The 69,773-nt window shown below is 42.4% G+C and overlaps 1 protein-coding gene and 15 non-coding genes across 17 annotated transcripts; 4 read left to right on the plus strand and 12 right to left on the minus strand.

Moving 5' to 3' along the window:
• Positions 1–3,256: 3,256 nt before the first annotated feature.
• On the plus strand, positions 3,257–8,674 carry LOC149723598 (uncharacterized). Of its 2 annotated transcripts, XR_016386903.1 has the most exons (3): positions 3,257–7,677; positions 8,019–8,228; positions 8,528–8,674. XR_016386903.1 is itself a non-coding variant. In XM_089893488.1 (2 exons), the coding sequence occupies exons 1-2, from the start codon at positions 6,709–6,711 to the stop codon at positions 8,040–8,042; spliced, it is 993 nt and encodes a 330-aa protein (XP_089749614.1). In that variant the 5' UTR covers positions 3,257–6,708; the 3' UTR covers positions 8,043–8,478. The 2 variants fall into 2 exon arrangements, 1 of the variants encoding a protein (XP_089749614.1); XM_089893488.1 differs by lacking the exon at positions 8,528–8,674 and having other exon boundaries at positions 8,019–8,478.
• A 12,874-nt stretch (positions 8,675–21,548) lies between these two features.
• On the minus strand, positions 21,549–21,621 carry Trnak-uuu (transfer RNA lysine (anticodon UUU)). The gene has a single exon. It is a non-coding gene; the product is annotated as a tRNA-Lys (tRNA).
• Positions 21,622–22,302: 681 nt separating this feature from the next.
• Trnak-uuu (transfer RNA lysine (anticodon UUU)) lies at positions 22,303–22,375 on the minus strand. Its single transcript has one exon. It is a non-coding gene; the product is annotated as a tRNA-Lys (tRNA).
• Positions 22,376–24,430: 2,055 nt separating this feature from the next.
• Positions 24,431–24,503, minus strand: Trnak-uuu (transfer RNA lysine (anticodon UUU)). Its single transcript has one exon. It is a non-coding gene; the product is annotated as a tRNA-Lys (tRNA).
• Positions 24,504–25,540: 1,037 nt separating this feature from the next.
• Trnak-uuu (transfer RNA lysine (anticodon UUU)) lies at positions 25,541–25,613 on the minus strand. Its single transcript has one exon. It is a non-coding gene; the product is annotated as a tRNA-Lys (tRNA).
• Positions 25,614–25,963: 350 nt separating this feature from the next.
• Positions 25,964–26,036, minus strand: Trnak-uuu (transfer RNA lysine (anticodon UUU)). Its single transcript has one exon. It is a non-coding gene; the product is annotated as a tRNA-Lys (tRNA).
• A 210-nt stretch (positions 26,037–26,246) lies between these two features.
• Trnak-uuu (transfer RNA lysine (anticodon UUU)) lies at positions 26,247–26,319 on the minus strand. The gene has a single exon. It is a non-coding gene; the product is annotated as a tRNA-Lys (tRNA).
• A 491-nt stretch (positions 26,320–26,810) lies between these two features.
• On the minus strand, positions 26,811–26,883 carry Trnak-uuu (transfer RNA lysine (anticodon UUU)). Its single transcript has one exon. It is a non-coding gene; the product is annotated as a tRNA-Lys (tRNA).
• Positions 26,884–27,440: 557 nt separating this feature from the next.
• On the minus strand, positions 27,441–27,513 carry Trnak-uuu (transfer RNA lysine (anticodon UUU)). Its single transcript has one exon. It is a non-coding gene; the product is annotated as a tRNA-Lys (tRNA).
• Positions 27,514–27,581: 68 nt separating this feature from the next.
• Positions 27,582–27,654, minus strand: Trnak-uuu (transfer RNA lysine (anticodon UUU)). Its single transcript has one exon. It is a non-coding gene; the product is annotated as a tRNA-Lys (tRNA).
• A 214-nt stretch (positions 27,655–27,868) lies between these two features.
• Trnak-uuu (transfer RNA lysine (anticodon UUU)) lies at positions 27,869–27,941 on the minus strand. Its single transcript has one exon. It is a non-coding gene; the product is annotated as a tRNA-Lys (tRNA).
• Positions 27,942–30,705: 2,764 nt separating this feature from the next.
• Positions 30,706–30,778, plus strand: Trnak-uuu (transfer RNA lysine (anticodon UUU)). Its single transcript has one exon. It is a non-coding gene; the product is annotated as a tRNA-Lys (tRNA).
• Positions 30,779–31,128: 350 nt separating this feature from the next.
• Trnak-uuu (transfer RNA lysine (anticodon UUU)) lies at positions 31,129–31,201 on the plus strand. Its single transcript has one exon. It is a non-coding gene; the product is annotated as a tRNA-Lys (tRNA).
• A 5,099-nt stretch (positions 31,202–36,300) lies between these two features.
• Trnak-uuu (transfer RNA lysine (anticodon UUU)) lies at positions 36,301–36,373 on the plus strand. Its single transcript has one exon. It is a non-coding gene; the product is annotated as a tRNA-Lys (tRNA).
• A 31,392-nt stretch (positions 36,374–67,765) lies between these two features.
• On the minus strand, positions 67,766–67,838 carry Trnak-uuu (transfer RNA lysine (anticodon UUU)). The gene has a single exon. It is a non-coding gene; the product is annotated as a tRNA-Lys (tRNA).
• Positions 67,839–69,001: 1,163 nt separating this feature from the next.
• Positions 69,002–69,074, minus strand: Trnak-uuu (transfer RNA lysine (anticodon UUU)). Its single transcript has one exon. It is a non-coding gene; the product is annotated as a tRNA-Lys (tRNA).
• Between the last annotated feature and the right edge of the window lie 699 nt (positions 69,075–69,773).

Here is a 69,773-nt window from a genome sequence, read left to right on the forward strand (position 1 = left end):
ATTTATTTGTTTCAATTAATAGCCTACAAAAGATTGTTTGTTCTTGAAGTCTCTAAGATTAATTGATAGGCTCGATCGAATTGTCGCAGACAATAATGAATGTCTAAAGAAAAGGAAGATAAACCTGTTTGTTATAGAAACGCCTGAAGTAGAGGCGCAAGGTCGCTTTCGCCCATTTTATGATAATCTTTGCACCTCCGTTATTTAATTTGCGAATGTGTTCATCTTTGGCATTTATAGAGTTTTAACGTTGTTGGCAAGGTCCACCAGAGAGGAGTTTTGTGCAGTTGTAATCTAAACACTTTACTCTTCTACTATTCTGCAAACTGATACGATGCGGAATTAATAGAAGAGTAAAAAGTGAGGAATAGTGACCAAACATTTAGTGATCTCCTCGTTGTCTGTTCGTTGATCATCGTCGGATTCCTGTAGAATATAACTGAAAACACATATTTATCATGCGTTCGTGCAAATAAAATATATAAACACGAAATTCGAGTAATTAATACTCTCCACAATATTTAACATCCATCCCCGCAGTTTTTTGAAGAAAACGATGTTTCATTTTTTAGGTATTACGTAGCGCTATAACATATTCGAAGCTGGATCGGGAGAAAATTCTATAAATATATTTTTATGACGAATATTAATATTCAGTTACAAAAAAATATTGAAATTAATTTTTTTTCGATGGGGATAACATGTGAGTGACCTACATAGATGTATGCGTACGTAATATTTTCGCCGAAATATTTTAAAATTTAATACTTGTATGATTCGGGTTATGACCCTCATACTTGTTTGTATTCTGAACCCTTCCCCGCACTTTTTGGAAGAAAATGATGTTTCATTCTTTAGGTATTACGTAGCGCTATAACATATTCGAAGCTGGATCGGGAGAAAATTCTATAAATATATTTTTATGACGAATATTAATATTCAGTTACAAAAAAATGTTGAAATTAATTTTTTTTTCGATGGGGATAACATGTGAGTGACCTACATAGATGAAGGCGTAAGTTATATTTTCGCCGAAATATTTTAAAATTTAATACTTGTATGATTCGGGTTATGACCCTCATACTTGTTTGTATTCTGAACCCTTCCCCGCACTTTTTTGAAGAAATGATGTTTCAGTTTTTAGGTATTACGTAGCGCTATAACATATTCGAAGTTGGATCGGGAGAAAATTCTATAAATATATTTTTATGACGAATATTAATATTCAGTTATAAAAAAAAGTTAAAATTATTTTTATTTTTCGATGGGGATAACATGCTAGTGACGTACATAGTTGTATGCGTAAGTTATATTTTCGCAAAAAAAAATCGAAAATATAATATGTATATGATTCAAGTTATGATCATACTTTTTTATATTTAACATCTATCCCCACACTTTTTTAAAGAAAATAATGTTTCATATTTTAGGTATCACTTAGCGCTATAACATATTCGAAGCTGGATCGGGAGAAAATTCTATAAATATGTTTTTATGACGAATATTAATATTCATAATTAATATTTTTTCGAATTTTAAATTTTTCATTTTAGAATCAGTACCGCTGGGGTCTAGTTAGTACAGTGTCCAAATTTTAGGTTAGTGGTACCAGTAGAAGGTATCGAAAATGGCCGCTAGAATATCTGTATTCTAGGATTACCTTGGTGAGCGTTGGACATTTATTCCAACGGTCAAGGGTTCAGGTCCCTTTTCGGGCTGTTTATATTTGTTGTTGCATTGAAACTTAACTCAACGTTAGAGAATAGCGTTTTGAAGCACCAACAAAGCCCGGTTAGCTCAGTCGGTAGAGCGTTGGACTTTTAATCCAACGCTCAAGGGATGAATTCCCTATCGGGCTGTTTATAATTGTTGTTGCATTTAAACTTAACTCAAAGTTAAAGAATAGCGTTTTGAAGCACCAACAAAGCCCGGTTAGCTCAGTCGGAAGAGCGTTGGACTTTTAATCAAACGGTCAAGGGTTCAAGTCTTTTATCTGGCTGTTTATATTTGTTGTTGCATTTAAACTTAACTGAACGTTAGAGGATAGCGTTTTGAAACACGATCCCGAGACCGGTTAGCTCAGTCGGTAGAGCGTTGGACATTTATTCCAACGGTCAAGGGTTCAGGTCCCTTTTCGGGCTGTTTATATTTGTTGTTGCATTAAAACTTAACTCAACGTTAGAGAATAGCGTTTTGAAGCACCAACAAAGCCCGGTTAGCTCAGTCGGTAGAGCGTTGGCCTTTTAATCCAACGGACAAGGGATGTAATCCCTATCGGGCTGTTTATAATTGTTGTTCCATTTAAACCTAATTCAACGTTAAAGATTAGCGTTTTGAAGCACCAACAAAGCCCGGTTAGCTCAGTCGGTAGAGCGTTGGCCTTTTAATCCAACGGACTTGTCCGGGCTGTTTATAATTGTTGTTCCATTTAAACCTAATTCAACGTTAAAGAATAGCGTTGTGAAGCACCAACACAGCCCGGTTAGCTCACTCGGTAGAGCGTTGGACTTTTAAACAAACGGTCAAGGGTTCAAGTCTTTTATCGGGCTGTTTATATTTGTTGTTGCATTTAAACCTAACTCAACGTTAGAGGATAGCGTTTTGAAACACTATCCCGAGCCCGGTCAGCTCAGTCGGTAGAGCGTTGGACTTTAAATCCAACGGTCAAGGGTTCAAGTCCCTTATCGGGCTGTTTATATTTGTTGTTGCATTTAAACTTAACTCAACGTTAGAGGATAGCATTTTGAAACACGATCCCGAGCCCGGTTAGCTCAGTCGGTAGAGCGTTGGACATTTATTCCAACGGTGAAGGGTGCAGGTCCCTTTTCGGGCTGTTTATATTTGTTGTTGCATTAAAACTTAACTCAACGTTAGAGAATAGCGTTTTGAAGCACCAACAAAGCCCGGTTAGCTCAGTCGGTAGAGCGTTGGCCTTTTAATCCAACGGACAAGGGATGTAATCCCTATCGGGCTGTTTATAATTGTTGTTCCATTTAAACCTAATTCAACGTTAAAGAATAGCGTTTTGAAGCACCAAGAAAGCCCGGTTAGCTCAGTCGGTAGAGTGTGGGACTTTTAATCCAACGGTCAAGGGTTCAAGTCCCTTATCGGGCTGTTTATATTTTTTGTTGCTTTTAAACTTAACTCAACGTTAGAGGATACCGTTTTAAAAGAAGTGACCGAGCCCGGTTAGCTCAGTCGGTAGACCGTTGGATTAACGGTCAATGGTTCAAGTCCCTTATCGGGCAGGTTATATTTGTTGTTGCATTTAAACTTAACTCAACGTTATATGATAGTCCCTTATCGGGATGTTTATATTTTGTGTTGCATTTAAACTTAACTCAACGTTAGAAGATAGCGTTTGGAAACACGAGCCCGAGCCCGGTTAGCTCATTCGGTGGAGCGTTGGACTCTTAATACAACGGTCAAGGGTTCAAGTCCTTCATCGGGCTGTTTATATTTGTTGTTGCATTTAAACTTAACTCAACATTAGAGGATAGCGTTTTGAAACACGACCCCGAGCCCGGTTAGCTCGTACGGTGGAGCATTGGACTTTTAATCCAACGGTCAAGGATTTAAGTCCGTTGTCGGGCTCTTTTTATTGTTGTTGGATATAAACTTAACTTAACTCAGCGTTAGAGAATACCGTTATAAAAGAACAGACCGAGCCCGGTTAGCTCAGTCGGTAGAGCGTTGGACTTTTAATCCAACGGTCAAGGGTTCAAGTCATTTATCAGGCTGTTTATATTTGTTGTTGCTTTTAAACTTAACTCAACGTTAGAGGATAGCGTTTTGAAACACGATCCCGAGCCCGATTAGCTCAGTCGGTAGAGCGTTGGACATTTATTCCAACGGTCAAGGGTTCAGGTACATTTTCGGGCTGTTTATATTTGTTGTTGCATTGAAACTTCACTCAACGTTAGAGAATAGCGTTTTGAAGCACCAACAAAGCCCGGTTAGCTCAGTCGGTAGAGCGTTGGCCTTTTAATCCAACGGTCAAGGGATGAATTCCCTATCGGGCTGTTTATAATTGTTGTTGCATTTAAACTTAACTCAACGTTAAAGAATAGCGTTTTGAAGCACCAACAAAGCCCGGTTAGCTCAGTCGGTAGAGCGTTGGACTTTTAATCAAACGGTCAAGGGTTCAAGTCTTTTATCTGGCTGTTTATATTTGTTGCTGCATTTAAACTTAACTCAACGTTAGAGGATAGCGTTTTGAAACACGATCCCGAGCCCGGTTAGCTCAGTCGGTAGAGCGTTGGACTTTTAATTCAACGGTCAAAGATTCAAGTCTCTTATCGGGCTGTTGGTATTTGTTGTTGTATTTAAAGTTAAATAAACGTTACTGGATAGCGTTTTGTAGCACCAACAAAGCCCGGTTAGCTCAGTCGGTAGAGCGTTGGACATTAAATCCAACGGTCAAGGGTTCAGGTCCTTTTTCGGGCTGTTTATATTTGTTGTTGCATTGAAACTTAACTTAACGTTAGAGAATAGCGTTTTGAAGCACCAACAAAGCCCGGTTAGCTCAGTCGGTAGAGCGTTGGCCTTTTAATCCAACGGTCAAGGGATGAATTCCCTATCGGGCTGTTTATAATTGTTGTTGCATTTAAACTTAACTCAACGTTAAAGAATAACGTTTTGAAGCACCAACAAAGCCCGGTTAGCTCAGTCGGTAGAGCGTTGGACTTTTAATCAAACGGTCAATGGTTCAAGTCTTTTATCTGGCTGTTTATATGTGTTGTTGCATTTAAACTTAACTCAACGTTAGAGGATAGCGTTTTGAAACACGATCCCGAGTCCGGTTAGCTCAGTCGGTAGAGCGTTGGACATTTATTCCATAGGTCAAGGGTTCAGGTCCCTTTTCGGGCTGTTTATATTTGTTGTTGCATTGAAACTTAACTCAACGTTAGAGAATAGCGTTTTGAAGCACCAACAAAGCCCGGTTAGTTCAGTCGGTAGAGCGTTGGCCTTTTAATCCAACGGACAAGGGATGTAATCCCTATCGGGCTGTTTATAATTGTTGTTCCATTTAAACCTAATTCAACGTTAAAGAATAGCGTTTTGAAGCACCAACAAAGCCCGGTTAGCTCAGTCGGTAGAGTGTGGGACTTTTAATCCAACGGTCAAGGGTTCAAGTCCCTTATCGGGCTGTTTATATTTGTTGTTGTATTTAAACTTAACTCAGCGTTAGAGGATAGTCCCTTATCGGGCTGTTTATATTTTTTGTTGCATTTAAACTTAACTCAACGTTAGAGGATAGCGTTTTGAAACACGAGGCAGAGCCCGGTTAGCTCAGTCGGTAGACCGTTGGATTAAACGGTTCAAGTCCCTTATCGGGCTCTTTATATTTTTTGTTGCTTTTAAACTTAACTCAACGTTAGAGGATACCGTTTTAAAAGAAGTGACCGAGCCCGGTTAGCTCAGTCGGTAGAGCGTTGGACTTTTAATCCAACGGTCAATGGTTCAAGTCCCTTATCGGCCGGTTATATTTGTTGTTGCATTTAAAGTAAAATCAACGTTAGAGGATAGTCCCTTATCGGGCTGTTTATATTTTTTGTTGCATTTAAACTTAACTCAACGTTAGAGGATAGCGTTTGGAAACACGAGCCCGAGCCCGGTTAGCTCATTCGGTGGAGCGTTGGACTTTTAATACAACGGTCAAGGGTTCAAGTCCTTCATCGGGCTGTTTATATTTGTTGTTGCATTTAAACTTAACTCAACGTTAGAGGATAGCGTTTTGAAACATGATCCCGGGCCCGGTTAGCTCAATCGGTAGAGCGTTGGACTTTTAATCCAACGGTCAAGGGTTCAAGTCCGTTATCGGGCTGTTGGTATTTGTTGTTGCATTTAAAGTTAAATCAACGTTACTTAATAGCGTTTTGAAGCACCAACAAAGCCCGGTTAGTTCATTCGGTAGAGCGTTGCACTTTTAATCCAACGGTCAAGGGTTCAAGTCCGTTATCGGGCTGTTGATATTTGTTGTTGCATTTAAACTTAACCCAACATTAGAGGATAGTGTTACGTTGTGGGTATGAGGGCTTTGAGCCCACATACGCTTACTTACTTTTATGTTGTGTGTGCTTTTAGGTTTGCATTATTTCAGTCTTTGTTGTGTGCGATGTTTAATTTGTCGATTTCATTGTCTATTTTTATTGGTTTTCCTTGTCACTGTTTCACTTTTGTTCACTGTTGTCACGTTTGATTTTTCCCACGTTTTAAGTCTCGGCGTTTCTGTGCCGTTGGGCTGATTGAAGTGATTTGCGCGTTTTCTATTTCTCATTTCGATTCGCTTGTTGGGTTAGTTCTCGTTGTATCGTGTTGTTGAAAGGTTGTGTAATTGTATTAGAGATTGTGCGAAGTGTCATTTGAATCGTTTTACAAAATACCGTTGTTCTCAGTAGTTTCATTGTACCTGTGTATGCTAACTTGTTTATCGGTCATTGCCACTTTTATATTTTAGAACGTCTGTTTTTATATTTGCTTTTATTAAAACGATATACGATTTTATATAGTTGTTTCAGTTTAGAGCAGACTACGACAGGCAGGCCCCGCGATTGGCCGTTAGGGCAACGTCCCGGACCAAACACCTCAAACACGTAACAAAAACTTGGCGATCCTGCCAGGACGTTGCAATCGTTAGATCCGCCGTTTGTAGTCTGCTTACAACGAGAACTCGATCAATTATTAACCGTCTATTGTTAAAATAGTATGGCTTTTAATGTTTTTATTTCACCACCTACGTTTTCCGCTGATTGTGATTTGGGAGATTTTATAAAACTGTTCGATTCCTATTGCGAAAGTGTCAAAGCTTCAGATGATGTAAAACGGCACATGTTTATCACCGCTATCAGTCAAGATTTACGATGGCAACTTCAAGGAAAAGATCCTTGTATATTCAATCTATCGTATAAGACTTTGACAGAACGTGCACTTGGTTTGAACAACAACAAAGTACATCGGGAACAGTTAAGGGAAGAACTGTTGAAACGGCGACAGTTACCAAGAGAAACCACCCGTGAGTTTGCTTTTGCTGTTAAAAGTCTTGGTGATCGTGCTTATCCAGACGTTGATAACGAAGCAGCAATACGGAACGAAATCACATACTTGGTATTCACTTGTGGCTTGGCGGATCGTGACTTTGTAAAAGCCATTCCAAGTAAATTGGATTACTCGCGAGATTTTTGGGCCGCTGTTCAATTGGCAATTAACACGAATACTACAGATACTACAGGCAGTCTAGAGGTAGCGCCGGTTGACTCGTTACGTGCTCGAGGCTCAGACGTGGTTAACGTCGGTAGCACCAATCAAATCGTCGAAAGCTTAAAAGCAGTACAACAAAGCATCGAAGGTCTGCAACGTATGATGTCACATAAAACTGAGATTCAACAGCGACAATCGCCGGATTCACAAACCCGTGAGCCGTACCGAACTCCTAATGCTGCGAACTTGTTGCATCGGAACCGTGAGTGTTACGGATGTGGAAAGTTAGGACATATACGTCGATTCTGCAATAATGTTCGGCAAGTAAGCAGACCTGATATTAAAATTAACGATGCTTACATAAGAAATACAAATGTACCAAGTAAAAATGCCTTTTTTAGAAAAGAAATCCATTCGCGACCTCCGTATATGCCGCGGAGCAACACTGAAACTGTATCTAATGAACGCATAGAAAAAGTAGGTTGCCTAAAAGCTGCAAAACTTCACCGCTTTGCCAACGTCGTTGTTAACGGGACTGTAGTTTCTGCTCTCGTGGATTCTGGGTCCACAATTACTCTTTTACGAGCAGATGTGCTGCATACTTTATTTGTAAACAAAAAGTTAGACGCAGTTCCGCGTCATATGCGCTTTGTAGGTCCAAGCGACGAATCAGTGACAATGTTGGGTGTTACCAGAATCCCACTTTCAGTGGGCGGACTCAAAACGAATATCGAAGTTTTCGTGTCGCCAGAAATTGCTCATAAGATGATACTGGGCCTTGATTTTTTAGAAAATAATCACTGTAAATTGTGTTACAGCTCGAACTTGATGTCAGTTGGTGAATCCACCGTGCCTCTTTTGAGCAAACCTTTTATCCCTGAACGACAAGAAGTTTACGTAACCGAATCAATAGATCTCCCATCCATGACTGAAATCATCATTAATGGTACACTGGAACATCATCACAACAATGACGGTTGGCCAGATTTTCCTGTTTTGGTTGAACGTAACGAAGACTTTGGTACAAGGTATAGTTTGCTCACTGCTAATTGTATAGTCACTGCCAAATCCGGAATTGTTCCCGTACGGATAGCTAACTTTACCGATGACCACATTAACATACCCAGTGGTGTTCGAATTGCCGCTGCTTTACCATTATCGGCCTTTGGTAAAAGTGATTGTTACTTGCCTGAAACATGCGTTGCCTTAAACGTTCCAGGCCCCGCATCTAATTCAACCCGCAAGTTAAAGCACAGTATATGCACCCTTAGCAAACCATCCGCCGATAATGCTAAATTTGAGGCTATAAGAGATGGTGTAAAACTAGGTGATAAACTGAAGCAACATCAGAAAGATCAGGTGTGGAACCTATTGCGAAGTCACGAACGAGCCTTTTCTACATCATCAAACGATTTGGGTCAGACAAGTCTAATGAAACACGACTCTCTCCTTTTAAAACGGTATCCTCTAACGTTGAGTTAATTTTAAAAGCATCAAAAAATATAAACAGCCCGATAAGGGACTTGAACCATTGACCGTTGGATTAAAAGTCCAACGGTCTACCGACTGAGCTAACCGGGCTCTGGCTCGTGTTTCAAAACGCTATCCTCTAACGTTGAGTTAAGTTTAAATGCAACAAAAAATATAAACAGCCCGATAAGGGACTATCCTCTAACGCTGAGTTAAGTTTAAATGCAACAACAAATATAAACAGCCCGATAAGGGACTTGAACCATTGACCGTTGGATTAAAAGTCCAACGATCTACCGACTGAGCTAACCGGGCTTTGTTGGTGCTTCAAAACGCTATCCAGTAACGTTGATTAAAGTTTAAATGCAACAACAAATACCAACAGCCCGATAAGGAACTTGAACCCTTGACCGATGGATTAAAAGTCCAACGCTCTACCGACTGAGCTAACCGGGCTCGGGATAGTGTTTCAAAACGCTATCCTCTAACGTTGAGTTAAGTTTAAATGGAACAACAATTATAAACAGCCCGATAGGGATTACATCCCTTGTCCGTTGGATTAAAAGGCCAACGCTCTACCATATTTTTTGTCATCCATTTACCACTGACAAGGAATCTTGAATCTTTTTAAAATTTCGTACTTCGTCACATAGTTGATCATCACTTGGAGGCCAGCCCTCGCGAGTATATCGCATAAGCTGTGAAATGACAGCATCGTTGCGTGATTCTGTCAACATCACTTTTGGATCAGTCGGTTTCAACTGCCTCCCAATTGTATGTATTGTGTTCGCAATATGTACATTATCTTCTTCCTCTTCCCCATCAAACGTTTCGTCAGGTCCCACCGGAAGTCGACTAAGTACATCAGCATTCGCATGGTCTGTAGTTTTCCTGTATTCAATAGTGTAATCGTATTGACTAAGCATTAGTGCCCATCGTGATAGCCGGTTGGCTGCCAAAGCCGGGGTAGCCTTGTAAGGACCAAACAACGCAATCAAGGGTTTATGATCTGTAATTAAAATAAAAGTACGTGAGTAAAGGAATTGATGAAACTTGTGTAGGGCAAATATTATCGCCAAGGCTTCCTTCTGTATTTGGCTATATCGTCGTTGTGCTTCGTTTAGTGTCTTAGAGGCATGTGCTATCGGTCGTTCACTGCCATCTGTAAAGCGATGAAATAGCACGGCTCCAATCCCCACATTAGAAGCGTCACATGCTATGCCTATAGGGAGTGTTGGATCGAAATGGGCCAACACTAAATCGGTACTTAGCAAGTGTTTTAATTCTTGGAACGCCGTTTGTTCCGTTTTACTCCATTTCCAGGATACGCCTTACGTGTAAGATGGTATAATGGTTCAGTTATGGTTGATAAGTGTGGCAAAAACTTAGCATAAAATTGAATTGAACCTAGAAATGATTTTAAACCGGTCACATCTCGGGGTGATGGCATTTGTAATAAGGCATCTACTTTTTTTCCTTTGGCAATGCCATCCCTGGAAAGGGTCCTAAGTATTCTACCTGATGTTTCGCAAAAACACATTTTTCTTTACGACACCTCAGTCCTTTCTCTTTCAGTCGTTTCATCAAGTTTCGCAAGTTCTGTAGATGATCTTCATAATTTCGTCAACTCTCCAGAATATCATCTAGGTAAACGGCCACTCCTTTAAGATCAGAAGTTAATTGGGTCATTATTTCCTGAAAATAACCAGGTGCTGATTTAATTCCAAAAGGTAAGCGTTTTTGTAGTAGCACCCCCTTGTGCGTGCTTAGGGCAAGCCGCCGCTGACTCTCGTTACTGAGTCGAATTTGATTGTACGCATCGGCTAAATCTATTTTGGTGAAGCCATATCCGCCCCCCAGTTTCTGCATTAATTCGTCGGGAAGTGGAATGGGATGCCGATGGCTTTCCAACTGCTCATTCACGGTGACTGAGTAATCGCCGCAAATACGTATTGATGCAGACTTCCCGGAAACAGTAGCCTTTTTTACCGGCACTACTGGTGTTCCGTAATCATTAAATTGTGTAAGTTCCCATACCCCTTTCTTTATACCCGCATCATAGGCCTGTACTACTTCATCTTGTAATGCGAAAGGGATAGGACGTGGTTTGCAAAAAATGGGCTTAGCATCCGGCTTAAATTTAATGTCAAGTTGGACATCTTTGAGGCATCCTAGCTCAAGATTCCTTGTCAGTGGTAAATGGATGTTTATTATACGGGACGAGATTGGTAGTACCTACAAGTTTACGACAACCGGTGTTAGAATTATTACATCTCGGACATTTTGGAATACAAAGAATGAAACAGCTTGCACGCACGGCGGTTTATTGGCCGAACATTAATGACGATATTCTGAATGCAACTAGAGCTTGCATCACGTGTGCTCAGTTCCAAAGCAAACCTCCGAAACCAGTGGTGCATCCCTGGATACTACCAGAGAAACCTTGGAGCCGAGTTCACGTGGATCATGCGATCAACTTCATGGGACATAATTGGCTCGTCATGATAGATGCTTTTTCAAAATATCCCTGTGTAACGAGAATTTTTCGTTACGGAAGTTCAGGCACCCTGCTTTAACGGCCTACCGCTAGACCTACTCACAATCCCACTGAATTTATAATATGCGTTTTAATTGAAGGCGATAAAAGCTATGGTTGTACACGTATAAAACTTGCTGAAGCTACAACGAAATATAAAACTTGCTAAAGAAGCAACGGAAAGTCAGCATACAGAGCATCTAAAAACAGTTGTAAACGGTAAGAAAACCAAGAGAGAACTGCCCACGTTTTCGCTTTTTCAAGCGGCCGTGCCTCGGCATGCCTGCAGCCGCTCACGTGACACAATATACGCCGGCAATTACGGGAGAAGGAATGTGAGAAAAAACAATCAGCAGAAACACGTGAAAGAACTCAAAAGAAACACAAAACGGAGAAAACACATTAACTGAATGCCGTGAGGTGATTTTGACGTTACACTCCCAAACCTAAAATTGCTACCCGCTCCTGCGGTAGTTGCTTAATAACGTGTCTCAAGTGAAAGTGGGAAAGTGATACACAGGGTTTAGCAGGCTGACTAAAGCAGTATAGCATACTGTACAAAAAGTGTAAACAAACTATAAAATAAACCGTGGGGCGATGCAAAAACACATAAACAAACAGCGCACTAAAAAAAATAAACCGTGAGTGTCCTTTGAAAAGTGTTTAAATATCCCATTCTCCCTCGGGATAGAACCGCGTCCTTTTGCAGGAGCGTTGAAGATGGGCTCTGTCTGTCGATGTGTTGTTATCTGCATCGAGACGGTTCTCTCCCACTGGTGGCTGGACGTTCGCACCAGACGATCCGATGGGCCTCATCGGAGCGCTGGCCAATACCGTGACGGGGGCGTACATATCTCCGCCGTTCGTCTCAATCTCATCTTCTGTCGCCGTTGCGTCGTGCTCTTGCTCCCGGACCTCCGTGTTATTCAATCTGCAATTTTTTAAACGGTTAAAATGTATTATTGTCTGTATGTTCCCGGCTTCATCTCGGATAATATAATTAACATCGCCCTTCCTTCCTAACACTGTATAGGGCCCTTTATACGGCAAATGGAATTTCCTACATTTTCCTTCTGGTACGGCCGGGTTGTTCAGTAAAACCGTATCTCCGATTTCAAATGTTGTACCATGTTGTTTCTTGTTGTATTGTTTCTCCATGCGCAAACGCTGTCGTGTAAGCGTTTCACGTGCGACTTCTTCTGCCAACATCAGACGGTTACGAAGGCCTTCCAGTTGTGTACCGGAATACGAAGGTTCGTGATCATGCGTTGGTACCTTTGTAATCAGATCTGCTGGTAACCGCAGTGTCCGACCGGTAAGTAGATAATGTGGCGAAAACCCGGTGCTGTCGTGTCGGCTCGCATTATAAGATGCCACCACTGCCGAGAGTGCTTCATCCCACCGTCGTTCGTCGCGCTGGACGTAATTTCTCAACATAGCTATTATCGTTCGATTGTTTCTTTCGACTCCACCATTCCCTTCGGGATGGTAACTTGTTGTCCGGCTACGTTTGCTGCCCATCAGCTGTAGCAGTTCCGCGAACAGTTGACTCTCAAAATTGCCACCTCTGTCGGAATGAACAACTTCAGGAACTCCGTGCACCGTAAACCAACGGTGGAAAAGCAAACTTGCAGTCTCAGCTGCTGTTTGGCGCCTCATAGGCCAAGCCCGGACGTACTTTGTGAATAAATCACACGCTACCAGAATGTATTGATATCCTCCCTTCGTCATCGTCAGCGGACCGAGCACGTCGATTTCGATTCGTTGCATTGCTCTACTCTCGTCTGATGGTTTCAACGGGGCACGCATCCTTTGAGTTGGTTTCTTGTTTACAGCGCATTGGAAGCACTTCCGACAATACGTGTCGACTGCCTCCCTCCAAGCTGGCCAATAAAACTTCTCTTCTACTTTCGCCGTTGTTTTTCCGATGCCGAGGTGGGCTCCCCCAAGTGGCTGGTCATGTAGTGACGCGATCACTGTTTGCACCAAACTCTCCGGTACTAGAACTCGCTCTATCTCTTCACCGGGTTGGGTTGTAGTATTTGACAGGATATACATGACGTCATTGTGAAGAAGTAACTTGTTAAATAAAGCCCAGTAGTGTCGTACTGACAAGCTAGCGCTTTTCACTTTCTTATAAGCTGGACGCACGCCGCGGTTAAGCCATTGCCAAACCATCGCCAGATCAGGATCTTCCGTCTGTGCCGCGTGCATTTCATCGTTGGAATATCCAAGTTGTTGTTGTAAGTTGATATTATCAACCCTCAGTGGTTGGTATGTGACTTCGATGTGCTCATCTTTGTTGACTTTGTAAGGGCATTCCTCTTGTTCCCCTCCTTCCAATCTGCTCAAGGCGTCGGCATTTGCGTGTTTGTTACCCGGACGATGGAGAAGCTCGAAGTTGTACTCGGCCAGATGTTCGACCCATCTTGCGCATTGACCGTAAAGTTCACGGGACTTCCAGAGCCACCTTAGAGATGCGTGATCAGTTCTTAAAAGGAATCTAGAACCGAGTAAATAACAGCGATACAGTTTAGTAGCAAAAATCACCGCTAACAGTTCCTTCCGTGTCGTAGAGTAATGCCTCTCCGCTTTAGTGAGCGTTCAGCTTCCGTATGCGATTACGTGTTCCTTGCCGTCGAAGACTTGGCCCAACACACAACCAATCGCAGAGTCTGACGCATCCGTGTCCAATAAGAATGGTTTCTTAAAATCTGGGTACTGCAAAACTGGAGCGGTGGTTAAGGAATGTTTTAATGTGGTGAATGCTGTTTGGCAGTCATCGTTCCAGGAAAACCTTTTGTTTTTTTCTGTGAGTTTGTGAAGTGGGGCGGCTACTTTAGCGTAACTTTTAACAAATTTCCTGTAATATGATGTAAGGCCCACAAATTGTCTTACGTGCTTCACACTCTTTGGAACCGGCCATTCCGTAACTGAGCGTACTTTTTCGGGGTCGCAAGATATTCCGTCCTTGGACACGACATGTCCCAGAAAATTTACTTTTCTCTGAAAAATGGAACATTTTGTAGGTTTTAGTGTCAAACCAGCGGAGACTATACGAAAAAGTACATCACCCAGCTTTTGCAAATGTTCCTCGAACGTTTGGGCATATATAATGATGTCGTCTAAATAGGCAAGGACTCCTTGCCACTCGGTCCCACTTAAAACAATTCTCATTAATCTTTGAAAGCTACCGGCAGCGTTGCAAAGGCCCATGGGCATTACATTGAACTCGAACAACCCCATATGGCTGGCAAAGGCGGTTTTCTCACGTAGTAGCCGAGTAGGGTTGAGGTTGTCTCGGGACCAAACCTCAAACGACTCTTGCTTCATTATGCAAATGTCAGCGCCTGTGTCGACAAGTGCGCACATCGGCGTAGCACCCAACAAAATATTAACAAAACGCTTTCGATCGCTAAATCGAGTTTGGCCTACTTGAAAAGTCTGACGTTTCCGGGGATTTTTAAGGTTGAAAACTTTGTCGGGTTTCGAAGCGTTATCCGACATCATGATTGGTGGTCTGGAAATATTAAAACGAGTGGTTTCGTTGTTGTTACGGATTGTTTGGTCACTGGTTTTGGTTGTTTTATCCTTACTCACACACTCTGCCCGTACGTGACCCATTCGACCACAATTAAAACACTTACGATTATTGAAGTTGCCGTGACGATTGTATGTATTTCGGTTTGGCCATCTTGGTCCGTGATCATTCCCATACGTTTGTCGTGATGCTGATCGTACTTCCAAACGCTGCTGTTTTACTTGATCAAGGTCTGAGCGTAGCTTTGCCAAGACATTCCCGATGTCGGTGGACTTTCTTATCGACTCTCGTTCCATTTCACTTAGCTTTGTAAGGATGACGGATAATTCATTTCGGTGGTCTGCCGTCGTCATACTTGTTGCATGATCGACAGGCATTGCCTCAAGCGACGTACTAGAATTGTCGTTCGTTAAAACAACTTGGGCAGCGAGCCAAAATTCCCGCGCATAATCCAACTTTTATGGTATTGTTTGCGCTAGCTGCCTATCATGGAGTCCGTTAATAAGTGCGAGGTACATGACCTCGTCCTTTGCGGGGCTTTCTTCTGGATAAGCAAGGTCTCCCATAGACTTCACTGAATATACGAAATCTTTATTGCTCTCGCGCGCGTCTTGCCTCCGGTTGAACAGTTCGTTTCGGCGAATGGCTAACATGCTCTTGTCTGACTTTGCGTTACGTGCCCGCAGCAGGATAGTCTCTAGCGACAAGGAAAACACGCTTTTATCCTTGCCTTGAATTTGCCAGCGAAGATCCGCGTCTATTGCAGTCAAGAACATATGACGTCGCACGTCTTCGGCCGCTTTGACGCTTTCACAATACGAGGTAAATACGTTAATAAAATCGTCGATATTTTGGGTTGGATTAAACGTGGGAGGAGACATTAAAAAGTTAAAAGACATAGCGAAGGCGCAACAAAAAGAAGGTTAATATAAAATCAGCGAAGCTCTCTCTCGCAGTAAAATTGTGAGTTATAAAGCGATAACAGGGTCCTGGCAGGATCGCCAATTTGTAACGAGAATTTTTCGTTACGGAAGTTCAGGCACCCTGCTTTAACGGCCTACCGCTAGACCTACTCACAATCCCACTGAATATATAATATGCGTTTTAATTGAAGGCGATAAAAGCTATGGTTGTACACGTATAAAACTTGCTGAAGCTACAACGAAATATAAAACTTGCTAAAGAAGCAACGGAAAGTCAGCATACAGAGCATCTAAAAACAGTTGTAAACGGTAAGAAAACCAAGAGAGAACTGCCCACGTTTTCGCTTTTTCAAGCGGCCGCGCCTCGGCATGCCTGCAGCCGCTCACGTGACACAATATACGCCGGCAATTACGGGAGAAGGAATGTGAGAAAAAACAATCAGCAGAAACACGTGAAAGAACTCAAAAGAAACACAAAACGGAGAAAACACATTAACTGAATGCCGTGAGGTGATTTTGACGTTACACCTGTATTCACATGACCAGTTCAATTTCAACCAAGACAACTACGGACTTATTAGAGATCGACTTCGCTCATCTGGGGTATCCCCATACAATTGTATCAGACAATGCCACGTGTTTTAAATCGGAAGAATTTAAAGAATGGTGTAAAGAACGAGGTATTACACAATTGTCTGGCGCGCCCTATCACCCATCTACAAATGGAGCTGCAGAACGTCTTGTTCAATCTTTTAAACAAGCTTTACGAAAATCCACACTACCCCCCAAAGCAGCTTTACAGGAATTTTTAATACAGTATCGACGTACACCGTTGATTACAGGATTTTCACCCAGTGAACTACTACACCATCGACAAATCCGTACCAAGATTGACGTGATGGTACCCTCTCCTGTTCATGTGGCTCAAGGCCATCAACTACAAACAAGACTACACCCAACAGGCCCTGCCAAAGACAACCCTTTTATTGTTGGATCCCAATGTTATGCATTGTGCTATGGTCCACGGAAAAGTACCGATCCCAAATGGACTGCGGGGGTGATAGAAGAAATTCTGGGTCCGAGAACTTTTAAAGTTAAGGTTGAGGGAGACAATATTGTAAAGCGACACCTTGACCAACTACAACCGCGATACACCGATAACACGAATATACCCTGTATTACAAATGTACCTACTACAACTAGTCACCCACCAATACGCCGATCTACACGGCCACATAAGCAACGGGTTGTATATTGATCGCTACTGTACATATTTACTTTTCGTTTTTGTTCTATTACATGTGCCTCAAAGTTACTGGGGAGGTGTTATGATATTACGTTAGGTCCCCAATAATTTCTTGTTATAGCGCCACCAGGCGGTATTTGGTGAGTCACGTGTGACGTTACGACATTGAATGACATTGACTAAGGTTTTTGTTTTTTTACATTATTACATATTACACCGTGACGTTTGAACTACTTTTTAAGATCTGTTTAGTTTGATAAACTTGTTTCTCATTTAATAAACGACCGAAGGACGTAACAGGACTTGAACCCTTGACCGTTGGATTAAAAGTCCAACGCTCTACCGACTGAGCTAACCGGGCTTTGTTGGTGCTTCAAAACGCTATCAAGTAACGTTGATTTAACTTTAAATGCAACAACAAATACCAACAGCCCGATAAGGGACTTGAACCTTTGACCGTTGGATTAAAAGTCCAACGCTCTACCGACTGAGCTAACCGGGCACGGGATAGTGTTTCAAAACGCTATCCTCTAACGTTGAGTTAAGTTTAAATGGAACAACAATTATAAACAGCCCGATAGGGATTACATCCCTTGTCAGTTGGATTAAAAGTCCAACGCTCTACCGAGTGAGCTAACCGGGCTTTGTTGGTGCTTCAAAACGCTATTCTCTAACGTTGAGTTAAGTTTCAATGCAACAACAAATATAAACAGCCCGAAAAGGGACTTGAACCCTTGGTTTTTGTTTTTTTACATTATTACATATTACACCGTGACGTTTGAACTACTTTTTAAGATCTGTTTAGTTTGATAAACTTGTTTCTCATTTAATAAACGACCGAAGGACGTAACAGGACTTGAACCCTTGACCGTTGGATTAAAAGTCCAACGCTCTACCGACTGAGCTAACCGGGCTTTGTTGGTGCTTCAAAACGCTATCAAGTAACGTTGATTTAACTTTAAATGCAACAACAAATACCAACAGCCCGATAAGGGACTTGAACCTTTGACCGTTGGATTAAAAGTCCAACGCTCTACCGACTGAGCTAACCGGGCACGGGATAGTGTTTCAAAACGCTATCCTCTAACGTTGAGTTAAGTTTAAATGGAACAACAATTATAAACAGCCCGATAGGGATTACATCCCTTGTCAGTTGGATTAAAAGTCCAACGCTCTACCGAGTGAGCTAACCGGGCTTTGTTGGTGCTTCAAAACGCTATTCTCTAACGTTGAGTTAAGTTTCAATGCAACAACAAATATAAACAGCCCGAAAAGGGACTTGAATCCTTGACCGTTGGATAAAAAGTCCAACGCTCTACCGACTGAGCTAACCGGGCTTTGTTGGTGCTTCAAAACGCTATCAAGTAACGTTGATTTAAATTTAAATGCAACAACAAATACCAACAGCCCGATAAGGGTCTTGAACCCTTGACAGTTGGATTAAAAGTCCAACGCTCTACCGACTGAGCTAACCGGGCTCGGGCTGTTCTTTTAAAACGGTATCCTCTAACTTTGAGTTAAGTTTAAAAGCAACAAAAAATATAAACAGCCCGATAGGGGACTTGAACCATTGACCGTTGGATTAAAAGTCCAACGGGCTACCGACTGAGCTAACCGGGCTCTGGCTCGTGTTTCAAAACGCTATCCTCTAACGTTGAGTTAAGTTTAAATGCAACAAAAAATATAAACAGCCCGATAAGGGACTATCCTCTAACGCTGAGTTAAGTTTAAATGCAACAACAAATATAAACAGCCCGATAAGGGACTTGAACCAATGACCGTTGGATTAAAAGTCCAACGATCTACCGACTGAGCTAACCGGGCTTTGTTGGTGCTTCAAAACGCTATCCAGTAACGTTGATTAAAGTTTAAATGCAACAACAAATACCAACAGCCCGATAAGGGACTTGAACCCTTGACCGTTGAATTAAAAGTCCAACGCTCTACCGACTGAGCTAACCGGGCTCGGGTTAGTGTTTCAAAACGCTATCCTCTAACTTTGAGTTAAGTTTAAATGGAACAACAATTATAAACAGCCCGATAGGGATTATACATCCCTTGTCCGTTGGATTAAAAGGCCAACGCTCTACCGACTGAGCTAACCGGGCTTTGTTGGTGCTTCAAAACGCTATTCTCTAACGTTGAGTTAAGTTTCAATGCAACAACAAATATAAACAGCCCGAAAAGGGACTTAAACCCTTGACCGTTGGATAAAAAGTCCAACGCTCTACCGACTGAGCTAACCGGGCTTTGTTGGTGCTTCAAAACGCTATCAAGTAATGTTGATTTAACTTTAAATGCAACAACAAATACCAACATCCCGAAAAGGGTCTTGAACCCTCGACCGTTGGATTAAAAGTCCAACGGTCTACCGACTGAGCTAACCGGGCTCTGGCTCGTGTTTCAAAACGCTATCTTCTAACGTTGAGTTAAGTTTAAATGCAACAACAAATATAAACAGTCCGATAAGGGACTATCCTCTAACGCTGAGTTAAGTTTAAATGCAACAACAAATATAAACAGTCCGATAAGGGACTATCCTCTAACGCTGAGTTAAGTTTAAATGCAACAACAAATATAAACAGCCCGAAAAGGGACTTGAACCCTTGACCGTTGGATAAAAAGTCCAACGCTCTACCGACTGAGCTAACCGGGCTTTGTTGGTGCTTCCTTCAAAACGCTATCAAGTAACGTTGATTTAACTTTAAATGCAACAACAAATACCAGCAGCCCGATAAGGGACTTGAACCCTTGACCGTTGGATTAAAAGCCCAACGCTCTACCGACTGAGCTAACCGGGCTCTGGCTCGTGTTTCAAAACGCTATCCTCTAACGTTGAGTTAAGTTTAAATGCAACAAAAAATATAAACAGCCCGATAAGGGACTTGAACCATTGACCGTTGGATTAAAAGTCCAACGGTCTACCGACTGAGCTAACCGCGCTCTGGCTCGTGTTTCAAAACGCTATCCTCTAACGTTGAGTTAAGTTTAAATGCAACAAAAAATATAAACAGCCCGATAAGGGACTATCCTCTAACGCTGAGTTAAGTTTAAATGCAACAACAAATATAAACAGCCCGATAAGGGACTATCCTCTAACGCTGAGTTAAGTTTAAATGCAACAACAAATATAAACAGCCCGATAAGGGACTTGAACCATTGACCGTTGGATTAAAAGTCCAACGATCCACCGACTGAGCTAACCGGGCTTTGTTGGTGCTTCAAAACGCTATCCAGTAACGTTGATTAAAGTTTAAATGCAACAACAAATACCAACAGCCCGATAAGGGACTTTACCCTTGACCGTTGGATTAAAAGTCCAACGCTCTACCGACTGAGCTAACCGGGCTCGGGATAGTGTTTCAAAACGCTATCCTCTAACGTTGAGTTAAGTTTAAATGGAACAACAATTATAAACAGCCCGATAGGGATTACATCCCTTGTCTGTTGGATTAAAAGGCCAACGCTCTACCGACTGAGCTAACCGGGCTTTGTTGGTGCTTCAAAACGCTATTCTCTAACGTTGAGTTAAGTTTCAATGCAACAACAAATATAAACAGCCCGAAAAGGGACTTGAATCCTTGACCGTTGGATTAAAAGTCCAACGCTCTACCGACTGAGCTAACCGGGCTCGGGCTGTTCTTTTAAAACGGTATCCTCTAACTTTGAGTTAAGTTTAAAAGCAACAAAAATATAAACAGCCCGATAAGGGACTTGAACCATTGACCGTTGGATTAAAAGTCCAACGGTCTACCGACTGAGCTAACCGGGCTCTGGCTCGTGTTTCAAAACGCTATCCTCTAACGTTGAGTTAAGTTTAAATGCAACAAAAAATATAAACAGTCCGATAAGGGACTATCCTCTAACGCTGAGTTAAGTTTAAATGCAACAACAAATATAAACAGTCCGATAAGGGACTATCCTCTAACGCTGAGTTAAGTTTAAATGCAACAACAAATATAAACAGCCCGAAAAGGGACTTGAACCCTTGACCGTTGGATAAAAAGTCCAACGCTCTACCGACTGAGCTAACCGGGCTTTGTTGGTGCTTCCTTCAAAACGCTATCAAGTAACGTTGATTTAACTTTAAATGCAACAACAAATATAAACAGCCCGATAAGGGACTTGAACCATTGACCGTTGGATTAAAAGATAAGGGACTTAAACCATTGACCGTTGGATTGGATTAAAAGTCCAACGGTCTACCGACTGAGCTAACCGAGCTCGGTCTCTCCTTTTAAAACTGTATCCTCTAACGTTGAGTTAAGTTTAAAAGCATCAAAAAACAGCCCGATAAGAGACTTGAACCATTGACCGTTGGATTAAAAGTCCAACGGTCTACCGACTGAGCTAACCGGGCTCTGGCTCGTGTTTCAAAACGCTATCCTCTAACGTTGAGTTAAGTTTAAATGCAACAAAAAATATAAACAGCCCGATAAGGGACTATCCTCTAACGCTGAGTTAAGTTTAAATGCAACAACAAATATAAACAGCCCGATAAGGGACTTGAACCATTGACCGTTGGATTAAAAGTCCAACGATCTACCGACTGAGCTAACCGGGCTTTGTTGGTGCTTCAAAACGCTATCCAGTAACGTTGATTAAAGTTTAAATGCAACAACAAATACCAACAGCCCGATAAGGGACTTGAACCCTTGACCGTTGGATTAAAAGTCCAACGCTCTACCGACTGAGCTAACCGGGCACGGGATAGTGTTTCAAAACGCTATCCTCTAACGTTGAGTTAAGTTTAAATGGAACAACAATTATAAACAGCCCGATAGGGATTACATCCCTTGTCCGTTGGATTAAAAGGCCAACGCTCTACCGACTGAGCTAACCGGGCTTTGTTGGTGCTTCAAAACGCTATTCTCTAACGTTGAGTTAAGTTTAAATGCAACAACAAATATAAACAGCCCGAAAAGGGACTTGAACCCTTGACCGTTGGATAAAAAGTCCAACGCTCTACCGACTGAGCTAACCGGGCTTTGTTGGTGCTTAAAAGTCCAACGCTCTACCGACTGAGCTAACCGGGCACGGGATAGTGTTTCAAAACGCTATCCTCTAACGTTGAGTTAAGTTTAAATGGAACAACAATTATAAACAGCCCGATAGGGATTACATCCCTTGTCCGTTGGATTAAAAGGCCAACGCTCTACCGACTGAGCTAACCGGGCTTTGTTGGTGCTTCAAAACGCTATTCTCTAACGTTGAGTTAAGTTTAAATGCAACAACAAATATAAACAGCCCGAAAAGGGACTTGAACCCTTGACCGTTGGATAAAAAGTCCAACGCTCTACCGACTGAGCTAACCGGGCTTTGTTGGTGCTTCAAAACGCTATCAAGTAACGTTGATTTAACTTTAAATGCAACAACAAATACCAACAGCCCGATAAGGGACTTGAACCCTTGACCGTTGGATTAAAAGTCCAACGCTCTACCGACTGAGCTAACCGGGCTCGGGCTGTTCTTTTATAACGGTATCCTCTAACGTTGAGTTAAGTTTAAAAGCAACAAAAAATATAAACAGCCCGATAAGGGACTTGAACCATTGACCGTTGGATTAAAAGTCCAACGGTCTACCGACTGAGCTAACCGGGCTCTGACTCGTGTTTCAAAACGCTATCTTCTAACGTTGAGTTAAGTTTAAATGCAACACAAAATATAAACATCCCGATAAGGGACTATCCTCTAACGTTGAGTTAAGTTTAAATGCAACAACAAATATAACCAGCCCGATAAGGGACTTGAACCATTGACCGTTGGATTAAATGTCCAACGGTCTACCGACTGAGCTAACCGAGCTCGGTCTCTCCTTTTAAAACGGTATCCTCTAACGTTGAGTTAAGTTTAAAAGCATCAAAAAATATAAACAGCCCGCTAAGGGACTTGAACCATTGACCGTTGGATTAAAAGTCCAACGGTCTACCGACTGAGCTAACCGGGCTCTGGCTTGTGTTTCAAAACGCTATCCTCAGAACAAATTTGTGATAGAAGAAATTCTGGGTCCGAGAACTTTTAAAGTTAAGGTTGAGGGAGACAATATTTTAAAGCGACACCTTGACCAACTACAACCGCGATACACCGAAAACACGAATATACCCTGTATTACAAATGTACCTACTACTACTAGTCACCCACCAATTCGCCGATCTACACGGCCACATAAGCAACGTGTTGTATATTGATCGCTACTGTACATATTTACTTTTCGTTTTTGTTCTATTACATGTGCCTCAAAGTTACTGGGGAGGTGTTATGATATTACGTTAGGTCCCCAATACCTTCTTGTTATAGCGCCACCAGGCGGTATTTGGTGAGTCACGTGTGACGTTACGACATTGAATGACATTGACTAAGGTTTTTGTTTTTTACATTATTACATATTACACCGTGACGTTTGAACTACTTTTTAATATCTGTTTAGTTTGATAAACTTGTTTCTCATTTAATAAACGACCGAAGGACGTAACAGGACTTGAACCCTTGACCGTTGGATTAAAAGTCCAACGCTCTACCGACTGAGTTAACCGGGCTTTGTTGGTGCTTCAAAACGCTATCAAGTAACGTTGATTTAACTTTAAATGCAACAACAAATACCAAGAGCCCGATAAGGGACTTGAACCTTTGACCGTTGGATTAAAAGTCCAACGCTCTACCGACTGAGCTAACCGGGCTCGGGATAGTGTTTCAAAACGCTATCCTCTAACGTTGAGTTAAGTTTAAAAGGAACAACAATTATAAACAGCCCGATATGGATTACATCCCTTGTCCGTTGGATTAAAAGGCCAACGCTCTACCGAGTGAGCTAACCGGGCTTTGTTGGTGCTTCAAAACGCTATTCTCTAACGTTGAGTTAAGTTTCAATGCAACAACAAATATAAACAGCCCGAAAAGGGACTTGATCCCTTGACCGTTGGATAAAAAGTCCAACGCTCTACCGACTGAGCTAACCGGGCTTTGTTGGTGCTTCAAAACGCTATCAAGTAACGTTGATTTAACTTCAAATGCAACAACAAATACCAACAGCCCGATAAGGGACTAGAACCCTTGACCGTTGGATTAAAAGTCCAACGCTCTACCGACTGAGCTAACCGGGCTCGGGCTGTTGTTTTAAAACGGTATCCTTTAACTTTGAGTTAAGTTTAAAAGCAACAAAAAATATAAACAGCCCGATAAGGGACTTGAACCATTGACCGTTGGATTAAAAGTCCAACGGTCTACCGACTGAGCTAACCGGGCTCTGGCTCGTGTTTCAAAACGCTATCCTCTAACGTTGAGTTAAGTTTAAATGCAACAAAAAATATAAACAGCCCGATAAGGGACTATCCTCTAACGCTGAGTTAAGTTTAAATGCAACAAAAAATATAAACAGCCCGATAAGGGACTTGAACCATTGACCGTTGGATTAAAAGTCCAACGATCTACCGACTGAGCTAACGGGGCTTTGTTGGTGCTTCAAAACGCTATCCAGTAACGTTGATTAAAGTTTAAATGCAACAACAAATACCAACAGCCCGATAAGGGACTTGAACCCTTGACCGTTGGATTAAAAGTCCAACGCTCTACCGACTGAGCTAACCGGGCTCGAGATAGTGTTTCAAAACGCTATCCTCTAACGTTGAGTTAAGTTTAAATGGAACAACAATTATAAACAGCCCGATAGGGATTACATCCCTTGTCCGTTGGATTAAAAGGCCAACGCTCTACCGACTGAGCTAACCGGGCTTTGTTGGTGCTTCAAAACGCAATTCTCTGACGCTGAGTTAAGTTTCAATGCAACAACAAATATAAACAGCCCGAAAAGGGACTTGAACCCTTGACCGTTGGATTAAAAGTCCAACGCTCTACCGAGTGAGCTAACCGGGCTTTGTTGGTGCATCAAAACGCTATCAAGTAACGTTGATTTAACTTTAAATGCAAAAACAAATACCAACATCCCGAAAACGGTCTTGAACCCTTGACCGTTGGATTAAAAGTCCAACGGTCTACCGACTGAGCTAACCGGGCTCTGGCTCGTGTTTCAAAACGCTATCTTCTAACGTTGAGTTAAGTTTAAATGCAGCACAAAATATAAACATCCCGATAACGGACTATCCTCTAACGTTGAGTTAAGTTTAAATGCAACAACAAATATAACCAGCCCGATAAGGGACTTGAACCATTGACCGTTGGATTAAAAGTCCAACGGTCTACCGACTGAGCTAATCGAGCTCGGTCTCTCCTTTTAAAACGGTATCCTCTAACGTTGAGTTAAGTTTAAAAGCATCAAAAAATATAAACAGCCCGATAAGGGACTTGAACCTTTGACCGTTGGATTAAAAGTCCAACGGTCTACCGACTGAGCTTACCGGGCTCTGGCTCGTGTTTCAAAACGCTATCCTCTAACGTTGAGTTAAGTTTAAATGCAACAAAAAATATAAACAGCCCGGTAAGGGACTATCCTCTAACGCTGAGTTAAGTTTAAATGCAACAACGAATATAAACAGCCCGATAAGGGACTTGAACCATTGACCGTTGGATTAAAAGTCCAACGATCTACCGACTGAGCTAACCGGGCTTTGTTGGTGCTTCAAAACGCTATCCAGTAACGTTGATTAAAGTTTAAATGCAACAATACCAACAGCCCGATAAGGGACTTGAACCCTTGACCGTTGGATTAAAAGTCCAACGCTCTACCGACTGAGCTAACCGGGCACGGGATAGTGTTTCAAAACGCTATCCTCTAACGTTGAGTTAAGTTTAAATGGAACAACAATTATAAACAGCCCGATAGGGATTACATCCCTTGTCCGTTGGATTAAAAGGCCAACGCTCTACCGACTGAGCTAACCGGGCTTTGTTGGTGCTTCAAAACGCTATTCTCTAACGTTGAGTTAAGTTTCAATGCAACAACAAATATAAACAGCCCGAAAAGGGACTTGAACCCTTGACCGTTGGATAAAAAGACCAACGCTCTACCGACTGAGCTAACCGGGCTTTGTTGGTGCTTCAAAACGCTATCAAGTAACGTTGATTTAACTTTAAATGCAACAACAAATACCAACAGCCCGATAAGGGACTTGAACCCTTGACCGTTGGATTAAAAGTCCAACGCTCTACCGACTGAGCTAACCGGGCTTTGTTGGTGCTTCAAAACGCTATCAAGTAACGTTGATTTAACTTTAAATGCAAAAACAAATACCAACATCCCGATAAGGGTCTTGAACCCTTGACCGTTGGATTAAAAGTCCAACGCTCTACCGATTGAGCTAACCGGGCTCGGGATCGTGTTTCAAAACGCTATCCTCTAACCTTAAGCTAAGTTTAAATGGAACAACAAATATAAACAGCCCGATAAGGGACTTGAACCCTTGACCGTTGGATTAAAAGTCCAACGCTCTACCGACTGAGCTAACCGGGCTTTGTAGGTGCTTCAAAACGCTATCAAGTAACGTTGATTTAACTTTAAATGCAACAACAAATACCAACAGCCCGATAAGGGACTTGAACCCTTGACCGTTGGATTAAAAGTCCAATGCTGTACCGACTGAGCTAACCGGGCTCGGGATAGTGTTTCAAAACGCTATCCTCTAACGTTGAGTTAAGTTTAAATGGAACAACAATTATAAACAGCCCGATAGGGATTACATCCCTTGTCCGTTGGATTAAAAGGCCAACGCTCTACCGACTGAGCTAACCGGGCTTTGTTGGTGCTTCAAAACGCTATTCTCTAACGTTGAGTTAAGTTTCAATGCAACAACAAATATAAACAGCCCGAAAAGGGACTTGAACCCTTGACCGTTGGATAAAAATTCCAACGCTCTACCGACTGAGCTAACCGGGCTTTGTTGGTGCTTTAAAACGCTATGAAGTAACGTTGATTTAACTTTAAATGCAACAACAAATACCAACAGCCCGATAAGGGACTTGAACCCTTGACCGTTGGATTAAAAGTCCAACGCTCTACCGACTGAGCTAACCGGGCTCGGGCTGTTCTTTTATAACGGTATCCTCTAACGTTGAGTTAAGTTTAAAAGCAACAAAAAATATAAACAGCCCGATAAGGGACTTGAACCATTGACCGTTGGATTAAAAGTCCAACGGTCTACCGACTGAGCTAACCGGGCTCTGGCTCGTGTTTCAAAACGCTATCTTCTAACGTTGAGTTAAGTTTAAATGCAACACAAAATATAAACATCCCGATAAGGGACTATCCTCTAACGTTGAGTTAAGTTTAAATGCAACAACAAATATAACCAGCCCGATAAGGGACTTGAACCATTGACCGTTGGATTAAAAGTCCAACGGTCTAGCGACTGAGCTAACCGAGCTCGGTCTCTCCTTTTAAAACGGTATCCTCTAACGTTGAGTTAAGTTTAAAAGCATCAAAAAATATAAACAGCCTGATAAGGGTCTTGAACCCTTGACCGTTGGATTAAAAGTCCAACGCTCTACCGATTGAGCTAACCGGGCTCGGGATCGTGTTTCAAAACGCTATCCTCTAACCTTAAGCTAAGTTTAAATGGAACAACAAATATAAACAGCCCGATAAGGGACTTGAACCCTTGACCGTTGGATTAAAAGTCCAACGCTCTACCGACTGAGCTAACCGGGCTTTGTAGGTGCTTCAAAACGCTATCAAGTAACGTTGATTTAACTTTAAATGCAACAACAAATACCAACAGCCCGATAAGGGACTTGAACCCTTGACCGTTGGATTAAAAGTCCAACGCTCTACCGACTGAGCTAACCGGGCTCGGGATAGTGTTTGTTTCAAAACGCTATCATCTAACGTTGAGTTAAGTTTAAATGGAACAACAATTATAAACAGCCCGATAAGGGACTTGAACCCTTGACCGTTGGATAAAAAGTCCAACGCTCTACCGACTGAGCTAACCGGGCTTTGTTGGTGCTTTAAAACGCTATGAAGTAACGTTGATTTAACTTTAAATGCAACAACAAATACCAACAGCCCGATAAGGGACTTGAACCCTTGACCGTTGGATTAAAAGTCCAACGCTCTACCGACTGAGCTAACCGGGCTCGGGCTGTTCTTTTATAACGGTATCCTCTAACGTTGAGTTAAGTTTAAAAGCAACAAAAAATATAAACAGCCCGATAAGGGACTTGAACCATTGACCGTTGGATTAAAAGTCCAACGGTCTACCGACTGAGCTAACCGGGCTCTGGCTCGTGTTTCAAAACGCTATCCTCTAACGTTGAGTTAAGTTTAAATGCAACAAAAAATATAAACAGCCCGATAAGGGACTATCTTTTAATCCAACGGTCAATGGTTCAAGTCCCTTATCGGGCTGTTTATATTTTTTGATGCTTTTAAACTTAACTCAACGTTAGAGGATACCGTTATAAAAGAACAGCCCGAGCCCGGTTAGCTCAGTCGGTAGAGCGTTGGACTTTTAATCCAACGGTCAAGGGTTCAAGTCCCTTATCGGGCTGTTGGTATTTGTTGTTGCATTTAAAGTTAAATCAACGTTACTTGATAGCGTTTTGAAGCACCAACAAAGCCCGGTTAGCTCAGTCGGTAGAGCGTTGGACTTTTAATCCAACGGTCAAGGGTTCAAGTCGTGTTTCAAAACGCTATCCTCTAACGTTGAGTTAAGTTTAAATGCAACAAAAAATATAAACAGCCCGATAAGGGACTATCTTTTAATCCAACGGTCAATGGTTCAAGTCCCTTATCGGGCTGTTTATATTTTTTGATGCTTTTAAACTTAACTCAACGTTAGAGGATACCGTTTTAAAAGGAGAGACCGAGCTCGGTTAGCTCAGTCGGTAGACCGTTGGACTTTTAATCCAACGGTCAATGGTTCAAGTCCCCTATCGGGCTGGTTATATTTGTTGTTGCATTTAAACTTAACTCAACGTTAGAGGATAGTCCCTTATCGGGATGTTTATATTTTGTGTTGCATTTAAACTTAACTCAACGTTAGAAGATAGCGTTTTGAAACACGAGCCAGAGCCCGGTTAGCTCAGTCGGTAGACCGTTGGACTTTTAATCCAACGGTCAATGGTTCAAGTCCCTTATCGGGCTGTTTATATTTTTTGTTGCTTTTAAACTTAACTCAACGTTTGAGGATACCGTTATAAAAGAACATCCCGAGCCCGGTTAGCTCAGTCGGTAGAGCGTTGGAGTTTTAATCCAACGCTCAAGGGTTCAAGACCCTTATCGGGCTGTTGGTATTTGTTGTTGCATTTAAGTTAAATCAACATTACTTGATAGCGTTTTGAAGCACCAACAAAGCCCGGTTAGCTCAGTCGGTAGAGCGTTGGACTTTTTATCCAACGGTCAAGGGTTCAAGTCCCTTTTCGGGCTGTTTATATTTGTTGTTGCATTGAAACTTAACTCAACGTTAGAGAATAGCGTTTTGAAGCTCCAACAAAGCCCGGTTAGCTCAGTCGGTAGAGCGTTGGCCTTTTAATCCAACGGACAAGGGATGTAATCCCTATCGGGCTGTTTATAATTGTTGTTCCATTTAAACTTAACTCAACGTTAGAGGATAGCGTTTTGAAACACTATCCCGAGCCCGGTTAGCTCAGTCGGTAGAGCGTTGGACTTTTAATCCAACGGTCAAGGGTTCAAGTCCCTTATCGGGCTGTTTATATTTGTTGTTCCATTTAAACTTAGCTTAACGTTAGAGGATAGCGTTTTGAAACACGATCCCGAGCCCGGTTAGCTCAATCGGTAGAGCGTTGGACTTTTAATCCAACGTTCAAGGGTTCAAGTCCCTTATCGGGCTGTTGGTATTTGTTGTTGCATTTAAAGTTAAATCAACGTTACTTGATAGCGTTTTGAAGCACCAACAAAGCCCGGTTAGCTCAGTCGGTAGAGCGTTGGACTTTTTATCCAACGGTCAAGGGTTTAAGTCCCTTTTCGGGCTGTTTATATTTGTTGTTGCATTGAAACTTAACTCAACGTTAGAGAATAGCGTTTTGAAGCACCAACAAAGCCCGGTTAGCTCAGTCGGTAGAGCGTTGGCCTTTTAATCCAACGGACAAGGGATGTAATCCCTATCGGGCTGTTTATAATTGTTGTTCCATTTAAACTTAACTCAACGTTAGAGGGTAGCGTTTTGAAACACTATCCCGAGCCCGGTTAGCTCAGTCGGTAGAGCGTTGGACTTTTAATCCAACGGTCAAGGGTTCAAGTCCCTTATCGGGCTGTTGGTATTTGTTGTTGCATTTAAACTTTAGTCAACGTTACTGGATAGCGTTTTGAAGCACCAACAAAGCCCGGTTAGCTCAGTCGGTAGAGCGTTGGCCTTTTAATCCAACGGACAAGGGATGTAATCCCTATCGGGCTGTTTATAATTGTTGTTCCATTTAAACTTTACTCAACGTTAGATGATAGCGTTTTGAAACACTATCCCGAGCCCGGTTAGACTTTGAATCCAACGGTCAATGGTTCAAGTCCCTTATCGGGTTGTTTATATTTGTTGTTCCATTTAAACTTAGCTTAACGTTAGAGGATAGCGTTTTGAAACACGATCCCGAGCCCGGTTAGCTCAATCAGTAGAGCGTTGGACATTTACTTGGACTTTTAATCCAACGGTCAAGGGTTCAAGTCCCTTATCGGGCTGTTTATATTTGTTGTTCCATTTAAACTTAGCTTAACGTTAGAGGATAGCGTTTTGAAACACGATCCCGAGCCCGGTTAGCTCAATCGGTAGAGCGTTGGACTTTTAGTCCAACGGTCAAGGATTCAAGACCCTTATCGGGATGTTGGTATTTGTTTTTGCCTTTAAAGTTAAATCAACGTTACTTGATAGCGTTTTGAAGCACCATCAAAGCCCGGTTAGCTCAGTCGGTAGAGCGTTGGACTTTTAATCCAACGGTCAAGGGTTCAAATCCCTTATCGGGCTGTTGGTATTTGTTGTTGCATTTAAAGTTAAATCAACGTTACTTGATAGCGTTTTGAAGCACCAACAAAGCCCGGTTAGCTCAGTCGGTAGAGCGTTGGACTTTTTATCCAACGGTCAAGGGTTTAAGTCCCTTTTCGGGCTGTTTATATTTGTTGTTGCATTGAAACTTAACTCAACGTTAGAGAATAGCGTTTTGAAGCACCAACAAAGCCCGGTTAGCTCAGTCGGTAGAGCGTTGGCCTTTTAATCCAACGGACAAGGGATGTAATCCCTATCGGGCTGTTTATAATTGTTGTTCCATTTAAACTTAACTCAACGTTAGAGGATAGCGTTTTAAAACACTATCCCGAGCCCGGTTAGCTCAGTCGGTAGAGCGTTGGACTTTTAATCCAACGGTCAAGGGTTCAAATCCCTTATCGGGCTGTTGGTATTTGTTGTTGCATTTAAAGTTTAGTCAACGTTACTGGATAGCGTTTTGAAGCACCAACAAAGCCCGGTTAGCTCAGTCGGTAGAGCGTTGGCCTTTTAATCCAACGGACAAGGGATGTAATCCCTATCGGGCTGTTTATAATTGTTGTTCCATTTAAACTTAACTCAACGTTAGAGGATAGCGTTTTGAAACACTATCCCGAGCCCGGTTAGACTTTGAATCCAACGGTCAATGATTCAAGTCCCTTATCGGGTTGTTTATATTTGTTGTTCCATTTAAACTTAACGTTAGAGGATAGCGTTTTGAAACACGATCCCGAGCCCGGTTAGCTCAATCGGTAGAGCGTTGGACTTTTAATCCAACGGTCAAGGGTTCAAGACCCTTATCGGGATGTTGGTATTTGTTTTTGCCTTTAATGTTAAACCAACGTTACTTGATAGCGTTTTGAAGCACCATCAAAGCCCGGTTAGCTCAGTCGGTAGAGCGTTGGACTTTTAATTCAACGGTCAAGGGTTCAATTCCCTTATCGGGCTGTTTATATTTGTTGTTCCATTTAAACTTAGCTTAACGTTAGAGGATAGCGTTTTGAAACACGATCCCGAGCCCGGTTAGCTCAATCGGTAGAGCGTTGGACATTTAATCCAACGGTCAAGGGTTCAAGACCCTTATCGGCATGTTGGTATTTGTTTTTGCCTTTAAAGTTAAATCAACGTTACTTGATAGCGTTTTGAAGCACCATCAATGCCCGGTTAGCTCAGTCGGTAGAGCGTTGGACTTTTAATCCATCGGTCAAGGGTTCAAGTCCCTTATCGGGCTGTTGGTATTTGTTGTTGCATTTAAAGTTAAATCAACGTTACTTGATAGCGTTTTAAGGCACCAACAAAGCCCGGTTAGCTCAGTCGGTAGAGCGTTGGACTTTTTATCCAACGGTCAAGGGTTTAAGTCCCTTTTCGGGCTGTTTATATTTGTTGTTGCATTGAAACTTAACTCAACGTTAGAGAATAGCGTTTTGAAGCACCAACCAAGCCCGGTTAGCTCAGTCGGTAGAGCGTTGGCCTTTTAATCCAACGGAAAAGGGATGTAATCCCTATCGGTCTGTTTATAATTGTTGTTCCATTTAAACTTAACTCAACGTTAGAGGATAGCGTTTTGAAACACCATCCCGAGCCCGGTTAGCTCAGTCGGTAGACCGTTGGCCTTTTAATCCAACGGACAAGGGATGTAATCCCTATCGGGCTGTTTATAATTGTTGTTCCATTTAAACTTAACTCAACGTTAGAGGATAGCGTTTTGAAACACTATCCCGAGCCCGGTTAGACTTTTAATCCAACGGTCAATGGTTCAAGTCCCTTATCGGGTTGTTTATATTTGTTGTTCCATTTAAACTTAGCTTAACGTTAGAGGATAGCGTTTTGAAACACGATCCCGAGCCCGGTTAGCACAATCGGTAAAGCGTTGGACTTTTAATCCAACGGTCAAGGGTTCAAGACCCTTATCGGGATGTTGGTATTTGTGTTTGCCTCTAAAGTTAAATCAACGTTACTTGATAGCGTTTTGAAGCACCATCAAAGCCCGGTTAGCTCAGTCGGTAGAGCGTTGGACTTTTAATCCAACGGTCAAGGGTTCAAGTCCCTTATCGGGCTGTTTATATTTGTTGTTCCATTTAAACTTAGCTTAACGTTAGAGGATAGCGTTTTGAAACACGATCCCGAGCCCGGTTAGCTCAATCGGTAGAGCGTTGGACTTTTAATCCAACGGTCAAGGATTCAAGTCCCTTATCGGGCTGTTGGTATTTGTTGTTGCATTTAAAGTTAAATCAACGTTACTTGATAGCGTTTTGAAGCACCAACAAAGCCCGGTTAGCTCAGTCGGTAGAGCGTTGGACTTTTTATCCAACGGTCAAAGGTTTAAGTCCCTTTTCGGGCTGTTTATATTTGTTGTTGCATTAAAACTTAACTCAACGTTAGAGAATAGCGTTTTGAAGCACCAACAAAGCCCGGTTAGCTCAGTCGGTAGAGCGTTGGCCTTTTAATCCAACGGACAAGGAATGTAATCCCTATCGGGCTGTTTATAATTGTTGTTCCATTTAAACTTAACTCAACGTTAGAGGATAGCGTTTTGAAATACTATCCCGAGCCCGGTTAGCTCAGTCGGTAGAGCGTTGGACTTTTTATCCAACGGTCAAGGGTTTAAGTCCCTTTTCGGGCTGTTTATATTTGTTGTTGCATTGAAACTTAACTCAACGTTAGAGAATAGCGTTTTGAAGCACCAACAAAGCCCGGTTAGCTCAGTCGGTAGAGCGTTGGCCTTTTAATCCAACGGACAAGGGATGTAATCCCTATCGGGCTGTTTATAATTGTTGTTCCATTTAAACTTAACTCAACGTTAGAGGATAGCGTTTTGAAACACTATCCCGAGCCCGGTTAGCTCAGTCGGTAGACCGTTGGCCTTTTAATCCAACGGACAAGGGATGTAATCCCTATCGGGCTGTTTATAATTGTTGTTCCATTTAAACTTAACTCAACGTTAGAGGATAGCGTTTTGAAACACTATCCCGAGCCCGGTTAGACTTTTAATCCAACGGTCAATGGTTCAAGTCCCTTATCGGGTTGTTTATATTTGTTGTTCCATTTACACTTAGCTTAACGTTAGAGGATAGCGTTTTGAAACACGATCCCGAGCCCGGTTAGCTCAATCGGTAGAGCGTTGGACTTTTAATCCAACGGTCAAGGGTTCAAGACCCTTATCGGGATGTTGGTATTTGTGTTTGCCTTTAAAGTTAAATCAACGTTACTTGATAGCGTTTTGAAGCACCAACAAAGCCCGGTTAGCTCAGTCGGTAGAGCGTTGGACTTTTAATCCAACGGTCAAGGGTTCAAGTCCCTTATCGGGCTGTTTATATTTGTTGTTCCATTTAAACTTAGCTTAACGTTAGAGGATAGCGTTTTGAAACACGATCCCGAGCCCGGTTAGCTCAATCGGTAGAGCGTTGGCCTTTTAATCCAACGGTCAAGGGTTCAAGACCCTTATCGGCATGTTGGTATTTGTTTTTGCCTTTAAAGTTAATTCAACGTTACTTGATAGCATTTTGAAGCACCATCAAAGCCCGGTTAGCTCAGTCGGTAGTGCGTTGGACATTTAATCCAACGGTCAAGGATTCAAGTCCCTTACCGGGCTGTTGGTATTTGTTGTTGCATTTAAAGTTAAATCAACGTTACTTGATAGCGTTTTGAAGCACCAACAAAGCCCGGTTAGCTCAGTCGCTAGAGCGTTGGACTTTTTATCCAACGGTCAAGGGTTCAAGTCCCTTTTCGGGCTGTTTATATTTGTTGTTGCATTGAAACTTAACTCAACGTTAGAGAATAGCGTTTTGAAGCACCAACAAAGCCCGGTTAGCTCAGTCGGTAGAGCGTTGGCCTTATAATCCAACGGACAAGGGATGTAATCCCTATCGGGCTGTTTATAATTGTTGTTCCATTTAAACTTAACTCAACGTTAGAGGATAGCGTTTTGAAACACTATCCCGAGCCCGGTTAGCTCAGTAGGTAGAGCGTTGGACTTTTAATCCAACGGTCAAGGGTTCAAGTCCCTTATCGGGCTGTTGGTATTTGTTGTTGCATTTAAACTTTAATCAACGTTACTGGATAGCGTTTTGAAGCACCAACAAAGCCCGGTTAGCTCAGTCGGTAGAGCGTTGGCCTTTTAATCCAACGGACAAGGGATGTAATCCCTATCGGGCTGTTTATAATTGTTGTTCCATTTAAACTTAACTCAACGTTAGAGGATAGCGTTTTGAAACACTATCCCGAGCCCGGTTAGCTCAGTCGGTAGAGCGTTGGACTTTTAATCCAACGGTCAATGGTTCAAGTCCCTTATCTGGTTGTTTATATTTGTTGTTGCATTTAAACTTAACTCAGCGTTAGAGGATAGTCCCTTATCGGGCTGTTTATAATTTTTGTTGCATTTAAACTTAACTCAACGTTAGAGGATAGCGTTTTGAAACACGAGCCAGAGCCCGGTTAGCTCAGTCGGTAGACCGTTGGACTTTTAAACCAACGGTCAATGGTTCAAGTCCCTTATCGGGCTGTTTATATTTTTTGATGCTTTTAAACTTAACTCAACGTTAGATGATACCGTTTTAAAAGGAGAGACCGAGCTAGGTTAGCTCAGTCGGTAGACCGTTGGACTTTTCATCCAACGGTCAAGGGTTCAAGTCCCTTATCGGGCTGGTTATATTTGTTGTTGCATTTAAACTTAACTTAACGTTAGAGGATAGTCCCTTATCGGGATGTTTATATTTTGTGTTGCATTTAAACTTAACTCAACGTTAGAAGATAGCGTTTTGAAACACGATCCAGAGCCCGGTTAGCTCAGTCGGTAGACCGTTGGACTTTCAATCCAACGGTCAATGGTTCAAGTCCCTTATCGGGCTGTTTATATTTTTTGTTGCTTTTAAACTTAACTCAACGTTAGAGGATACCGTTATAAAAGAACAGCCCGAGCCCGGTTAGCTCAGTCGGTAGAGCGTTGGAATTTTAATCCAACGGTCAAGAGTTCAAGTCCCTTATCGGGCTGGTTATATTTGTTGTTGCATTTAAACTTAACTCAACGTTAGAGGATAGTCCCTTATCGGGATGTTTATATTTTGTGTTGCATTTAAACTTAACGTTAGAGGATAGCGTTTTGAAACACGATCCCGAGCCCGGTTAGCTCAATCGGTAGAGCGTTGAACTTTTAATCCAACGGTCAAGGGTTCAAGACCCTTATCAGGATGTTGGTATTTGTTTTTGCCTTTAAAGTTAAACCAACGTTACTTGATAGCGTTTTGAAGCACCATCAAAGCCCGGTTAGCTCAGTCGGTAGAGCGTTGGACTTTTAATCCAACGGTCAAGGGTTCAAGTCCCTTATCGGGCTGTTTTATTTGTTGTTCCAATTAAACTTAGCTTAACCTTAGAGGATAGCGTTTTGAAACACGATCCCGAGCCCGGTTAGCTCAATCGGTAGAGCGTTGGACTTTTAATCAAACGGTCATTTGTTGTTGCATTTAAAGTTAAATCAACGTTACTTGATAGCGTTTTGAAGCACCAACAAAGCCCGGTTAGCTCAGTCGGTAGAGCGTTGGACTTTTAATCCAACGGTCAAGGGTTCAATTCCCTTATCGGGCTGTTTATATTTGTTGTTCCATTTAAACTTAGCTTAACGTTAGAGGATAGCGTTTTGAAACACGATCCCGAGCCCGGTTAGCTCAATCGGTAGAGCGTTGGACATTTAATCCAACGGTCAAGGGTTCAAGACCCTTATCGGCATGTTGGTATTTGTTTTTGCCTTTAAAGTTAAATCAACGTTACTTGATAGCGTTTTGAAGCACCATCAATGCCCGGTTAGCTCAGTCGGTAGAGCGTTGGAATTTTAATCCATCGGTCAAGGGTTCAAGTCCCTTATCGGGCTGTTGGTATTTGTTGTTGCATTTAAAGTTAAATCAACGTTACTTGATAGCGTTTTAAGGCACCAACAAAGCCCGGTTAGCTCAGTCGGTAGAGCGTTGGACTTTTTATCCAACGGTCAAGGGTTTAAGTCCCTTTTCGGGCTGTTTATATTTGTTGTTGCATTGAAACTTAACTCAACGTTAGAGAATAGCGTTTTGAAGCACCAACCAAGCCCGGTTAGCTCAGTCGGTAGAGCGTTGGCCTTTTAATCTAACGGACAAGGGATGTAATCCCTATCGGTCTGTTTATAATTGTTGTTCCATTTAAACTTAACTCAACGTTAGAGGATAGCGTTTTGAAACACTATCCCGAGCCCGGTTAGCTCAGTCGGTAGACCGTTGGCCTTTTAATCCAACGGACAAGGGATGTAATCCCTATCGGGCTGTTTATAATTGTTGTTCCATTTAAACTTAACTCAACGTTAGAGGATAGCGTTTTGAAACACTATCCCGAGCCCGGTTAGACTTTTAATCCAACGGTCAATGGTTCAAGTCCCTTATCGGGTTGTTTATATTTGTTGTTCCATTTAAACTTAGCTTAACGTTAGAGGATAGCGTTTTGAAACACGATCCCGAGCCCGGTTAGCACAATCGGTAGAGCGTTGGACTTTTAATCCAACGGTCAAGGGTTCAAGACCCTTATCGGGATGTTGGTATTTGTGTTTGCCTCTAAAGTTAAATCAACGTTACTTGATAGCGTTTTGAAGCACCATCAAAGCCCGGTTAGCTCAGTCGGTAGAGCGTTGGACTTTTAATCCAACGGTCAAGGGTTCAAGTCCCTTATCGGGCTGTTTATATTTGTTGTTCCATTTAAACTTAGCTTAACGTTAGAGGATAGCGTTTTGAAACACGATCCCGAGCCCGGTTAGCTCAATCGGTAGAGCGTTGGACTTTTAATCCAACGGTCAAGGATTCAATTCCCTTATCGGGCTGTTGGTATTTGTTGTTGCATTTAAAGTTAAATCAACGTTACTTGATAGCGTTTTGAAGCACCAACAAAGCCCGGTTAGCTCAGTCGGTAGAGCGTTGGACTTTTTATCCAACGGTCAAGGGTTTAAGTCCCTTTTCGGGCTGTTTATAATTGTTGTTGCATTAAAACTTAACTCAACGTTAGAGAATAGCGTTTTGAAGCACCAACAAAGCCCGGTTAGCTCAGTCGGTAGAGCGTTGGCCTTTTAATCCAACGGACAAGGGATGTAATCCCTATCGGGCTGTTTATAATTGTTGTTCCATTTAAACTTAACTCAACGTTAGAGGATAGCGTTTTGAAATACTATCCCGAGCCCGGTTAGCTCAGTCGGTAGTGCGTTGGACTTTTTATCCAACGGTCAAGGGTTTAAGTCCCTTTTCGGGCTGTTTATATTTGTTGTTGCATTGAAACTTAACTCAACGTTAGAGAATAGCATTTTGAAGCACCAACAAAGCCCGGTTAGCTCAGTCGGTAGAGCGTTGGCCTTTTAATCCAACGGACAAGGGATGTAATCCCTATCGGGCTGTTTATAATTGTTGTTCCATTTAAACTTAACTCAACGTTAGAGGATAGCGTTTTGAAACACTATCCCGAGCCCGGTTAGCTCAGTCGGTAGACCGTTGGCCTTTTAATCCAACGGACAAGGGATGTAATCCCTATCGGGCTGTTTATAATTGTTGTTCCATTTAAACTTAACTCAACGTTAGAGGATAGCGTTTTGAAACACTATCCCGAGCCCGGTTAGCTCAGTCGGTAGACCGTTGGCCTTTTAATCCAACGGACAAGGGATGTAATCCCTATCGGGCTGTTTATAATTGTTGTTCCATTTAAACTTAACTCAACGTTAGAGGATAGCGTTTTGAAATACTATCCCGAGCCCGGTTAGACTTTTAATCCAACGGTCAATGGTTCAAGTCCCTTATCGGGTTGTTTATATTTGTTGTTCCATTTAAACTTAGCTTAACGTTAGAGGATAGCGTTTTGAAACACGATCCCGAGCCCGGTTAGCTCAATCGGTAGAGCGTTGGACTTTTAATCCAACGGTCAAGGGTTCAAGACCCTTATCGGGATGTTGGTATTTGTGTTTGCCTTTAAAGTTAAATCAACGTTACTTGATAGCGTTTTGAAGCACCAACAAAGCCCGGTTAGCTCAGTCGGTAGAGCGTTGGACTTTTAATCCAACGGTCAAGGGTTCAAGTCCCTTATCGGGCTGTTTATATTTGTTGTTCCATTTAAACTTAGCTTAACGTTAGAGGATAGCGTTTTGAAACACGATCCCGAGCCCGGTTAGCTCAATCGGTAGAGCGTTGGACTTTTAATCCAACGGTCAAGGGTTCAAGACCCTTATCGGCATGTTGGTATTTGTTTTTGCCTTTAAAGTTAAATCAACGTTACTTGATAGCGTTTTGAAGCACCATCAAAGCCCGGTTAGCTCAGTCGGTAGTGCGTTGGACATTTAATCCAACGGTCAAGGATTCAAGTCCCTTATCGGGCTGTTGGTATTTGTTGTTGCATTTAAATTTAAATCAACGTTACTTGATAGCGTTTTGAAGCACCAACAAAGCCCGGTTAGCTCAGTCGCAAGAGCGTTGGACTTTTTATCCAACGGTCAAGGGTTTAAGTCCCTTTTCGGGCTGTTTATATTTGTTGTTGCATTGAAACTTAACTCAACGTTAGAGAATAGCGTTTTGAAGCACCAACAAAGCCCGGTTAGCTCAGTCGGTAGAGCGTTGGCCTTATAATCCAACGGACAAGGGATGTAATCCCTATCGGGCTGTTTATAATTGTTGTTCCATTTAAACTTAACTCAACGTTAGAGGATAGCGTTTTGAAACACTATCCCGAGCCCGGTTAGCTCAGTAGGTAGACCGTTGGACTTTTAATCCAACGGTCAATGGTTCAAGTCCCTTATCGGGCTGTGGGTATTTGTTGTTGCATTTAAACTTTAATCAACGTTACTGGATAGCGTTTTGAAGCACCAACAAAGCCCGGTTAGCTCAGTCGGTAGAGCGTTGGCCTTTTAATCCAACGGACAAGGGATGTAATCCCTATCGGGCTGTTTATAATTGTTGTTCCATTTAAACTTAACTCAACGTTAGAGGATAGCGTTTTGAAACACTATCCCGAGCCCGGTTAGCTCAGTCGGTAAAGCGTTGGACTTTTAATCCAACGGTCAATGTTTCAAGTCCCTTATCTGGTTGTTTATATTTGTTGTTGCATTTAAACTTAACTCAGCGTTAGAGGATAGTCCCTTATCGGGCTGTTTATAATTTTTGTTGCATTTAAACTTAACTCAACGTTAGAGGATAGCGTTTTGAAACACGAGCCAGAGCCCGGTTAGCTCAGTCGGTAGACCGTTGGACTTTTAATCCAACGGTCAATGGTTCAAGTCCCTTATCGGGCTGTTTATATTTTTTGATGCTATTTTTTGATGCTTTTAAACTTAACTCAACGTTAGATGATACCGTTTTAAAAGGAGAGACCGAGCTAGGTTAGCTCAGTCGGTAGACCGTTGGACTTTTCATCCAACGGTCAAGGGTTCAAGACCCTTATCGGGCTGGTTATATTTGTTGTTGCATTTAAACTTAACTCAACGTTAGAGGATAGTCCCTTATCGGGATGTTTATATTTTGTGTTGCATTTAAACTTAACTCAACGTTAGAAGATAGCGTTTTGAAACACGATCCAGAGCCCGGTTAGCTCAGTCGGTAGACCGTTGGACTTTCAATCCAACGGTCAATGGTTCAAGTCCCTTATCGGGCTGTTTATATTTTTTGTTGCTTTTAAACTTAACTCAACGTTAGAGGATACCGTTATAAAAGAACAGCCCGAGCCCGGTTAGCTCAGTCGGTAGAGCGTTGGACTTTTAATCCAACGGTCAAGGGTTCAAGTCCCTTATCGGGCTGGTTATATTTGTTGTTGCATTTAAACTTAACTCAACGTTAGAGGATAGTCCCTTATCGGGATGTTTATATTTTGTGTTGCATTTAAACTTAACTCAACGTTAGAAGATAGCGTTTTGAAACACGAGCCAGAGCCCGGTTAGCTCAGTCGATAGACCGTTGGACTTTTAATCCTTTTAATCCAACTTTTAATCCTTTTAATCCAAGACTTTTAATCCAACGGTCAATGGTTCAAGTCCCTTATCGGGCTGTTTATATTTTTTGTTGCTTTTAAACTTAACTCAACTTTAGAGGATACCGTTATAAAAGAACAGCCCGAGCCCGGTTAGCTCAGTCGGTAGAGCGTTGGACTTTTAATCCAACGGTCAAGGGTTCAAGTCCCTTATCGGGCTGTTTATATTTGTTGCTGCATTGAAACTTAACTCAACGTTAGAGAATAGCGTTTTGAAGCACCAACAAAGCCCGGTTAGATCAGTCGGTAGAGCGTTGGCCTTTTAATCCAACGGACAAGGGATGTAATCCCTATCGGGCTGTTTATAATTGTTGTTCCATTTAAACTTAACTCAACGTTAGAGGATAGCGTTTTGAAACACTATCCCGAGCCCGGTTAGCTCAGTCGGTAGAGCGTTGGACTTTTAATCCAACGGTCAAGGGTTCAAGTCCCTTATCGGGCTGTTGGTATTTGTTGTTGCATTTAAAGTTAAATCAACGTTACTTGATAGCGTTTTGAAGCACAAACAAAGCCCGGTTAGCTCAGTCGGTAGAGCGTTGGACTTTTAATCCAACGGACAAGGGATGTAATCCCTATCGGGCTGTTTATAATTGTTGTTCCATTTAAACTTAACTCAACGTTAGAGGATAGCGTTTTGAAATACTATCCCGAGCCCGGTTAGCTCAGTCGGTAGAGCGTTGGACTTTTTTATCCAACGGTCAAGGGTTTACGTCCCTTTTCGGGCTGTTTATATTTGTTGTTGCATTGAAACTTAACTCAACGTTAGAGAATAGCGTTTTGAAGCACCAACAAAGCCCGGTTAGCTCAGTCGGTAGAGCGTTGGCCTTTTAATCCAACGGACAAGGGATGTAATCCCTATCGGGCTGTTTATAATTGTTGTTCCATTTAAACTTAACTCAACGTTAGAGGATAGCGTTTTGAAACACTATCCCGAGCCCGGTTAGCTCAGTCGGTAGACCGTTGGCCTTTTAATCCAACGGACAAGGGATGTAATCCCTATCGGGCTGTTTATAATTGTTGTTCCATTTAAACTTAACTCAACGTTAGAGGATAGCGTTTTGAAACACTATCCCGAGCCCGGTTAGACTTTTAATCCAACGGTCAATGGTTCAAGTCCCTTATCGGGTTGTTTATATTTGTTGTTCCATTTAAACTTAGCTTAACGTTAGAGGATAGCGTTTTGAAACACGATCCCGAGCCCGGTTAGCTCAATCGGTAGAGCGTTGGACTTTTAATCCAACGGTCAAGGGTTCAAGACCCTTATCGGGATGTTGGTATTTGTGTTTGCCTTTAAAGTTAAATTAACGTTACTTGATAGCGTTTTGAAGCACCATCAAAGCCCGGTTAGCTCAGTCGGTAGTGCGTTGGACATTTAATCCAACGGTCAAGGATTCAAGTCCCTTATCGGGCTGTTGGTATTTGTTGTTGCATTTAAAGTTAAATCAACGTTACTTGATAGCGTTTTGAAGCACCAACAAAGCCCGGTTAGCTCAGTCGCTAGAGCGTTGGACTTTTTATCCAACGGTCAAGGGTTTAAGTCCCTTTTCGGGCTGTTTATATTTGTTGTTGCATTGAAACTTAACTCAACGTTAGAGAATAGCGTTTTGAAGCACCAACAAAGCCCGGTTAGCTCAGTCGGTAGAGCGTTGGCCTTATAATACAACGGACAAGGGATGTAATCCCTATCGGGCTGTTTATAATTGTTGTTCCATTTAAACTTAACTCAACGTTAGAGGATAGCGTTTTGAAACACTATCCCGAGCCCGGTTAGCTCAGTAGGTAGAGCGTTGGACTTTTAATCCAACGGTCAAGGGTTCAAGTCCCTTATCGGGCTGTTGGTATTTGTTGTTGCATTTAAACTTTAATCAACGTTACTGGATAGCGTTTTGAAGCACCAACAAAGCCCGGTTAGCTCAGTCGGTAGAGCGTTGGCCTTTTAATCCAACGGACAAGGGATGTAATCCCTATCGGGCTGTTTATAATTGTTGTTCCATTTAAACTTAACTCAACGTTAGAGGATAGCGTTTTGAAACACTATCCCGAGCCCGGTTAGCTCAGTCGGTAGAGCGTTGGACTTTTAATCCAACGGTCAATGGTTCAAGTCCCTTATCTGGTTGTTTATATTTGTTGTTGCATTTAAACTTAACTCAGCGTTAGAGGATAGTCCCTTATCGGGCTGTTTATAATTTTTGTTGCATTTAAACTTAACTCAACGTTAGAGGATAGCGTTTTGAAACACGAGCCAGAGCCCGGTTAGCTCAGTCGGTAGAGCGTTGGACTTTTAATCCAACGGTCAAGGGTTCAAGTCCTTTATCGGGCTGTTGGTATTTGTTGTTGCATTTAAAGTTAAATCAACGTTACTTGATAGCGTTTTGAAGCACCAACAAAGCCCGGTTAGCTCAGTCGGTAGAGCGTTGGACTTTTTATCCAACGGTCAAGGGTTCAAGTCCCTTTTCGGGCTGTTTATATTTGTTGTTGCATTGAAACTTAACTCAACGTTAGAGAATAGCGTTTTGAAGCACAAACAAAGCCCGGTTAGCTCAGTCGGTAGAGCGTTGGCCTTTTAATCCAACGGACAAGGGATGCAATCCCTATCGGGCTGTTTATAATTGTTGTTCCATTTAAACTTAACTCAACGTTAGAGGATAGCGTTTTGAAACACTATCCCGAGCCCGGTTAGCTCAGTCGATAGAGCGTTGGACTTTTAATCCAACGGTCAAGGGTTCAAGTCCCTTATCGGGCTGTTGGTATTTGTTGTTGCATTTAAAGTTAAATCAACGTTACTTGATAGCGTTTTGAAGCACCAACAAAGCCCGGTTAGCTCAGTCGGTAGAGCGTTGGACTTTTAATCCAACGGTCAAGGGTTCAAGTCCCTTATCGGGCTGTTTATATTTGTTGTTGCATTGAAACTTAACTCAACGTTAGAGAATAGCGTTTTGAAGCACCAACAAAGCTCGGTTAGCTCAGTCGGTAGAGCGTTGGCCTTTTAATCCAACGGACAAGGGATGTAATCCCTATCGGGCTGTTTATAATTGTTGTTCCATTTAAACTTAACTCAACGTTAGAGGATAGCGTTTTGAAACACTATCCCGAGCCCGGTTAGCTCAGTCGGTAGAGCGTTGGACTTTTAATCCAACGGTCAAGGGTTCAAGTCCCTTATCGGGCTGTTGGTGTTTGTTGTTGCATTTAAAGTTAAATCAACGTTACTTGATAGCGTTTTGAAGCACCAACAAAGCCCGGTTAGCTCAGTCGGTAGAGCGTTGGCCTTTTAATCCAACGGACAAGGGATGTAATCCCTATCGGGCTGTTTATAATTGTTGTTCCATTTAAACTTAACTCAACGTTAGAGGATAGCGTTTTGAAACACTATCCCGAGCCCGGTTAGCTCAGTCGGTAGAGCGTTGGACTTTTAGTCCAACGGTCAAGGGTTCAAGTCCCTTATCGGGCTGTTGGTATTTGTTGTTGCATTTAAAGTTAAATCAACGTTACTTGATAGCGTTTTGAAGCACCAACAAAGCCCGGTTAGCTCAGTCGGTAGAGCGTTGGCCTTTAAATCCAACGGACAAGGGATGTAATCCCTATCGGGCTGTTTATAATTGTTGTTCCATTTAAACTTAACTCAACGTTAGAGGATAGCGTTTTGAAACACTATCCCGAGCCCGGTTAGCTCAGTAGGTAGAGCGTTGGACTTTTAATCCAACGGTCAAGGGTTCAAATCCCTTATCGGGCTGTTGGTATTTGTTGTTGCATTTAAACTTTAATCAACGTTACTGGATAGCGTTTTGAAGCACCAACAAAGCCCGGTTAGCTCAGTCGGTAGAGCGTTGGCCTTTTCATCCAACGGACAAGGGATGTAATCCCTATCGGGCTGTTTATAATTGTTGTTCCATTTAAACTTAACTCAACGTTAGAGGATAGCGTTTTGAAACACTATCCCGAGCCCGGTTAGCTCAGTCGGTAGAGCGTTGGACTTTTAATCCAACGGTCAATGGTTCAAGTCCCTTATCTGGTTGTTTATATTTGTTGTTGCATTTAAACTTAACTCAGCGTTAGAGGATAGTCCCTTATCGGGATGTTTATAATTTTTGTTGCATTTAAACTTAACTCAACGTTAGAGGATAGCGTTTTGAAACACGAGCCAGAGCCCGGTTAGCTCAGTCGGTAGACCGTTGGACTTTTAATCCAACGGTCAATGGTTCAAGTCCCTTATCGGTCTGTTTATATTTTTTGATGCTTTTAAACTTGACTCAACGTTAGATGATACCGTTTTAAAAGGAGAGACCGAGCTAGGTTAGCTCAGTCGGTAGACCGTTGGACTTTTAATCCGACGGTCAAGGGTTCAAGTCCCTTATCGGGCTGGTTATATTTGTTGTTGCATTTAAACTTAACTCAACGTTAGAGGATAGTCCCTTATCGGGATGTTTATATTTTGTGTTGCATTTAAACTTAACTCAACGTTAGAAGATAGCGTTTTGAAACACGAGCCAGAGCCCGGTTAGCTCAGTCGGTAGACCGTTGGACTTTCAATCCAACGGTCAATGGTTCAAGTCCCTTATCGGGCTGTTTATATTTTTGTTGCTTTTAAACTTAACTCAACGTTAGAGGATACCGTTATAAAAGAACAGCCCGAGCCCGGTTAGCTCAGTCGGTAGAGCGTTGGACTTTTAATCCAACGGTCAAGGGTTCAAGTCCCTTATCGGGCTGGTTATATTTGTTGTTGCATTTAAACTTAACTCAACGTTAGAGGATAGTCCCTTATCGGGATGTTTATATTTTGTGTTGCATTTAAACTTAACTCAACGTTAGAAGATAGCGTATTGAAACACGAGCCAGAGCCCGGTTAGCTCAGTCGATAGACCGTTGGACTTTTAATCCAACGGTCAATGGTTCAAGTCCCTTATCGGGCTGTTTATATTTTTGTTGCTTTTAAACTTAACTCAACGTTAGAGGATACCGTTATAAAGAACAGCCCGAGCCCGGTTAGCTCAGTCGGTAGAGCGTTGGACTTTTAATCCAACGGTCAAGGGTTCAAGTCCCTTATCGGGCTGTTGGTATTTGTTGTTGCATTTAAAGTTAAATCAACGTTACTTGATAGCGTTTTGAAGCAACAACAAAGCCCGGTTAGCTCAGTCGGTAGAGCGTTGGACTTTTAATCGAACGGTCAAGGGTTCAAGTCCCTTATCGGGCTGTTTATATTTGTCGCTGCATTGAAACTTAACTCAACGTTACTTGATAGCGTTTTGAAGCACCAACAAAGCCCGGTTAGCTCAGTCGGTAGAGCGTTGGCCTTTTAATCCAACGGACAAGGGATGTAATCCCTATCAGGCTGTTTATAATTGTTGTTCCATTTAAACTTAACTCAACGTTAGAGAATAGCGTTTTGAAACACTATCCCGAGCCCGGTTAGCTCAGTCGGTAGAGCGTTGGACTTTTAATCCAACGGTAAAGGGTTCAAGTCCCTTATCGGGCTGTTGGTATTTGTTGTTGCATTTAAAGTTAAATCAACGTTACTTGATAGCGTTTTGAAGCACCAACAAAGCCCGGTTAGCTCAGTCGGTAGAGCGTTGGCCTTTTCATCCAACGGACAAGGGATGCAATCCCTATCGGGCTGTTTATAATTGTTGTTCCATTTAAACTTAACTCAACGTTAGAGGATAGCGTTTTGAAACACTATCCCGAGCCCGGTTAGCTCAGTCGGTGGAGCGTTGGACTTTTAATCCAACGGTCAAGGGTTCAAGTCCCTTATCGGGCTGTTGGTATTTGTTGTTGCATTTAAAGTTAAATCAACGTTACTTGATAGCGTTTTGAAGCACCAACAAAGCCCGGTTAGCTCAGTCGGTAGAGCGTTGGCCTTTTAATCCAACGGACAAGGGATGTAATCCCTATCGGGCTGTTTATAATTGTTGTTCCATTGAAACTTAACTCAACGTTAGAGAATAGCATTTTGAAGCACCAACAAAGCCCGGTTAGCTCAGTCGGTAGAGCGTTGGCCTTTTAATCCAACGGACAAGGGATGTAATCCCTATCGGGCTGTTTATAATTGTTGTTCCATTTAAACTTAACTCAACGTTAGAGGATAGCGTTTTGAAACACTATCCCGAGCCCGGTTAGCTCAGTCGGTAGACCGTTGGCCTTTTAATCCAACGGACAAGGGATGTAATCCCTATCGGGCTGTTTATAATTGTTGTTCCATTTAAACTTAACTCAACGTTAGAGGATAGCGTTTTGAAACACTATCCCGAGCCCGGTTAGCTCAGTCGGTAGACCGTTGGCCTTTTAATCCAACGGACAAGGGATGTAATCCCTATCGGGCTGTTTATAATTGTTGTTCCATTTAAACTTAACTCAACGTTAGAGGATAGCGTTTTGAAATACTATCCCGAGCCCGGTTAGACTTTTAATCCAACGGTCAATGGTTCAAGTCCCTTATCGGGTTGTTTATATTTGTTGTTCCATTTAAACTTAGCTTAACGTTAGAGGATAGCGTTTTGAAACACGATCCCGAGCCCGGTTAGCTCAATCGGTAGAGCGTTGGACTTTTAATCCAACGGTCAAGGGTTCAAGACCCTTATCGGGATGTTGGTATTTGTGTTTGCCTTTAAAGTTAAATCAACGTTACTTGATAGCGTTTTGAAGCACCAACAAAGCCCGGTTAGCTCAGTCGGTAGAGCGTTGGACTTTTAATCCAACGGTCAAGGGTTCAAGTCCCTTATCGGGCTGTTTATATTTGTTGTTCCATTTAAACTTAGCTTAACGTTAGAGGATAGCGTTTTGAAACACGATCCCGAGCCCGGTTAGCTCAATCGGTAGAGCGTTGGACTTTTAATCCAACGGTCAAGGGTTCAAGACCCTTATCGGCATGTTGGTATTTGTTTTTGCCTTTAAAGTTAAATCAACGTTACTTGATAGCGTTTTGAAGCACCATCAAAGCCCGGTTAGCTCAGTCGGTAGTGCGTTGGACATTTAATCCAACGGTCAAGGATTCAAGTCCCTTATCGGGCTGTTGGTATTTGTTGTTGCATTTAAATTTAAATCAACGTTACTTGATAGCGTTTTGAAGCACCAACAAAGCCCGGTTAGCTCAGTCGCAAGAGCGTTGGACTTTTTATCCAACGGTCAAGGGTTTAAGTCCCTTTTCGGGCTGTTTATATTTGTTGTTGCATTGAAACTTAACTCAACGTTAGAGAATAGCGTTTTGAAGCACCAACAAAGCCCGGTTAGCTCAGTCGGTAGAGCGTTGGCCTTTTAATCCAACGGACAAGGGATGTAATCCCTATCGGGCTGTTTATAATTGTTGTTCCATTTAAACTTAACTCAACGTTAGAGGATAGCGTTTTGAAACACTATCCCGAGCCCGGTTAGCTCAGTCGGTAAAGCGTTGGACTTTTAATCCAACGGTCAATGTTTCAAGTCCCTTATCTGGTTGTTTATATTTGTTGTTGCATTTAAACTTAACTCAGCGTTAGAGGATAGTCCCTTATCGGGCTGTTTATAATTTTTGTTGCATTTAAACTTAACTCAACGTTAGAGGATAGCGTTTTGAAACACGAGCCAGAGCCCGGTTAGCTCAGTCGGTAGACCGTTGGACTTTTAATCCAACGGTCAATGGTTCAAGTCCCTTATCGGGCTGTTTATATTTTTTGATGCTATTTTTTGATGCTTTTAAACTTAACTCAACGTTAGATGATACCGTTTTAAAAGGAGAGACCGAGCTAGGTTAGCTCAGTCGGTAGACCGTTGGACTTTTCATCCAACGGTCAAGGGTTCAAGACCCTTATCGGGCTGGTTATATTTGTTGTTGCATTTAAACTTAACTCAACGTTAGAGGATAGTCCCTTATCGGGATGTTTATATTTTGTGTTGCATTTAAACTTAACTCAACGTTAGAAGATAGCGTTTTGAAACACGATCCAGAGCCCGGTTAGCTCAGTCGGTAGACCGTTGGACTTTCAATCCAACGGTCAATGGTTCAAGTCCCTTATCGGGCTGTTTATATTTTTTGTTGCTTTTAAACTTAACTCAACGTTAGAGGATACCGTTATAAAAGAACAGCCCGAGCCCGGTTAGCTCAGTCGGTAGAGCGTTGGACTTTTAATCCAACGGTCAAGGGTTCAAGTCCCTTATCGGGCTGGTTATATTTGTTGTTGCATTTAAACTTAACTCAACGTTAGAGGATAGTCCCTTATCGGGATGTTTATATTTTGTGTTGCATTTAAACTTAACTCAACGTTAGAAGATAGCGTTTTGAAACACGAGCCAGAGCCCGGTTAGCTCAGTCGATAGACCGTTGGACTTTTAATCCAACGGTCAATGGTTCAAGTCCCTTATCGGGCTGTTTATATTTTTTGTTGCTTTTAAACTTAACTCAACTTTAGAGGATACCGTTATAAAAGAACAGCCCGAGCCCGGTTAGCTCAGTCGGTAGAGCGTTGGACTTTTAATCCAACGGTCAAGGGTTCAAGTCCCTTATCGGGCTGTTTATATTTGTTGCTGCATTGAAACTTAACTCAACGTTAGAGAATAGCGTTTTGAAGCACCAACAAAGCCCGGTTAGCTCAGTCGGTAGAGCGTTGGCCTTTTAATCCAACGGACAAGGGATGTAATCCCTATCGGGCTGTTTATAATTGTTGTTCCATTTAAACTTAACTCAACGTTAGAGGATAGCGTTTTGAAACACTATCCCGAGCCCGGTTAGCTCAGTCGGTAGAGCGTTGGACTTTTAATCCAACGGTCAAGGGTTCAAGTCCCTTATCGGGCTGTTGGTATTTGTTGTTGCATTTAAAGTTAAATCAACGTTACTTGATAGCGTTTTGAAGCACAACAAAGCCCGGTTAGCTCAGTCGGTAGAGCGTTGGACTTTTAATCCAACGGACAAGGGATGTAATCCCTATCGGGCTGTTTATAATTGTTGTTCCATTTAAACTTAACTCAACGTTAGAGGATAGCGTTTTGAAATACTATCCCGAGCCCGGTTAGCTCAGTCGGTAGAGCGTTGGACTTTTTTATCCAACGGTCAAGGGTTTACGTCCCTTTTCGGGCTGTTTATATTTGTTGTTGCATTGAAACTTAACTCAACGTTAGAGAATAGCGTTTTGAAGCACCAACAAAGCCCGGTTAGCTCAGTCGGTAGAGCGTTGGCCTTTTAATCCAACGGACAAGGGATGTAATCCCTATCGGGCTGTTTATAATTGTTGTTCCATTTAAACTTAACTCAACGTTAGAGGATAGCGTTTTGAAACACTATCCCGAGCCCGGTTAGCTCAGTCGGTAGACCGTTGGCCTTTTAATCCAACGGACAAGGGATGTAATCCCTATCGGGCTGTTTATAATTGTTGTTCCATTTAAACTTAACTCAACGTTAGAGGATAGCGTTTTGAAACACTATCCCGAGCCCGGTTAGACTTTTAATCCAACGGTCAATGGTTCAAGTCCCTTATCGGGTTGTTTATATTTGTTGTTCCATTTAAACTTAGCTTAACGTTAGAGGATAGCGTTTTGAAACACGATCCCGAGCCCGGTTAGCTCAATCGGTAGAGCGTTGGACTTTTAATCCAACGGTCAAGGGTTCAAGACCCTTATCGGGATGTTGGTATTTGTGTTTGCCTTTAAAGTTAAATCAACGTTACTTGATAGCGTTTTGAAGCACCATCAAAGCCCGGTTAGCTCAGTCGGTAGTGCGTTGGACATTTAATCCAACGGTCAAGGATTCAAGTCCCTTATCGGGCTGTTGGTATTTGTTGTTGCATTTAAAGTTAAATCAACGTTACTTGATAGCGTTTTGAAGCACCAACAAAGCCCGGTTAGCTCAGTCGCTAGAGCGTTGGACTTTTTATCCAACGGTCAAGGGTTTAAGTCCCTTTTCGGGCTGTTTATATTTGTTGTTGCATTGAAACTTAACTCAACGTTAGAGAATAGCGTTTTGAAGCACCAACAAAGCCCGGTTAGCTCAGTCGGTAGAGCGTTGGCCTTATAATACAACGGACAAGGGATGTAATCCCTATCGGGCTGTTTATAATTGTTGTTCCATTTAAACTTAACTCAACGTTAGAGGATAGCGTTTTGAAACACTATCCCGAGCCCGGTTAGCTCAGTAGGTAGAGCGTTGGACTTTTAATCCAACGGTCAAGGGTTCAAGTCCCTTATCGGGCTGTTGGTATTTGTTGTTGCATTTAAACTTTAATCAACGTTACTGGATAGCGTTTTGAAGCACCAACAAAGCCCGGTTAGCTCAGTCGGTAGAGCGTTGGCCTTTTAATCCAACGGACAAGGGATGTAATCCCTATCGGGCTGTTTATAATTGTTGTTCCATTTAAACTTAACTCAACGTTAGAGGATAGCGTTTTGAAACACTATCCCGAGCCCGGTTAGCTCAGTCGGTAGAGCGTTGGACTTTTAATCCAACGGTCAATGGTTCAAGTCCCTTATCTGGTTGTTTATATTTGTTGTTGCATTTAAACTTAACTCAGCGTTAGAGGATAGTCCCTTATCGGGCTGTTTATAATTTTTGTTGCATTTAAACTTAACTCAACGTTAGAGGATAGCGTTTTGAAACACGAGCCAGAGCCCGGTTAGCTCAGTCGGTAGAGCGTTGGACTTTTAATCCAACGGTCAAGGGTTCAAGTCCTTTATCGGGCTGTTGGTATTTGTTGTTGCATTTAAAGTTAAATCAACGTTACTTGATAGCGTTTTGAAGCACCAACAAAGCCCGGTTAGCTCAGTCGGTAGAGCGTTGGACTTTTATCCAACGGTCAAGGGTTCAAGTCCCTTTTCGGGCTGTTTATATTTGTTGTTGCATTGAAACTTAACTCAACGTTAGAGAATAGCGTTTTGAAGCACAAACAAAGCCCGGTTAGCTCAGTCGGTAGAGCGTTGGCCTTTTAATCCAACGGACAAGGGATGCAATCCCTATCGGGCTGTTTATAATTGTTGTTCCATTTAAACTTAACTCAACGTTAGAGGATAGCGTTTTGAAACACTATCCCGAGCCCGGTTAGCTCAGTCGATAGAGCGTTGGACTTTTAATCCAACGGTCAAGGGTTCAAGTCCCTTATCGGGCTGTTGGTATTTGTTGTTGCATTTAAAGTTAAATCAACGTTACTTGATAGCGTTTTGAAGCACCAACAAAGCCCGGTTAGCTCAGTCGGTAGAGCGTTGGACTTTTAATCCAACGGTCAAGGGTTCAAGTCCCTTATCGGGCTGTTTATATTTGTTGTTGCATTGAAACTTAACTCAACGTTAGAGAATAGCGTTTTGAAGCACCAACAAAGCTCGGTTAGCTCAGTCGGTAGAGCGTTGGCCTTTTAATCCAACGGACAAGGGATGTAATCCCTATCGGGCTGTTTATAATTGTTGTTCCATTTAAACTTAACTCAACGTTAGAGGATAGCGTTTTGAAACACTATCCCGAGCCCGGTTAGCTCAGTCGGTAGAGCGTTGGACTTTTAATCCAACGGTCAAGGGTTCAAGTCCCTTATCGGGCTGTTGGTGTTTGTTGTTGCATTTAAAGTTAAATCAACGTTACTTGATAGCGTTTTGAAGCACCAACAAAGCCCGGTTAGCTCAGTCGGTAGAGCGTTGGCCTTTTAATCCAACGGACAAGGGATGTAATCCCTATCGGGCTGTTTATAATTGTTGTTCCATTTAAACTTAACTCAACGTTAGAGGATAGCGTTTTGAAACACTATCCCGAGCCCGGTTAGCTCAGTCGGTAGAGCGTTGGACTTTTAGTCCAACGGTCAAGGGTTCAAGTCCCTTATCGGGCTGTTGGTATTTGTTGTTGCATTTAAAGTTAAATCAACGTTACTTGATAGCGTTTTGAAGCACCAACAAAGCCCGGTTAGCTCAGTCGGTAGAGCGTTGGCCTTTAATCCAACGGACAAGGGATGTAATCCCTATCGGGCTGTTTATAATTGTTGTTCCATTTAAACTTAACTCAACGTTAGAGGATAGCGTTTTGAAACACTATCCCGAGCCCGGTTAGCTCAGTAGGTAGAGCGTTGGACTTTTAATCCAACGGTCAAGGGTTCAAATCCCTTATCGGGCTGTTGGTATTTGTTGTTGCATTTAAACTTAATCAACGTTACTGGATAGCGTTTTGAAGCACCAACAAAGCCCGGTTAGCTCAGTCGGTAGAGCGTTGGCCTTTTCATCCAACGGACAAGGGATGTAATCCCTATCGGGCTGTTTATAATTGTTGTTCCATTTAAACTTAACTCAACGTTAGAGGATAGCGTTTTGAAACACTATCCCGAGCCCGGTTAGCTCAGTCGGTAGAGCGTTGGACTTTTAATCCAACGGTCAATGGTTCAAGTCCCTTATCTGGTTGTTTATATTTGTTGTTGCATTTAAACTTAACTCAGCGTTAGAGGATAGTCCCTTATCGGGATGTTTATAATTTTTGTTGCATTTAAACTTAACTCAACGTTAGAGGATAGCGTTTTGAAACACGAGCCAGAGCCCGGTTAGCTCAGTCGGTAGACCGTTGGACTTTTAATCCAACGGTCAATGGTTCAAGTCCCTTATCGGGCTGTTTATATTTTTTGATGCTTTTAAACTTGACTCAACGTTAGATGATACCGTTTTAAAAGGAGAGACCGAGCTAGGTTAGCTCAGTCGGTAGACCGTTGGACTTTTAATCCGACGGTCAAGGGTTCAAGTCCCTTATCGGGCTGGTTATATTTGTTGTTGCATTTAAACTTAACTCAACGTTAGAGGATAGTCCCTTATCGGGATGTTTATATTTTGTGTTGCATTTAAACTTAACTCAACGTTAGAAGATAGCGTTTTGAAACACGAGCCAGAGCCCGGTTAGCTCAGTCGGTAGACCGTTGGACTTTCAATCCAACGGTCAATGGTTCAAGTCCCTTATCGGGCTGTTTATATTTTTTGTTGCTTTTAAACTTAACTCAACGTTAGAGGATACCGTTATAAAAGAACAGCCCGAGCCCGGTTAGCTCAGTCGGTAGAGCGTTGGACTTTTAATCCAACGGTCAAGGGTTCAAGTCCCTTATCGGGCTGGTTATATTTGTTGTTGCATTTAAACTTAACTCAACGTTAGAGGATAGTCCCTTATCGGGATGTTTATATTTTGTGTTGCATTTAAACTTAACTCAACGTTAGAAGATAGCGTATTGAAACACGAGCCAGAGCCCGGTTAGCTCAGTCGATAGACCGTTGGACTTTTAATCCAACGGTCAATGGTTCAAGTCCCTTATCGGGCTGTTTATATTTTTTGTTGCTTTTAAACTTAACTCAACGTTAGAGGATACCGTTATAAAAGAACAGCCCGAGCCCGGTTAGCTCAGTCGGTAGAGCGTTGGACTTTTAATCCAACGGTCAAGGGTTCAAGTCCCTTATCGGGCTGTTGGTATTTGTTGTTGCATTTAAAGTTAAATCAACGTTACTTGATAGCGTTTTGAAGCAACAACAAAGCCCGGTTAGCTCAGTCGGTAGAGCGTTGGACTTTTAATCGAACGGTCAAGGGTTCAAGTCCCTTATCGGGCTGTTTATATTTGTCGCTGCATTGAAACTTAACTCAACGTTACAGAATAGCGTTTTGAAGCACCAACAAAGCCCGGTTAGCTCAGTCGGTAGAGCGTTGGCCTTTTAATCCAACGGACAAGGGATGTAATCCCTATCGGGCTGTTTATAATTGTTGTTCCATTTAAACTTAACTCAACGTTAGAGGATAGCGTTTTGAAACACTATCCCGAGCCCGGTTAGCTCAGTCGGTAGAGCGTTGGACTTTTAATCCAACGGTCAAGGGTTCAAGTCCCTTATCGGGCTGTTGGTATTTGTTGTTGCATTTAAAGTTAAATCAACGTTACTTGATAGCGTTTTGAAGCACCAACAAAGCCCGGTTAGCTCAGTCGGTAGAGCGTTGGACTTTTTATCCAACGGTCAAGGGATGCAATCCCTATCGGGCTGTTTATAATTGTTGTTCCATTTAAACTTAACTCAACGTTAGAGGATAGCGTTTTGAAACACTATCCCGAGCCCGGTTAGCTCAGTCGGTGGAGCGTTGGACTTTTAATCCAACGGTCAAGGGTTCAAGTCCCTTATCGGGCTGTTGGTATTTGTTGTTGCATTTAAAGTTAAATCAACGTTACTTGATAGCGTTTTGAAGCACCAACAAAGCCCGGTTAGCTCAGTCGGTAGAGCGTTGGCCTTTTAATCCAACGGACAAGGGATGTAATCCCTATCGGGCTGTTTATAATTGTTGATCCATTTAAACTTAACTCAACGTTAGAGGTTAGCGTTTTGAAACACGATCCCGAGCCCGGTTAGCTCAATCGGTAGAGCGTTGCACTTTTAATCCAACGGTCAAGGGTTCAAGACCCTTATCGGGATGTTGGTATTTGTTTTTGCCTTTAAAGTTAAATCAACGTTACTTGATAGCGTTTTGAAGCACCAACAAAGCCCGGTTAGCGCAGTCGGTAGAGCGTTGGACTTTTATTCCAACGGTCAAGGGTTCAAGTCCCTTATCGGGCTGTTGGTATTTGTTGTTGCATTTAGAGTTAAATCAACGTTACTTGATAGCGTTTTGAAGCACCAACAAAGCCCGGTTAGCTCAGTCGGTAGAGCGTTGGACTTTTTATCCAACGGTCAAGGGTTTAAGTCCCTTTTCGGGCTGTTTATATTTGTTGTTGCATTGAAACTTAACTCAACGTTAGAGAATAGCGTTTTGAAGCACCAACAAAGCCCGGTTAGCTCAGTCGGTAGAGCGTTGGCCTTTTAATCCAACGGACAAGGGATGTAATCCCTATCGGGCTGTTTATAATTGTTGTTCCATTTAAACTTAACTCAACGTTAGAGGATAGCGTTTTGAAACACTATCCCGAGCCCGGTTAGCTCAGTCGATAGAGCGTTGGACTTTTAATCCAACGGTCAAGGGTTCAAGTCCCTTATCGGGCTGTTTATATTTGTTGTTGCATTGAAACTTAACTCAACGTTAGAGAATAGCGTTTTGAAGCACCAACAAAGCCCGGTTAGCTCAGTCGGTAGAGCGTTGGCCTTTTAATCCAACGGACAAGCGATGTAATCCCTATCGGGCTGTTTATAATTGTTGTTCCATTTAAACTTAACTCAACGTTAGAGGATAGCGTTTTGAAACACTATCCCGAGCCCGGTTAGCTCAGTCGGTAGAGCGTTGGACTTTTAATCCAACGGTAAAGGGTTCAAGTCCCTTATCGGGCTGTTGGTATTTGTTGTTGCATTTAAAGTTAAATCAACGTTACTTGATAGCGTTTTGAAGCACCAACAAAGCCCGGTTAGCTCAGTCGGTAGAGCGTTGGACTTTTAATCCAACGGTCAAGGGTTCAAGTCCCTTATCGGGCTGTTTATATTTGTTGTTCCATTTAAACTTAGCTTAACGTTAGAGGATAGCGTTTTGAAACACGATCCCGAGCCCGGTTAGCTCAATCGGTAGAGCGTTGGACTTTTAATCCAACGGTCAAGGGTTCAAGACCCTTATCGGGATGTTGGTATTTGTTTTTGCCTTTAAAGTTAAATCAACGTTACTTGATAGCGTTTTGAAGCACCAACAAAGCCCGGTTAGCTCAGTCGGTAGAGCGTTGGACTTTTAATCCAACGGTCAAGGGTTCAAGTCCCTTATCGGGCTGTTTATTTGTTGTTGCATTTAGAGTTAAATCAACGTTACTTGATAGCGTTTTGAAGCACCAACAAAGCCCGGTTAGCTCAGTCGGTAGAGCGTTGGACTTTTTATCCAACGGTCAAGGGTTAAATCCCTTTTCGGGCTGTTTATATTTGTTGTTGCATTGAAACTTAACTCAACGTTAGAGAATAGCGTTTTGAAGCACCAACAAAGCCCGGTTAGCTCAGTCGGTAGAGCGTTGGACTTTTTATCCAACGGTCAAGGTTTAAGTCCCTTTTCGGGCTGTTTATATTTGTTGTTGCATTGAAACTTAACTCAACGTTAGAGAATAGCGTTTTGAAGCACCAACAAAGCCCGGTTAGCTCAGTCGGTAGAGCGTTGGCCTTTTAATCCAACGGTCAAGGGATGCAATCCCTATCGGGCTGTTTATAATTGTTGTTCCATTTAAACTTAACTCAACGTTAGAGGATAGCGTTTTGAAACACTATCCGAGCCCGGTTAGCTCAGTCGGTAGACGTTGGACTTTTAATCCAACGGTCAATGGTTCAAGTCCCTTATCGGGCTGTTTATATTTTTTGTTGCTTTTAAACTTAACTCAACGTTAGAGGATACCGTTATAAAAGAACAGCCCGAGCCCGGTTAGCTCAGTCGGTAGACCGTTGGACTTTCAATCCAACGGTCAATGGTTCAAGTCCCTTATCGGGCTGTTTATATTTTTTGTTGCTTTTAAACTTAACTCAACGTTAGGATAGCGTTAAAACAGCCCGAGCCCGGTTAGCTCAGTCGGTAGAGCGTTGGACTTTTAATCCAACGGTCAAGGGTTCAAGTCCCTTATCGGGCTGGTTTATATTTGTTGTTGCATTTAAACTTAACTCAACGTTAGAGGATAGTCCTTATCGTTTTATATTTTGTGTTGCATTTAAACTCAACGTTAGAAGATAGCGTATTGAAACACCAGAGCCCGGTTAGCTCAGTCGATAGACGTTGGACTTTTAATCCAACGGTCAATGGTTCAAGTCCCTTATCGGGCTGTTTATATTTTTTGTTGCTTTTAAACTTAACTCAACGTTAGAGGATACCGTTATAAAAGAACAGCCCGAGCCCGGTTAGCTCAGTCGGTAGAGCGTTGGACTTTTAATCCAACGGTCAAGGGTTCAAGTCCCTTATCGGGCTGTTGGTATTTGTTGTTGCATTTAAGTTAAATCAACGTTACTTGATAGCGTTTTGAAGCACCAACAAACCCCGGTTAGCTCAGTCGGTAGAGCGTTGGACTTTTTATCCAACGGTCAAGGGTTAAAGTCCCTTTTCGGGCTGTTTATATTTGATGTTGCATTGAAACTTAACTCAACGTTAGAGAATAGCGTTTTGAAGCACCAACAAAGCCCGGTTAGCTCAGTCGGTAGAGCGTTGTCATTTTAATCCAACGGACAAGGGATGTAATCCCTATCGGGCTGTTTATAATTGTTGTTCCATTTAAACTTAACTCAACGTTAGAGGATAGCGTTTTGAAACACTATCCGAGCCCGGTTAGCTCAGTCGTAGAGCGTTGGACTTTTTATCCAACGGTCAAGGGTTTAAGTCCCTTCGGGCTGTTTATATTTGTTGTTGCATTGAAACTTAACTCAACGTTAGAGATAGCGTTTTGAAGAACCAACAAAGCCCGGTTAGCTCAGTCGGTAGAGCGTTGGCCTTTTAATCCAACGGACAAGGGATGTAATCCCTATCGGGCTGTTTATAATTGTTGTTCCATTTAAACTTAACTCAACGTTAGAGGATAGCGTTTTGAAACACTATCCCGAGCCCGGTTAGCTCAGTCGGTAGAGCGTTTACTTTTAATCCAACGGTCAAGGGTTCAAGTCCCTTATCGGGCTGTAGGTATTTGTTGTTGCATTTAAAGTTAAATCAACGTTACTTGATAGCGTTTTGAAGCACCAACAAAGCCCGGTTAGCTCAGTCGGTAGAGCGTTGGACTTTTAATCCAACGGTCAAGGGTTCAAGTCCCTTATCGGGCTGTTTATATATTCTTTTAATCCAACGGTCAAGGGTTCAAGTCCCTTATCGGGCTGTTTATATTTGTTGTTCCATTTAACTTAGCTTAACGTTAGAGGATAGCGTTTGAAACACATCCCGAGCCCGGTTAGCTCAATCGGTAGAGCGTTGGACTTTTAAACCAACGGTCAAGGGTTCAAGACCCTTATCGGGATGTTGGTATTTGTTTTTGCCTTTAAAGTTAAATCAACGTTACTGATAGCGTTTTGAAGCACCAACAAAGCCCGGTTAGCTCAGTCGGTAGAGCGTTGGACTTTTAATCCAACGGTCAAGGGTTCAAGTCCCTTATCGGGCTGTTGGTATTTGTTGTTGCATTTAAAGTTAAATCAACGTTACTTGATAGCGTTTTGAAGCACCAACAAAGCCCGGTTAGCTCAGTCGGTAGAGCGTTGGACTTTTTAATCCAACGGTCAAGGGTTTAAGTCCCTTTCGGCTGTTTATATTTGTTGTTGCATTGAAACTTAACTCAACGTTAGAGAATAGCGTTTTGAAGCACCAACAAAGCCCGGTTAGCTCAGTCGGTAGAGCGTTGGCCTTTTAATCCAACGGACAAGGGATGTAATCCCTATCGGGCTGTTTTATAATTGTTGTTCCATTTAAACTTAACTCAACGTTAGAGGATAGCGTTTTGAAACACTATCCCGAGCCCGGTTAGCTCAGTCGGTAGAGCGTTGGACTTTTAATCCAACGGTCAAGGGTTTAAGTCCCTTATCGGGCTGTTTTATTTGTTGTTGCATTGAAACTTAACTCAACGTTAGAGAAGCGTTTTGAAGCACAACAAAGCCCGGTTAGCTCAGTCGGTAGAGCGTTGGACTTTAATCCAACGGTCAAGGGTTAGTCCCTATCGGGGCTGTTTAATTGTTGTTCATTAAACTTAACTCAACGTTAGAGATAGCGTTTTGAAGCACCAACAAAGCCCGGTTAGCTCAGTCGGTAGAGCGTTGGCTTTTAATCCAACGGACAAGGGATGTAATCCCTATCGGGCTGTTTATATTGTTGTTCCATTTAAACTTAACTCAACGTTAGAGGATAGCGTTTTGAAACACTATCCCGAGCCCGGTTAGCTCAGTCGGTAGAGCGTTGGACTTTTAATCCAACGGTCAAGGGTTCAAGTCCCTTATCGGGCTGTTTATATTGTTGTTGCATTTAAACTTAACTCAACGTTAGAGATAGCGTTTTGAAACCATCCCGAGCCCGGTAGACGTTTTAATCCAACGGTCAATGGGTAATCCCTATCGGGCTGTTTATAATTGTTGTTCCATTTAAACTTAACTCAACGTTAGAGGATAGCGTTTTGAAACACTATCCCGAGCCCGGTTAGCTCAGTCGGTAGAGCGTTGGACTTTTAATCCAACGGTCAAGGGTTCAAGTCCCTTATCGGGTTGGTATTTTGTTGCATTTAAAGTTAAATCAACGTTAGATAGCGTTTTGAAGCACCAACAAAGCCCGGTTAGCTCAGTCGGTAGAGCGTTGGACTTTTAATCCAACGGTCAAGGGTTCAAGTCCCTTATCGGGCTGTTTATATTTGTTGTTCCATTTAAACTTAACTCAACGTTAGAGGATAGCGTTTTGAAACACATCCGAGCCCGGTTAGCTCAGTCGGTAGAGCGTTGGACTTTTAATCCAACGGTCAAGGGTTCAAGTCCCTTATCGGGCTGTTTATATTTGTTGTTGCATTGAAACTTAACTCAACGTTAGAGAATAGCGTTTTGAAGCACCAACAAAGCCCGGTTAGCTCAGTCGGTAGAGCGTTGGCCTTTTAATCCAACGGACAAGGGATGTAATCCCTATCGGGCTGTTTATAATTGTTGTTCCATTTAAACTTAACTCAACGTTAGAGGATAGCGTTTTGAAACACTATCCCGAGCCCGGTTAGCTCAGTCGGTAGAGCGTTGGACTTTTAATCCAACGGTCAAGGGTTCAAGTCCCTTATCGGGCTGTTTATTTTTGTTGTTGCATTTAAAGTTAAATCAACGTTAGATAGCGTTTTGAAGCACCAACAAAGCCCGGTTAGCTCAGTCGGTAGAGCGTTGGCTTTTAATCCAACGGACAAGGGATGTAATCCCTATCGGGCTGTTTATAATTGTTGTTCCATTTAAACTTAACTCAACGTTAGAGGATAGCGTTTTGAAACACTATCCCGAGCCCGGTTAGCTCAGTCGGTAGAGCGTTGGACTTTTAATCCAACGGTCAAGGGTTCAAGTCCCTTATCGGGCTGTTTATATTTGTTGTTGCATTGAAACTTAACTCAACGTTAGAGAATAGCGTTTTGAAGCACCAACAAAGCCCGGTTAGCTCAGTCGGTAGAGCGTTGGCCTTTTAATCCAACGGACAAGGGATGTAATCCCTATCGGGCTGTTTATAATTGTTGTTCCATTTAAACTTAACTCAACGTTAGAGGATAGCGTTTTGAAACACTATCCCGAGCCCGGTTAGCTCAGTCGGTAGAGCGTTGGACTTTTAATCCAACGGTCAAGGGTTCAAGTCCCTTCGGGCTGTTTATATTTGTTGTTGCATTTAAACTTAACTCAACGTTAGAGATAGCGTTTTGAAGCACCAACAAAGCCCGGTTAGCTCAGTCGGTAGAGCGTTGGCTTTTAATCCAACGGTCAAGGTAATCCCTATCGGGCTGTTTATTTGTTGTTCCATTTAAACTTAACTCAACGTTAGAGGATAGCGTTTTGAAACACTATCCCGAGCCCGGTTAGCTCAGTCGGTAGAGCGTTGGACTTTTAATCCAACGGTCAAGGGTTCAAGTCCCTTATCGGGCTGTTTATTTGTTGTTGCATTTAAACTTAACTCAACGTTAGAGATAGCGTTTTGAACACCAACAAAGCCCGGTTAGCTCAGTCGGTAGAGCGTTGGCTTTTAATCCAACGGTCAAGGGTTCAATCCCTTATCGGGCTGTTTATTTGTTGTTCCATTTAAACTTAACTCAACGTTAGAGGATAGCGTTTTGAAACACATCAGCCCGGTTAGCTCAGTCGGTAGAGCGTTGGACTTTTAATCCAACGGTCAAGGGTTCAAGTCCCTTATCGGGCTGTATATTTGTTGTTGCATTTAAAGTTAAATCAACGTTACTTGATAGCGTTTTGAAGCACCAACAAAGCCCGGTTAGCTCAGTCGGTAGAGCGTTGGACTTTTAATCCAACGGTCAAGGGTTCAAGTCCCTTATCGGGCTGTTTATATATTCTTTTAATCCAACGGTCAAGGGTTCAAGTCCCTTATCGGGCTGTTTATATTTGTTGTTCCATTTAAACTTAGCTTAACGTTAGAGGATAGCGTTTTGAAACACGATCCCGAGCCCGGTTAGCTCAATCGGTAGAGCGTTGGACTTTTAATCCAACGGTCAAGGGTTCAAGACCCTTATCGGGATGTTATTTTTTTTGCCTTTAAAGTTAAATCAACGTTACTTGATAGCGTTTTGAAGCACCAACAAAGCCCGGTTAGCTCAGTCGGTAGAGCGTTGGACTTTTAATCCAACGGTCAAGGGTTCAAGTCCCTTATCGGGCTGTTGGTATTTGTTGTTGCATTTAGTGTTAAATCAACGTTACTTGATAGCGTTTTGAAGCACCAACAAAGCCCGGTTAGCTCAGTCGGTAGAGCGTTGGACTTTTTATCCAACGGTCAATGGTTTAAGTCCCTTTTCGGGCTGTTTATATTTGTTGTTGCATTGAAACTTAACTCAACGTTAGAGAATAGCGTTTTGAAGCACCAACAAAGCCCGGTTAGCTCAGTCGGTAGAGCGTTGGCTTTTAATCCAACGGACAAGGGATGTAATCCCTATCGGGCTGTTTATAATTGTTGTTCCATTTAAACTTAACTCAACGTTAGAGGATAGCGTTTTGAAATACTATCCCGAGCCCGGTTAGCTCAGTCGGTAGAGCGTTGGACTTTTTATCCAACGGTCAAGGGTTTAAGTCCCTTTTCGGGCTGTTTATATTTGTTGTTGCATTGAAACTTAACTCAACGTTAGAGAATAGCGTTTTGAAGCACCAACAAAGCCCGGTTAGCTCAGTCGGTAGAGCGTTGGCCTTTTAATCCAACGGACAAGGGATGTAATCCCTGTAATCCCTATCGGGCTGTTTATAATTGTTGTTCCATTTAAACTTAACTCAACGTTAGAGGATAGCGTTTTTGAAACACTATCCCGAGCCCGGTTAGCTCAGTCGGTAGACCGTTGGCCTTTTAATCCAACGGACAAGGGATGTAATCCCTATCGGGCTGTTTATAATTGTTGTTCCATTTAAACTTAACTCAACGTTAGAGGATAGCGTTTTGAAACACTATCCCGAGCCCGGTTAGACTTTTAATCCAACGGTCAATGGTTCAAGTCCCTTATCGGTTGTTTATATTTGTTGTTCCATTTAAACTTAGCTTAAACGTTAGAGGATAGCGTTTTGAAACACGATCCCGAGCCCGGTTAGCTCAATCGGTAGAGCGTTGGACTTTTAATCCAACGGTCAAGGGTTCAAGACCCTTATCGGGATGTTGGTATTTGTGTTTGCCTTTAAAGTTAAATCAACGTTACTTGATAGCGTTTTGAAGCACCATCAAAGCCCGGTTAGCTCAGTCGGTAGAGCGTTGGACTTTTAATCCAACGGTCAAGGGTTCAAGTCCTTATCGGGCTGTTTATATTTGTTGTTCCATTTAAACTTAGCTTAACGTTAGAGGATAGCGTTTTGAAACACGATCCCGAGCCCGGTTAGCTCAGTCGGTAGAGCGTTGGACTTTTAATCCAACGGTCAAGGGTTCAAGTCCCTTATCGGGCTGTTTATATTTGTTGTTGCATTGAAACTTAACTCAACGTTAGAGAATAGCGTTTTGAAGCACCAACAAAGCCCGGTTAGCTCAGTCGGTAGAGCGTTGGCCTTTTAATCCAACGGACAAGGGATGTAATCCCTATCGGGCTGTTTATAATTGTTGTTCCATTTAAACTTAACTCAACGTTAGAGGATAGCGTTTTGAAACACTATCCCGAGCCCGGTTAGCTCAGTCGGTAGAGCGTTGGACTTTTAATCCAACGGTCAAGGGTTCAAGTCCCTTATCGGGCTGTTGGTATTTGTTGTTGCATTTAAAGTTAAATCAGCGTTACTTGATAGCGTTTTGAAGCACCAACAAAGCCCGGTTAGCTCAGTCGGTAGAGCGTTGGCCTTTTAATCCAACGGACAAGGGAAGTAATCCCTATCGGGTTGTTTATAATTGTTGTTCCATTTAAACTTAACTCAACGTTAGAGGATAGCGTTTTGAAACACTATCCCGAGCCCGGTTAGCTCAGTAGGTAGAGCGTTGGACTTTTAATCCAACGGTCAAGGGTTCAAATCCCTTATCGGGCTGTTGCTATTTGTTGTTGCATTTAAACTTTAATCAACGTTACTGGATAGCGTTTTGAAGCACCAACAAAACCCGGTTAGCTCAGTCGGTAGAGCGTTGGCCTTTTAATCCAACGGACAAGGGATGTAATCCCTATCGGGCTGTTTATAATTGTTGTTCCATTTAAACTTAACTCAACGTTAGAGGATAGCGTTTTGAAACACTATCCCGAGCCCGGTTAGCTCAGTCGGTAGAGCGTTGGACTTTTAATCCAACGGTCAATGGTTCAAGTCCCTTATCTGGTTGTTTATATTTTTTGTTGCATTTAAACTTAACTCAGCGTTAGAGGATAGCGTTTTGAAACACGAGCCAGAGCCCGGTTAGCTCAGTCGGTAGACCGTTGGACTTTTAATCCAACGGTCAATGGTTCAAGTCCTTTATCGGGCTGTTTATATTTTTTGATGCTTTTAAACTTGACTCAACGTTAGATGATACCGTTTTAAAAGGAGAGACCGAGCTAGGTTAGCTCAGTCGGTAGACCGTTGGACTTTTAATCCAACGGTCAAGGGTTCAAGTCCCTTATCGGGCTGGTTATATTTGTTGTTGCATTTAAACTTAACTCAACGTTTAAGGATAGTCCCTTATCGGGATGTTTATATTTTGTTGCATTTAAACTTAACTCAACGTTAGAAGATAGCGTTTTGAAACACGAGCCAGAGCCCGGTTAGCTCAGTCGGTAGACCGTTGGACTTTCAATCCAACGGTCAATGGTTCAAGTCCCTTATCGGGCTGTTTATATTTTTTGTTGCTTTTAAACTTAACTCAACGTTAGAGGATACCGTTATAAAAGAACAGCCCGAGCCCGGTTAGCTCAGTCGGTAGAGCGTTGGACTTTTAATCCAACGGTCAAGGGTTCAAGTCCCTTATCGGGCTGGTTATATTTGTTGTTGCATTTAAACTTAACTCAACGTTAGAGGATAGTCCCTTATCGGGATGTTTATATTTTGTGTTGCATTTAAACTTAACTCAACGTTAGAAGATAGCGTATTGAAACACGAGCCAGAGCCCGGTTAGCTCAGTCGGTAGAGCGTTGGACTTTTAATCCAACGGTTTAGGGTTCAAGTCCCTTATCGGGCTGTTTATATTTGTCGCTGCATTGAAACTTAACTCAACGTTACAGAATAGCGTTTTGAAGCACCAACAAAGCCCGGTTAGCTCAGTCGGTAGAGCGTTGGCCTTTTAATCCAACGGACAAGGGATGTAATCCCTATCGGGCTGTTTATAATTGTTGTTCCATTTAAACTTAACTCAACGTTAGAGGATAGCGTTTTGAAACACTATCCCGAGCCCGGTTAGCTCAGTCGGTAGAGCGTTGGACTTTTAATCCAACGGTCAAGGGTTCAAGTCCCTTATCGGGCTGTTGGTATTTGTTGTTGCATTTAAAGTTAAATCAACGTTACTTGATAGCGTTTTGAAGCACCAACAAAGCCCGGTTAGCTCAGTCGGTAGAGCGTTGGACTTTTTATCCAACGGTCAAGGGTTCAAGTCCCTTTTCGGGCTGTTTATATTTGTTGTTGCATTGAAACTTAACTCAACGTTAGAGAATAGCGTTTTGAAGCACCAACAAAGCCCGGTTAGCTCAGTCGGTAGAGCGTTGGCCTTTTAATCCAACGGACAAGGGATGCAATCCCTATCGGGCTGTTTATAATTGTTGTTCATTTAAACTTAACTCAACGTTAGAGGATAGCGTTTTGAAACACTATCCCGAGCCCGGTTAGCTCAGTCGGTGGAGCGTTGGACTTTTAATCCAACGGTCAAGTGTTCAAGTCCCTTATCGGGCTGTTGGTATTTGTTGTTGCATTTAAAGTTAAATCAACGTTACTTGATAGCGTTTTGAAGCACCAACAAAGCCCGGTTAGCTCAGTCGGTAGAGCGTTGGACTTTTAATCCAACGGTCAAGGGTTCAAGTCCCTTATCGGGCTGTTTATATTTGTTGTTCCATTTAAACTTAGCTTAACGTTAGAGGTTAGCGTTTTGAAACACGATCCCGAGCCCGGTTAGCTCAATCGGTAGAGCGTTGCACTTTTAATCCAACGGTCAAGGGTTCAAGACCCTTATCGGGATGTTGGTGTTTGTTTTTGCCTTTAAAGTTAAATCAACGTTACTTGATAGCGTTTTGAAGCACCAACAAAGCCCGGTTAGCGCAGTCGGTAGAGCGTTGGACTTTTAATCCAACGGTCAAGGGTTCAAGTCCCTTATCGGGCTGTTGGTATTTGTTGTTGCATTTAGAGTTAAATCAACGTTACTTGATAGCGTTTTGAAGCACCAACAAAGCCCGGTTAGCTCAGTCGGTAGAGCGTTGGACTTTTTATCCAACGGTCAAGGGTTAAAGTCCCTTTTCGGGCTGTTTATATTTGTTGTTGCATTGAAACTTAACTCAACGTTAGAGAATAGCGTTTTGAAGCACCAACAAAGCCCGGTTAGCTCAGTCGGTAGAGCGTTGTCATTTTAATCCAACGGACAAGGGATGTAATCCCTATCGGGCTGTTTATAATTGTTGTTCCATTTAAACATAACTCAACGTTAGAGGATAGCGTTTTGAAACACTATCCCGAGCCCGGTTAGCTCAGTCGGTAGAGCGTTGGACTTTTTATCCAACGGTCAAGGGTTTAAGTCCCTTTTCGGGCTGTTTATATTTGTTGTTGCATTGAAACTTAACTCAACGTTAGAGAATAGCGTTTTGAAGCACCAACAAAGCCCGGTTAGCTCAGTCGGTAGAGCGTTGGCCTTTTAATCCAACGGACAAGGGATGTAATCCCTATCGGGCTGTTTATAATTGTTGTTCCATTTAAACTTAACTCAACGTTAGAGGATAGCGTTTTGAAACACTATCCCGAGCCCGGTTAACTCAGTCGGTAGAGCGTTGGACTTTTAATCCAACGGTCAAGGGTTCAAGTCCCTTATCGGGCTGTTGGTATTTGTTGTTGCATTTAAACTTAACTCAACGTTAGAGGATAGTCCCTTATCGGGATGTTTATATTTTGTGTTGCATTTAAACTTAACTCAACGTTAGAAGATAGCGTTTTGAAACACGAGCCAGAGCCCGGTTAGCTCAGTCGGTAGACCGTTGGACTTTCAATCCAACGGTCAATGGTTCAAGTCCCTTATCGGGCTGTTTATATTTTTTGTTGCTTTTAAACTTAACTCAACGTTAGAGGATACCGTTATAAAAGAACAGCCCGAGCCCGGTTAGCTCAGTCGGTAGAGCGCTGGACTTTTAATCCAACGGTCAAGGGTTCAAGTCCCTATCGGGCTGTTTATATTTGTTGCTGCATTGAAACTTAACTCAACGTTAGAGAATAGCGTTTTGAAGCACCAACAAAGCCCGGTTAGCTCAGTCGGTAGAGCGTTGGCCTTTTAATTCAACGGACAAGGGATGTAATCCCTATCGGGCTGTTTATAATTGTTGTTCCATTTAAACTTAACTCAACGTTAGAGGAAAGCGTTTTTTTTCGTTTAGAGAACGATCTAACGTTGAGTTAAGTTTCAATGCATCAACAAATATAAACAGCCCGAAAAGGGACTTAAACCCTTGACCGTTGGATAAAAAGTCCAACGCTCTACCGACTGAGCTAACCGGGCTTTGTTGGTGCTTCAAAACGCTATCAAGTAACGTTCATTTAACTCTAAATGCAACAACAAATACCAACAGCCCGATAAGGGACTTGAACAATTGACCGTTGGATTAAAAGTCCAACGCTCTACCGACTGCGCTAACCGGGCTTTGTTGGTGCTTCAAAACGCTATCAAGTAACGTTGATTTAACTTTAAAGGCAAAAACAAATACCAACATCCCGATAAGGGTCTTGAACCCTTGACCGTTGGATTAAAAGTGCAACGCTCTACCGATTGAGCTAACCGGGCTCGGGATCGTGTTTCAAAACGTAACCTCTAACGTTAAGCTAAGTTTAAATGGAACAACAAATATAAACAGCCCGATAAGGGACTTGAACCCTTGACCGTTGGATTAAAAGTCCAACGCTCTACCGACTGAGCTAACCGGGCTCGGGATAGTGTTTCAAAACGCTATCCTCTAACGTTGAGTTAAGTTTAAATGCAACAACAAATATAAACACCCGAAAAGGGACTTAACCCTTGACCGTTGGATAAAAAGTCCAACGCTCTACCGACTGAGCTAACCGGGCTTTGTTGGTGCTTCAAAACGCTATCTCTAACGTTGAGTTAAGTTTCAATGCATCAACAAATATAAACAGCCCGAAAAGGGACTTAAACCCTTGACCGTTGGATAAAAAGTCCAACGCTCTACCGACTGAGCTAACCGGGCTTTGTTGGTGCTTCAAAACGCTATTCTAACGTTGATTAACTTAATGCAACAACAAATAAACAGCCCGAAAGGGACTTAAAATTGACCGTTGGATTAAAAGTCCAACGCTCTACCGACTGCGCTAACCGGGCTTTGTTGGTGCTTCAAAACGCTATCAAGTAACGTTGATTTAACTTAAAGGCAAAACAAATACCAACATCCCGATAAGGGTCTTGAACCCTTGACCGTTGGATTAAAAGTCAACGCTCTACCGATTGAGCTAACCGGGCTCGTTGGTGTTCAAAACGCTATCAAGTAACGTTGATTTAACTTTAAAGGCAAAACAAATACCAACAGCCCGATAAGGGTCTTGAACCCTTGACCGTTGGATTAAAAGTCCAACGCTCTACCGACTTGAGCTAACCGGGCTCGGGATCGTGTTTCAAAACGCTAACCTCTAACGTTGAGTAAGTTTAAATGCAACAACAAATATAAACAGCCCCGAAAAGGGACTTGAACCCTTGACCGTTGGATAAAAGTCAACGCTCTACCGACTGAGCTAACCGGGCTCGGGTGTGTTTCAAAACGCTATCCTCTAACGTTGAGTTAAGTTTAAATGCAACAACAATTATAAACACCCGAAGGGATTGACACCCTTGACCGTTGGATTAAAAACAACGCTCTACCGACTGAGCTAACCGGGCTTTGTTGGTGCTTCAAAACGCTATTCCTCTAACGTTGAGTTAAGTTTCAAAGGAACAACAATATAAACAGCCCGATAGGGACTTAACCCTTGACCGTTGGATTAAAAGGCCAACGCTCTACCGACTGAGCTAACCGGGCTCGGGCTGCTTTTAAAACGCTATTCTCTAACGTTGAGTTAAGTTTAAAGCAAAATATAAACAGCCCGATAAGGGACTTGAACCCTTGACCGTTGGATTAAAAGTCCAACGCTCTACCGACTGAGCTAACCGGGCTCGCTGTTCTTTTAAACCGCTATCCTCTAACGTTGAGTTAAGTTTAAAAGCAATAAAAATATAAACAGCCCGATAAGGGACTTGAACCATTGACCGTTGGATTAAAAGTCCAACGCTCTACCGACTGAGCTAACCGGGCTCTGGTGTTTCAAACCGCTATCCTCTAACGTTGAGTTAAGTTTAATGCAACAAAAATTATAAACAGCCCGATAAGGGACTATCCTCTAACGCTGAGTTAAGTTTAAATGCAACAACAAATATAAACAACCAGATAAGGGACTTGAACCATTGACCGTTGGATTAAAAGTCCAACGCTCTACCGACTGAGCTAACCGGGCTCGGGATAGTGTTTCAAAACGCTATCCTCTAACGTTGAGTTAAGTTTAAATGGAACAACAATTATAAACAGCCCGATAGGGATTACATCCCTTGTCCGTTGGTTTAAAAGGCCAACGCTCTACCGACTGAGCTAACCGGGCTTTGTTGGTGCTTCAAAACGCTATCCAGTAACGTTGATTAAAGTTTAAATGCAACAACAAATACCAACAGCCCGATAAGGGATTTGAACCCTTGACCGTTGGATTAAAAGTCCAACGCTCTACCTACTGAGCTAACCGGGCTCGGGCTCTTCTTTTATAACGGTATCCTCTAACGTTGAGTTAAGTTTAAAAGCAACAAAAAATACCAACAGCCCGATAA

The sequence above is a fragment of the Ciona robusta genome, unplaced genomic scaffold, assembly GCF_009617815.1.
Source record: "Ciona robusta unplaced genomic scaffold, ASM961781v2 AP042744.1".
NCBI classification, from domain to species: domain Eukaryota; kingdom Metazoa; phylum Chordata; class Ascidiacea; order Phlebobranchia; family Cionidae; genus Ciona; species Ciona robusta.

Coding starts and splice junctions, on each gene's coding strand:
- LOC149723598 (XM_089893488.1), top strand. CDS start 6,709: ATGGCTTTTAATGTTTTTATTTCACCACCTACGTTTTCCGCTGATTGT. Junction 7,678..8,018: donor CTAATGAACGCATAGAAAAA/GTAGGTTGCCTA, acceptor ATTGTGTTACAG/CTCGAACTTGATGTCAGTTG.